The following is a 72,089-nucleotide window of genomic DNA, read 5'->3' on the forward strand; positions in this document are numbered from 1 at the left end:
CCCGAGCAATCCCATGGTAACTTTCACTTTACATGGCAGTTGAAACGTTCGGTGTAATGAGAAAGTTACCATGGGAGTGCTTGAGCCACCATTGATTGCCATCGTGCGTTTTAGCGATCGCACGTTCAAATTCTTAGCGTGTGACAGGAGCGTAACATTTAACTTGACAGTAAGCTCCGAGTGGTCCGTCTAGTTTTCAATTACCTCTTATAAAGTTTTATAATCTAAAAAATATGTAAGATGAGTGTTCCACTACTGTTTATTATTTTGTAACTACTCGATTAGGACCAACTTTCTAAAGGCAGCGTAGTCGCCCCTTTTTCATTGCCGCTAATTTTTATTTGGTTACGACGTTTTTTTCGTATTTGGAACTTATTTAATACAAAACGGGATTTTATAAATGATAAATACTAAGGTTCAAAACAGAAGAACCACGCTGCAGCGCTACGTTGTGGACACAAAGTAGTTTCCGATGATTGGCCGTGGGTTCTTATGTGGAGTGGAAGTTCCATGGGATGGTACGTTTGATTTGCATGGGAATTTACGACTAATCATCGGAAACTACTTTGTGGATCCACAGCGTAGCCCTGCAGCGTGGTCTGCCTATTTTGAACCTAAGGAAATGTTATATTCCAGCAACACTTTATATGTGTTGATAGTTATTGGAAAGAGAGAAAAAGAATTGGATTTTTGAAGGTATTCAATAAGGTCTTGAATAATCATCACCATCCCATTTATTCCTATGCGTGGTCGGCTTCCCTAACTACAATTTTACATAAATTTCTATCTTAGATCATATCAATATCAATTTTACCGACATGTCTTGCCTAATGGTCTCCCCCTACATTTCCCAATAACACTACATCATGACCATCATCATACTTTAAACATCAGAGAATATTAATTTCACATGAAATTTATCAGTAATTTCGACAGCTGTCCCAACACTAGTTGTCACTCCCTTAAAGATATATCTCACAATATTTACATATTCGCCGGGAACTCCTTTTTTATTGAGTGCCCACCACAGAATTTCTCGAGAAAACATATTTCGAGATATATGTACAGTATGTCCCTGTAAGTTGTATCCATATGGAAAACTTTTTTATTATTAATTTTACGAAAAAAAGTTATTCTTCAATAAAAGCTCTGCATGGTCCAAAACCTTAGATTTAACCATCAAATATCAAATTTTTTGAATATTATACGAGGTATGTCAAAAAGTTTGAATTTCACTCAAGAGTAAAGTAGCTTTATTTTTCACAATATTGAAAATTGCTATAATGAAAAGTTGTTTGTAATTAAAAACTATATTCTAGTAATACATCCTTCTAATTAATTTTTTTTTTGAAAAATTATGGATAACTAACATTATTTTCAGTTATTTCAATGCAGATAACTCTTTTATTATTAATTTTATGAAAAAAAGTGATTCTTAATAAAAAGTTCTGCATGATCTAAAACCTAAAATACAACCATCTTATAACATACTTATACATAAAATACAACCTCAATATTATACGAGGTATGTCAAAAAAGATGAATTTCGCCTAAGACTAAAATACGTTTATTTTTCACAATATCGAAAATTGTTATTATGAAAAGTTATTTAGAATTAAAAACTATTTTTCAGTATGTAATTAAATCCTTCCAATTGAAATATTCTGAATTATAAAGGTACTTTTGATCTAAATTTATCTTTTTTGACATACCTCGTATACAATTGATACAATTTTATATAAGATGGTTGTATTTTAGGTTTTAGACCATCCAGAACTTTTTATTAGGATTCACTTTTTTCGTAAAATTAATAATAAAAGAGTTATCAGAATTAAAATAACTGAAAATAAATGTTAGTTATCATCCATAATTTTTCAAAAAAAAAAATTTCAGTTAGAAAGATGTAATTGCATATTAGAATATAGTTTTTAATTCCAAACAACTTTTCATGATAGCAATCTTAAATATTGTGAAAAATAAAGCTACTTTACTCTTGAGTGAAATTCAAACTTTTTGACATAGCTCGTATAATATTCAAAAAATTTGGACCATGCAGAGCTTTTTATGAAGAATAACTTTTTTTCGTAAAATTAATAATAAAAAAGTTTTCCATATGGATACAACTTACAGGGACATACTGTATATGCTTTCTCAAGGTCAATGAATATCATATTATATAATTGTTTGTTTCTTTATTCCTATATTTTTACATCAAGAATCTTTCGAGGAACTTATACGAGGAATAAATAAATAACTGAATAATAAATAGATCTATCAATAAATATCACGTGACCCTTTGTTTCTTTATACCTGTATTTTTTCATCAACTGCCTATAATGAACATTGCAGCAGTTGTTGATCTTTCTTGCTTATAGGAGTATCGAATATTTAGATTTCTTCACGTATCCGTCCATCAATTACTCTCTCCCATATTTTTATAATGCGGCTAAGTAGTTTTGTAACCATCTAGTTTGTATATTATGGCATATCTCCTTTGTTTTTGTAAACTTTCATAGTTCTATTAAATAAACCTGTTAGCCAACTTGTTCTTGTCTCTCCTAATGCTTTCAACATTTCCCCAGGTATATCATCTGGTCCAACTGCTTTTCCTTCTTGCTTTTCGATTGTTATTTTGGTGACCAACTGTTACTGTCTCTGTTAACTGGTTTTCTGTCAAATTTTTCATTTAATAAACTGTTAAAGTACTTTTTCGATTTCTTTTTGGCACCCCTTTCGTGAATTCGTATTGTATTATTGTGTACCTCAGGTACGTCTAATCTGATTAAAATATTTTCCTTTCCTTGCTTTATTTTTGGGTTTCTGCGCATCTACTTTAGCTTTTGCTACTGCTAATTTCTGCTAGATTTCTATATTTTCAAACTTCTTTCCTGCCATTTTTCCACGTAATTCAATAGTAGTATCTCTAATGATTCTGGTCATCTTCCTCCAAATTGTACTAGGACTTACCTTCATGTTTCAACACATTTTTTCTACTCCTCTTGCCCTGAATGCCCTGAATATTCTTACTGTGAATATTTTTGACCTTCTTTCTCATCTTTTAAGATCCATCACTTGATATTTTGTGGTTCTTTCCGATATTTTGGTTGGTTTCTTTTTTTACTTTGATGTCCAGCACAATCAACTTATGGTGTTGACTTATTTTCTAACTATTACCTTGTTGTCCTTACATTCATGTATATCTTCTTTTATTGTCATAAAATAATCTGTTTAGGAATGATTTTGTCCATTTTTGTACGTAAAAAAGTCGAGTTTCTCCCTTTTGAAAGAATGTTATAACAATCGCCATATCTAACGCTGTTGCTAATTCTAGCATATCATTTCTAATTCCAAAGCGTAGTCCTCCATGTATTGCTTCATATCCTGGATTGACTTTCTCTTCTGATGAAATATCACTCAGTGTCTCCTAATTGTTCATAGAAAGCTTCTCTTTCATTCTCACCTATACTAAAATCACAATCAAGATGCACTAGAAATAAACAAACCAAGACACGTTGAATGTTACAAGGAACACTCCCAAATCAAGATTTACAATGTGTATACGTCGTATAAATCTCAAATCATAATTTACAAAGTTTATACATTGTAAATGATGATTCGAAAGTGCTCTTCGTAACAATCAAATGTCGTGATTTGTTTATTTCTAGTGCATCTTAATTGTGAATTTAGTATAGTATGTTTGAGGATAATACAGACACACATAACATTCAATACTTCTTTATTCATTGCCATTATTCAATCATTTATTTTTACAACTTCTTCTACGTTATGTATTGTTTACGTTATATTTCACTATCAGCAGGATATTATGCAAAGTAAGTCATAAATAATACAAATCGAAAAGCTTAGTTTTTAAGATCTTTAAGGGATGGGACCAGGGTTTATATTGTTAGCAAATTAGGGGTTCAACGACAATTTATTGTAATGAGAATTACATTTGCTTTGACTTTCGGTTTCCAACAATGCGGAAATCGCTTTCAAACAATTCTGAATAATTTTCTGTAATATTTGACACTTGACTTACTTGGCGTCGATCTAAGTATGTTTTAAAGTAACATTGACAAAAATATCAAACATCGTACAAATAGCACTTTTCTTAACACGACTTTCTACTAACCAGATTACTTAATAATCCCTACTTGTACTAAAATAAGTTCCTAATACTATTAAGCTAAACACTATTGTAGATATCACAGTTTTAGATTAAAATAGCATTGTGATTTTTAGGATATCTTCAGATAAATTAGAAAGTGGTATCTACAATATAGTTCCATAGTACTCCTTCTCGAAGATCATTTTTAATCAGTTGTAGCCGTTGATATGATTATTACAAAGGCTATTGTGGAATGTCAAACTTGTGTCATTAAAAAATCTAGTAGGATGTAAGGAAGTTGTGCATTTTATAACAGTTGGACCAAATTTGTTACAAATCGATGCCATTTCGAAGTAATCATTTATCGAGAATCCCTTTCTCAATTTAGTGGTTTAAAGTGTGTCTTCAAGTGTGGCAGGAAATAATTTTGGAGATATGGTGTCTCCCTGTCTTACTCCTCGATTGCTTTTTATTGGCCTCGTTTTCATTCCATTATCCATCGTGAGTACCATTTCATCATGTTCATATTTATACAGTATGTCCCTGTAAGTTGCATCCATATGGAAAACTTTTTTATTATTAATTTTACGAAAAAAAGTTATTCTTCATAAAAAGCTCTGCATGGTCCAAAACTTAAGATTTAATTTTTTAATATTATACGAGGTATGTCAAAAAGTTTGAATTTCACTCAAGAGTAAAGAAGCTTTATTTTTCACAATACTGAAAATTGCTATAATGAAAAGTTGTTTGGAATTAAAAACTATATTCTAGTATGCAATTACATCTTTCTAATTGAATTTTTTTTTTTGAAAAATTATGGGTAACTAAAATTATTTTCAGTTATTTCAATTCAGATAACTCTTTTATTATTAATTTTACAAAAAAGTGATTCTTAATAAAAAGTTCTGCATGGTCTAAAACCTAAAAATATGAAATTCGCTCAAGAGTAAAATATATTTATGTTTCACAATATCGAAAATTGTTAATATGAAAAGTTATTTAGAATTAAAAACTATGTTTCAGTATGTAATTACATCCTTCTAATTGAAATATTCTGAACTATAAAGGTACTTTTACTTTTGATCTAAATTTATCTTTTTTGACATACCTCGTATAAAATTGATAAAATTTGATATAAGATGGTTGTATTTTAGGGTTTAGACCATCCAGAACTTTTTAGTAAGAATCACTTTTTTCGTAAAATTAATAATAAAAGAGTTATCAGAATTTAAATAACTGAAAATAATGTTAGTTATCCATAATTTTTCAAAAAAAAAAAATGTCAATTAGAAGGATGTAATTGCATATTAGAATATAGTTTTTAATTCCAAACAACTTTTCATAATAGCAATTTTCAATATTGTGAAAAATAAAGTTACTTTACTCTTGAGTGAAATTCAAACTTTTTGACATACCTCGTATAACATTCATATATAACAAATTTGATATCTGATGGTTGAATCTTGGGTTTTGGACCATGCAGAACTTTTTATAAAGAATAACTTTTTTTCGTAAAATTGATAATAAAAAAGTTTTTCATATGGATAAAACTTACAGGGACATACTGTATATTCTGTATTAATACCCTATATCTAGGATCTATTCTCCCGTTGATAAGTGCTTCCTTAATAGCCCATAATTCTACGCTGTCAAAAGCTTTTCCTTAATCTATGCTAAACAGATTGGTAAATTGTATTCGTTAATTTTTTTCTATTCGGACCTTTAGTGTGTTAAGATGGTCACATGTAGGTACTCTTGACATATGACGTATAACATGTAAACGTCATACGTCTTTGGTATATGTAATTGGTATATACCAATGCCGTATGACGTATATATATATTGTACGTCATATGTCAACAGTGCGAGACAATGGCGGCGATGTCTATTGACTACCGGCAACAAGTTCTTTTTTCTTTCTTGTTTATTTTTAGTATTAAATTACACCCCTTTGAAAACTGTATCATCTTCAAATCCTAAATAGTGAGTAAATATTCCTATTACTTTTTAACATTAATTCCACTTTTTCAGTTTGTAGTTAATCTGTGCGCCGTTGTTACAAATTTGGTCTACCTGGATTAAAGCGATAGAGAGAGAAATTTATGACGTAATTCGAAATATCAATTCCAGATCTGTGATATAATATACTGTTTGAGCAATTTTTTCGTGGCACACGTATTTTCTATAAAGTCTTTAAGTTTGTATTGTATATTTCCTATACTTAAATGTTGAAGTCAATTGGAAAACATTTAGATATATTTTTAAAGTAAGTTTAACATGCGTAGGTGATCCTTTTTAGCAAATTCTAAACCTAATTAATTCGGAAATATGTATTAAAGTGAGTAAACAGAACTAGGTGTCTTAAAATGGTTCATACTTGTCAGTAACAGAAATGATAAGTTTAGAATTGGAAATAAAATTAGGTTAACAAGTACTCAACAATAAGAATAGACCAGGGCGCATCTGTAAAAATATTCGTACATTTGGACGTTGAGAGGTGACTCAAATTTTTTTGTAGAAATTGCTTGAAAATAAATCAAATAACAATATTTGAGCTATCCTCCCTCTCAAAAAGGTCCGGATCATTGTTTAAATAATCAAAATGTCAAAAAATTAAGGAAAAGTTCGATTTTTTTCTTCGTTTTTAGATTATAACTTTAAAAGTATTTATTTCCGAGAAATGTTGTACTTACATAAAAGTTGTGTAATTAAATTTCCTACAATAAAGAAGTGGTTAAAAATTTAAAAAATAATCACCCTTGTTGCAAAATAGCAATAATTGAGAAAAAACCATACAAAAACAAGTATTAGCATTTTACGTTTTTTAACCATCTATGCTACACTTAGGACCTTTATATTTCACCCAGAAAAACTTTATGATACTGTTAAACAATACTGTAAATTTCATTAAGATGGGTTCAATAGATTTTGCAAAATAAATTTTGCAATCCAGCTTTCGCAAAAAAAAAATTCGTTTTTTCAAAATGTTACAGGACTGAAAATAAAGCAGATAGTAAGTTGAAATTGTTTTTGGGGATAAAAGTGTACCGTACCTTTCATTTGAAATTTTGCAAAATTAAAATCGACTAACACCACGCCGTCAGGAACTTTTTTAAATAAACATTAATTATTGGTGCTACGCCCAGGACAGCGGATAGTTTGCTCTGATTGGGCATTCCAATGACCTTCGATAATGATTGATACATTTTAATTTTTATTACATTTCGATATAAATAAATACATTTGTTTATTGCAAAATAAAAACACCTACTCTATCCTTTGAAATAACACTTTTATTAGCAAAAACTTTCTTTGTTCATATATTTTAACTTAGAGAATAAAAGTTTATTATTTGTAAACATATGAAATTGTTTAAACAATATTTCACAAAAAATAATAAAATTAGTTTGATTTTTGTGGAATTAAAATATTAAAATACAACAAAAGATAGAGTAAGAAAATAATATATTAGATTAAGATTGGAAGAAATTTTGGTGGAAATCAACTTGTGTGAATCGAACACCGCTGTCCTGCGCGTAGCACCAAAAATTAATGTTTATTTAAAAAATGTCCTGACGCCGTGGTAACTAATCGATTTTAATTTTGCAAATTGCAAATGAAAGGTACAGTACACTTCTATAAGCAAAAAAAATTCAACGTGCTATCTGCTTTATTTTCAGTCATGTAACATTTTAAAAAATGAATTTTTTTTGCGAAAGCTGGATTGCAAAATTTATTTTGCAAAATCTATTGAACCGATCTTAATGAAATTTACAGTATTGTTTTACTGTATCATAATGTTTTTCTGGGTGAAATATGAAGGTCCTAAGTGTAGCATAAATGGTTGAAAAACGTAAAATGCGAATACTTGTTTTTGTATGGTTTTTTCGCAATTATTGCTATTTTGCAACTAGGGTGACTATTTTTTAAATTTTTAACCAAATCTTTATTGTAGCAAATTTCATTAGGACATTTTTGAGAGGGAGGATAACTCAAAAATTATTATATGATTTATTTTCAAGCAATTTCTGCAAAAAATTTGAGTCACCTCTCAACGTCCATCTCAAAACAGATGCGCCCTGGACTAGAAGGTATCGGAACATTTACTAAAAAGTTAAACATTAAAAATATTGGACGCGTTTCGATCCAACACGAGCCATCATCAGCAAAGTACAGGAAAATACATCAAAGAACTGACACAACAGGAAGAGGAAAGAAGCGATTAAGCCGGAATAACAAATTGTACATACACAAACATTTAAAATAAAGTTTTGTAAACGATTTACGTATACTTGATTTACAATCAAGATACACTAGAAATAAACAAACCAAGACACGTTGAATGTTAAAAGGAGCACTTCCAAAACATGATTTACATTTATATACATTGTATAAATCCCAAATCATCATTTTTTACAGTGTTGATACATTGATACATCTAAATCATGATTCAGAAGTGCTTCTCGTAACATTCAAGTGTCTTGGTTTGTTCATTTCTAGTGCGTCTTGATTGTAAATCAAGTATAGTATTTTTCAATCGATGGTGGTTTGGTGTGCAAGAATTTAAAGATACATGTTCGTCGGGAGGAACCATCTTGCGAACAATAATAACCAAATTGTTCGCAAGATGGTTCCTACCGAAGAACATATATAGTCGGTTCGCTAAACTCAGACGCAACTGGCTAGATATTTTAGTCGATATTTTTTTTTGTTTTTTGCCAATTTTGCAAAAATTGGCAAAATTACTAACTATTTAGTGATTATTAACTATTTAGTAATTATTTTTTGCCAATTTTAGTAAAATTGGCAAAATTACCGACTAAAATATCTAGAAAGTTGCGTCTGAGTTTAGCTAACAGACTATATCTATAAATTCTTACTCACCAAACCACCATCGATTGAAAAATACTATGTAAATCGTTAACAAAACGTTATTTTAAATATTTGTTTATTATAATTTGTTAATGGACCATGACCAAAGCTAACGAAGAAAAACTCAGACGTTTTGAACGAAAAATATTTAGAAACATTTTCGGACCTCACCACAACATTACCACAAACCAGTATAGGATCAAAACCAATATCGAATTAAAAGCACTCTACAATGACGCCGATATTGTCCAAGAAATTAAATCACAGCGACTAAGATGGGCAGGCCACGTGCATAGACTTCATAACGAGAGACTTGTAAGACTGGTATGGAAGGCAAATTCCTACAGGCAAAAGACTACTCGGACGTCCCAGAATGCGATGAAGAGATAACATTTCAGCAGCTCTCCAGAAAATGAACATTTCATTTGACCCTAGGTTGATGGAAGACCGAACAAATTGGAAAAACCTTGTACAGTCGGCCAGGACCCACCCATGGTTGTAGCACTATGTCATGATAATTAATAGTCTGTAGTTTTTAATTTGTTATCCAGTAGGCGAGCGGCACACTCCTAATTTGAGGCTTAGAAATCGAAAAAGCGGCCATGATAGGGGAATGGCAAATTTTGGTCATTCTTTATATTTTCGAGGTCGGTGAATCCGAATATGAACTTTATTTTTATCTAGAATTGGTGGAACATCTTCAAAAATCAAATTTTATGCAAAAATGCGAAAAATCAATTTTGATAATTGTTCATATTTACCTCGCTGTATCTTTGGTCTAGATGCAATTAAATCACTAAAGAGAAATAAATCCCCAGGCATTGATTCAATACCATGTGAAATACTACAGTTACTAGGTAACAAAGGATTACATATCATCCATTCTATCTGTGTCGCTGTTTGGAATTCAGGAAAATGGCCATCTGATTGGTGTACCTCAATTTATATCCCACTACACAAAAAAGGAACTACTACCAGATGTGAAAACTACCGCACACTGTCACTAATAACACATGCTAGTAAAATCTTGTTGCATATCATCAAAAACAGATTAAAAACCTATCTACATTACCAAATACCTCAGGAACAAGCGGGGTTTGTAAAGGGTAAAGGTACAAGGGAACAAATCCTGAACTTGAGACAACTCATTGAAAAGTCTAGAGAATTTCAAGTACCCATGATTATATGCTTCGTTGACTACCAAAAGGCATTTGATTGTGTAAGCTGGATAAATCTGTGGTCAATTTTAATAGAAATGGCGCACCAATGCACTGGTGACACTTATTAAAAATCTGTACCAGTCTAATATAGCGACAGTACGACTAGATCAGAAGTTCTCAAACCAATTCAAGACCGAGAGAGGTGTTAGACAAGGATGCGTGTTGTCACCTGACTTATTTAACATTTATGGTGAACATGTCATGAGGATGGTTTTAGAAGGATGGGCCGGTGGAGTGACAGTAGCTGGTAGAAAAATCTCCAATTTTAGATTTGCTGATGACACTACACTTATAGCAGCAAATGAGCAAGAAATGTTTGATCTTCTGCGAAGAGTTGAGTACGAAAGCAATAAAGTTGGTCTGAAAATCAATAAAGCTAAGACAAAAATAATGGTGGTCGACAGATTTGACACTATTCAACTGACTAACATATTACAGGAATACCAGATAGTAAACACCTTTGTCTATCTCGGGTCTAGTATAACGAACGATGGTAACTGTGAAGCAGAAGTTCGGAGACGTATTGGTATGGCAAAAAATGCGATGAGTCTCCTAACTAAACTTTGGAAAGACATATCTCTCTCTCAAAATATCAAGATGAGACTGGTGAATCCCCTTGTATTCTCAATATTTCTATACGGAGCAGAGACTCGCGCATGCGAGCGCCAAAAAATTGATGCCTTTGAGATGTGGTGCTGGAGAAGAATGCTGCGCATACCTTGGACAGCTCATAGGACAAATGTTTCCATTCTAAACCATCTCAATATTAAAAAAAGGCTGTCCACAATATGTCTGCAACGAATTCTGCAATTCTTTGGTCACGTGGTTCGCAGAGGTGACGACAGTTTGGAGAGATTAATTGTTTCTGGAAACGTTCCGGGGAGAAGATCAAGAGGACGATCACCAACTAGATGGTCTGACAAAATAAAGCATTCAGCTGGAAACTCATTCTGCGAAGCTCTTAGAGCAGCTGAAGATAGAGATCAATGGAGAAACATTGTTAGGAATATTGGAAGAAATCACGATCCTCAGTAATGGGGAAACGACAGGAGAGAGATCTTTGGTCACTGTAAATATTTCCTCTTGAAAATTTTACTGTATCATCTCTCGAGTATTTAGATGACAACGAGATTTGTCCAAAATGTTTAAACAAATTAAAAGGGGGGTTGCTAATTTTTAAACATTTTGTCGTCAGATTTCGTTAGTTTCATGTTTACTTAAAAAAACTGAGTGACAAATTTTTTGGTTTATAATTTTAATCCACATGGGAATAAAATACGAGTATAATTCATGAAAAAGTTTTTTGAACAATTTCGAGTCAAAATATGCAATAAGAAAAAAGTTATGTGACTTTATAGACGAGTGGCACTCTTCAAAAAAAGGCTTATTTCTCGAGATACTGAGCACGGTGTCGTGAATGGCTAATTTTGGTCTTACTTTATGTTTTTGACTGTGCTGACAACGAAAATAAGGTTTGTTTTCAATTTTAAATGGAGGAACATTGTCAAAATCGTAATTTTGCCTTGAAAATAAATAAAAATGAAATCACGTTTTTCTTAAAATTAAAAGTTGCATCACTTTTTTTCTATAAAACATTTTATTCTTTGTAACCTATGTTTTAACATAAACTTGATTAAAAAGCTAAATTTCAAATTTTGTCACTCAACTTTTGCGATTAAACTTTGAAATTCAGGAATCTGCACCTTTCACTTTAAACAATTCATAACTTTTATTATAATGAAACAAAAAGATTGAAACAGGTACCATTGTCTTCAGAAAGGTAAGATATATTATACTATAAAAATTTCAGAAAAAAAATATTAAAATGGAACAGAGTTATTGAACGCAAAAATGTGATTTCATTTTTTTTATTTTTAAAATTGCGATTTTGCCAATGTTCCCCCAAGTAAAATTCAAAATAAACCTAATTTTCGTTTTCAGCATCATCAAAAACATAAAGTATGACCAAGATTAGCCATTTACCACACCGTGGTCATCACACCACGACCACACAGTATCTCGGGAAATAAGCTTTTTTTGTGGTGTACCGCTCGTCTATAAAGTCACATAACTTTTTTCCTATTGCATATTTTGACTTAAAATTTTATTACTGTGTTGATTAAAATTATAAGCTAAAAAGTGTGTCACTTAACTTTTTTAAGTAAACATGAAACTAACGAAATCCGACGACAAAATGTTTAAAAACTAACAACTCCTCTTTTAATTTGTATAAACATTTTGTATAAAGCTCGTTATTATCTAAATACTTCAAACATGACACAGTAAAATTTTCAAGAGGAAATATTTACAGCAACCAAAGATACAGCTAGGTAAATTTGAAAAAGCATCAAAATTTATTTTTCGCATTGTTGCATAAAATTTGATTTTTGAAGATGTTCCACCAAATCTATATAAAAATAAAATTCATATTCAGATGCAGCGACCTCGAAAACATAAAGAACCACCAAAATTGGTTATTCACCTTAAATTTGATTTTCGTGGTCAGTATAACGTTTGGGTTGCTGCCGCTGGCCTACAGCCTTAATCGCTTCTTTCTCCTTCCTGTTGGGCCGGTTTTTTTTTATATATTTTCCTGTACTTTGCTGATGATGGCTTGTGTTTGGCCGAAACGCGTCCAATATTTTTTAATATCTAACTTTTTAATAAATTTTGTGGTACCTTCTTAGAGTTGAGTACTTTGTTACCTCTAGACCACATTTATGAACTATGGATAGGTACTTCCTTTTATGAAAATTAGGATCATTTGACTTGATTATTAATATTATTATAGCTAGGAAACAAAGGAAGTTATGCAATCAATTAATAAAAATTTTATGCAACTAGCAATAGAGTTATATAAAAAACTTTCAAAATAATAATGTAATCAGCTAGACAGATACATATCAAATGGAAAAAGGATTTGTAGAAAGGATCGCTCTAGTTTTAATTTTATTTGACTAGTTTAATTGACAATCGACATGGTTTTGATTTTCACTTATAACATTGTAATGGCTAGAAAAATAGGTTAACCTACACGTATTCCGACACATTTACCTACTCAACAATCATGTTTGTGTGCAATAATTTGCTATTCTAATAAACATTTGTATTAAACATGTTTTTTATTTATTATTTATTTGTTCACTGCAACCACAGGGATTATTAGCGACATAAAATATAGTACGAGTAATGGTACATCCAACAAATTATTCAGTGCTAGTCAAAAGTCCATCCCCCCTCCAGGGGCGGCTCGTGATAGTATAAGGTGGTGAGGCACACTACACCTGAGGAATTTTATTATTATGGTTAGCTTCTCTTTAATGCCCAGAAGGTCGATTTTGTGACGTCATAACGCCAGGACGAATCTAGGACCAATAATCCCGGACAAAAAATCCTTAAAAATTATCCCTGGACAAGAAATCCCCAGACAAATAATCCCCGGACAAATAATCCCCGGACAAAAAATCCCCACAAAAAATCCCGGACAAATAATCTACAAAAATTTTTTATTCAAAATATCCCTACAAAGAATTCCGGATAAAAAATCATCAAGAAATATTTGCTGTCGATTAGTTCTCTAAAACTTTTCCAGTGAATTATGCGATCGACTCAAATGCTTTCAGCATCAGTGCATAGAGTTATTTTGAATTCCAATTCCATATTGAAAACTTCAAGTTTTACATAACAAAAGAGTGTGCGTTTTTTCAAAAATCGTGGAAGATGTGGGGAATGAGCTAAGGCTGTGGGAATCATGTTGCAATATTATTCGCTTAAATCTTTTGCTCACTCTGATTTGAATGTATGTTAAAAAAAAATTTACAAAAAAGACACAACCACAGCATACAAATTTTTGAAACACTTAAAAACTACTTTTGTATATAAACGTCCGATGTGGAAGTGGAAACGTTAATAAAATCATTTTTTAAGTTAAATTGTATTGTATAATCTTATTTCTCATTTAGAATAATAAATATATAAATGCCACAAAGAAAAAATAGCTTCCGAACAATATATTAGGTGATGATGAACAATGATTTAAAATTAACACTGTTTTAAATACATATCCATAAACTTCTAAAATACAGGGTGTCCCGAAAAGATTGGTCATAAATTATACCACAGATTCTGGAGTCAAAAATAGTTCGATTGAACCTAACTTACCTTAGTACAAATGTGCTCATAAAAAAAGTTACAGCCCTTTGAAGTTACAAAATGAAAATCGATTTTTTTCAATATATCGAAAACTGTTAAAGATTTTTTATTGAAAATGGACATGTATCATTCTAATGGCAGGATCATCTTAAAACAAAATTATAGTGAAATTTGTCCACCCCATAAAAATTTTATGGGGGATTTGATCCCTTAAAACCCTCAAACTTTTGTGTACGTTCCAATTAATTCATTATTGTGATAACATTAGTTAAACATAACGTTTTTAAAACTTTTTCGCCTCTTAGTATTTTTTCAATAAGCGAGTTTTTATCGAGATGCGGCTTCTTTTTTAATATATTTACATACAAATTTTATGGGAGTTTTGTTCCTTTAAACCCCCCAAATATTTGTGTACGTTCCAATTAAACTATTATTGTGGTACCATTAGTTAAACACAGTGTTTTTAAAACTTTTTTTCCTCTTAGTCTTTTTTTGATAAGTCACCTTTTATCGAGATGTGGCTTCGTTTTCAAAATATACCTAAAAATGTAAATTATAAATACATTTTGAGATTATTAACAGGTCTCTACAAATCGTACTTAACCATATACAAATATGTGGTGGATTCCTAAGTCCTAAGAGGCAAAAATGTTTGAAAAACAGTGTGTTTAACTAATGGTGCCACAATAATAATTAAATTGGAACGTACACAAAAGTTTGGCGGGGGGGTGGGGGGTTAGGTGAACAAAACCGCCATAAAATTTTTATGAGGTACACAAATTTCACTTTAATTTTTATTTAAGATGCTGCTGCCATAAGAATGCCACCTGTCCATTTTCAATGAAAAATCTCTAAGAGTTTTCGATATATGAAAAAAAAAATGATTTTCATTTTGTAACTTCAAAGGGCTGTAACTTTTTTTGTGTGCACTATTGTATATAGGTAAGTGAGGTTCAATCAACCTATTTTTGACTCCAGAATCTGTGGTATAATTTATGACCAATCTTTTCGGGACACCCTGTAAAATAAGCCATTCGTATATACCGCGCGTACATAGAAAGCTATGATCTACAATCGACTTGTGCTTGTACTAGTCGGTTCAGTTCGGCTATTCCCATTCCGTTTCGCGGAGCCTGAGGCCGTTCGGCTATTCCTATTCCGTTGAGCGGAGCCGGAGGCAAGCCTCAAGGATGGATGAATTTTGTTCCTAGAATCGGTGGCACATTTTTCAAATTTTGCCGGTTTTACTGTTGGCGTTGTCGCATACTGTTGCAGATGGTGTGATAGTCGGAGAGATAGAAGCGGATTTTGTGCGTGATAAGTAATATTGAAAAACTATACGGGGATATGTTGAATTAGTTGTGTACATGACTTTCACCAACTACCGGAAACCAGAGTTGGGGCCGAGGGTAGTTATAAGGGGTCAAAGTCGCGGATTTTATAATTTTTTTTATGACGCTCATGATCGAGATAGTGCACCAACATTTGGGAATAAGTAGGTCATGACCTAACTAAGTAAAATCTCTAAAGGCGGAACGCTGCGTGGCCGACAAAGGGGTGGGGTTAGGGGTGAATATAAAAAATATAAAGGGTTTTTTGCGACGTTCGTGATTGAGATAGTGGACCAAAATTTGGGAATAAGTAGACCATGACATAACTAAGTAAGATCCTCAGAGCCGGAAACCAGAGTTGGGCATGAGGGTAGTTATAAGGGGTCAAAATCGCCGTTTTTATTATTTTTTTTGTGACGCTCATGATCGAGATAGTGCACCAAAATTTGGGAATAAGTAGGTCATGACGTAACTAAATACAATCTCCAGGGGTGGAACGCTGCGTGGCCGATAAAGGGGTGGGGGTAGGTGTGAATATAAAAAATATAAGGGGTTTTTTGCGACGTGCTAGATTGTGATAGTGCCGGAAACCAGAGTTGGGGATGAGGGTGGTTTTAAGGGGTCAAAGTCGCAGTGTGTATTATTTTTTTTTGTGACCCGGCACAACATTTGACCCCCACGCAGCGTTCCGCCCCTGGAGATTTTACTTAGTAATGTCATGATCTACTTATTCCCAAATTTTGGTGCACTATCTCGATCACGAACGGCAAAAAACCCCCATATATTTTTATACTCACCCCTGCCTACCACTCCTTTGTACCCCAAGCAGCGTTCCGCCCCTGAAGATTTTACTTAGTTACGTCATAACCTACTTACTCCCAAATTTTGGTGCACAATCTCCATCATGAGCGCCACAAAAAAAAATAATAAAAACCGCGATTTTACCCCTTATAACTACCCTCGTCCGCCACTCTGGTTTCCGCCTCTAGGAATATTACTTACTTATGTCATGGTCTACTTATTCCCAAATTTTGGTGCACTATCTCAATCGCGAACGTCGCAAAAAACCCGTTACATTTTTTTATATTCACCCCTGCCCCACCCCTTTGTCGGCAACGCAGCGTTCCACTCCTGGAGATTTTACTTAGTTACGTCATGACCTACTTATTCCCAAATTTTGGTGCGCTATCTCGATCATGAGCGTCACAAAAAACATAATAAAAAACGGAACTTTGACCCCTTATAACTACCTTCCTTCCCTACTCTGGTTTCCGGCTCTAGGGATTTTAATTATTTATGTCATGGTCTACTTATACCCAAATTTTGGTGCACTATCTCAATCACGAACGTCGCAAAAAACCCCTTATATTTTTTATATTCACCCCTACCCCCACCCCTTTGTCGGCCACGCAGCGTTGAGCCCCTAGAGATTTTACTTAGGTACGTCATGACCTACTTATTCCCAAATTTTGGTGCACTATCTCGATCATGAGCGTCATAAAAAAAAATAATAAAATCCGCGACTTTGACCCCTTATAACTACCCTCGGCCCCAACTCTGGTTTCCGGCCGTTGGTGAAAGTCATGTACACAACTAATTCAACATATCCCCGTATAGTTTTTCCATATTACTTATCACGCACAAAATCCGCTCCCAGCTCTTAGACTATGAGGCTAGCTTCAACTGTAATGATTTGAGAAAGTTGAAATGGCACGTGGAAGACGGATATATAAGATAAGATAAACAGTCAGGGCCGTACCGATTATAATTTTTTTCATAAAAATAAATGTATTTAGGAAATTTCAAAAAGCTAAATTATATTTAAAAAACTGATTATAAAACAACGAAGTAACGTAAATAGTCGATTGATATACTGGTGAGGCACTGCCTCACCTGCCTCATAGGACAAGCCGCCACTGCCCTCCTCGTATCTTTTGAACGGTTATACTTATAAGTAAGAGTGAAATTTAGAGGGAGGAAATAATTGGACGTGGGCTTCTCAACTAGTCATAACAGGTGACGTAATAGTGACAGATGACGGTAAAGAGCCACTGTGACCGATAGTTTTAAATGGGACCGTATGGCAAGTGATACCTCATTTGAAAGGTATTTATTCAAATAGGTACCTCTTCAGTCATATTAAATTTTTGGGTTTAAGTTTGATTTTAATTTTGGTGAATAAATTAAATAAATATAACATTGTAGTTTCGCATTTAATTAATAAAAAATGAAATGCCGCCTATGGTTTTTTTTGTCGAAAAGTTGACGTTTTTCAGTTACGTCAACGTCAACCTTTTTGACAAGCAACCATGGGCGGAAGTTTGAATTTTTATTAATTAAATGCGAAACTACAATTTTATATTTATTTCATTTATTCATCAAAATGAGCTTAAAATCAAACAAAATTCTTCTTCTTCTTGTGGTGCTTTCTCCTTTAGTGGAGGTTAGCGACTACACTGGCAAATCTGTCTCTGTCCAATGCGGCTCTAAACAAAGATGTTGAATCAAGGCCGGTCCAGTCTCTGATATTTCTAAGCCATGAAATCTGGCGCCTACCGGGACCCCGTTTTTCTTCAATTTTACCCTGGATGATTAGTTGAGCGAGGCGGTACTTTTCGTTTCTCATTATGTGTCCCAGGAAGCTAATTTTTGTGACTTTAATGATTTTCAGCAGTTCCCTATCTGTACCTATTCTTCTCAGAACATCTTCGTTGGTGGTGTGGGTTGTCCAAGGTATTTTCAAGATTCTTCTATAAAGCTAGAGTTCAAAAGCTTCTAACTTGTTCATCAGTGTTGTGTTGAGTGTCCAGGCCTCCGTTCCATACAAGAGTATTGACCACACATAGCAATGCAGAAGACGACATCTAAGGCTGATACTAATGCCACTGTTACAAAATAAGTTTTTTATTTTGATAAACCCCTGTCGGGCTATTTCTATTCTCGCCCTTACTTCTTGTTTTTAATCAAGTTGATTATTGAACCAGCAACCAAGATATTTGTATTGGCTTACGTATTCAAGCTGTTGGTGTTTTACATATATTGGAAGAGGTAAATTTTTGTTCCTTCATATTTTCATAACTTTGGTTTTCGCAGTATTGATCTTCATCCCCATTTTTTCACAACTCTTAGTAACCCTATCCAACAGTATCTGCAGACTATGGTCCGAATCAGTCATTAATACCGTGTCATTTGCATAGCGGATGTTATTTACTCTTTGACCGTTTATCCTGATTCCTTCTAAAGAGTGCGATAAAGCGTTCGCAAATATTACCTCAGAGTAGACGTTAAACAGTATGGGTGATAGCACACAACCCTGTCTAACACCTCGTTGTATTTCAATTGGCCTCGACGTGTTACCATTGGTCTTTATGATTGCTGTATAATTCAAATAAATAGCCTCTATAATTTTAGGATCTCTTTTGTCGACTCCGATGTCTTTCAATCTTTCTATTAAGGTCTTGTGCTTCACCCTATCACCAAACAAAATTAGTATGACTAAATAGGTATTTTCAATACCTTTTATAGACAAGGCGAAAACGGCGGGTTCTTTGGAGAAAATATTCCCATGAGATTTTTTGCATAGTCATATTCGGGAGACATTCCAGAATAATATTCAAGAAGTCGCTCACGCGAAAAGTGGTCCAATTTTTTTTAACAATTTTTTTTAATCAAATTGCAAAAATTTTTATTATTGGCCGGAACAATTTTTTTTTAGGTTTTTTGGACTATTTTGGATAAAAAAAGGTCTCTTATAATTTTTCTCTAAAGTTAATGGTTTTCGAGGTAAAAGCATTTTAAAATTGGCGAATTTTGATAAAATTAAAAAAAAACGAAAAATGGCGACTTCCAAGGCTTAATAACTCCGTTAAAAGTTATTAGGTACTATGAAAGTCAGAAAGTAACTAAATCAAAGTTTAAAGCCCCCTACAAGATCCTGAAGAAGTTTTTGTCATTATTTGATTACTAAGCTGTTATTTTTAAGTAAAATAATGAGCGCCATGCACGTATTAGGCGGATGTCCATGATGAGTGCGAAAGAGATCTCCAATGGCCAATGTCCAATGGCGCAATCTCACTCGCACTCACATTTACAGCCGCGTCAATACGATCTTACCACTCATTATTAATAATTAAAAATAATAGCATAGTAATAATAATCAAGGTCCCAAGCTTCATTGAGCAGACAATCCAAGTATTTAAACTGCCTAACTCGATTTCTTCTCCAGCGACATAAATATTTGCGTTTGGGGTTTGGGTAATTATTTCTACTTATTAGCATTGTTTTTGTCTTCTTCATGTTTATTTGAAATTGACATATTAAGGTAGAAATAATAAACAGTGAACTCCTTGCATCTAACTCTATTATATTACTTAAAACTATTAAACAACGTGCATCATAAAATCGATTATTATTACTATGTGATTTATATTTTAGCTATTACTAACAGTAACAATATTACTCTTCAATGGTGCATCTATAATCTTAGTTGCAAACCACAAAATACCAGGTGCAAACTTTCCTGTGCCAATTCAGTTTTCCCATTTTTTCATTTGGTTATTAAACGTTGTAGAATACAATGAAAGTATATCCTCCCTTTAAAATCTAAAAAATATAGAAAAAAATATTCAGTTGAAAGACTGATAGGTTTTTGGTCCACAAATTAAATTTTCCAATTAGACCTGTTGTTAGCTTTGTTGGTACACCTTTATCACTCCTAGCCCAGTTTGTAAATAACTTGTTGAACAATCTTATCAACTATTCACCCAAGTACACAGTTAAAAACACCCAAGAATTGGTCTCAAAACTTTTAGCTACTCCCTTACCATCCAACTTCACAATGGTTTCATTTGATGTAACGAACCTTTTTACAAATGTCCCAAGACAAGAAACGATACCTATTATTAACGACCTATTAACATCAAACAACATAGATCCTCAAAAAATCTTCCACATCACATCTTTGTTACAATTTTGCCTATCCCATGACTTCTTCATTTTTAACAACAAACTATACAGACAACCAGAAGGGTTAGCCATGGGAAATCCACTCTCCCCTTTGTTAGCTGATCTTTTTCTAGACTCTCTATAAACAAAGTTTGTACACACTCGTCCCGAAATTATACTTTGGCAGAGGTATGTGGATGACATTTTAGCGTTCATAGAAGGTCCTACCAACACACCCAACCACATACTATCTTTGATTAATAATCTACACCCAGCCATCAAATTCACTCTAGAGATTGAAAATAACAACAGTATCAATTTTCTAGACCTTACTATTCAAAATACCCCGTCTAAACTTGAATTCTCAATCTTTAGAAAACCCACACAAACCGACCACATCATCCCAAATTCATCCAACCATCCATATCAACACAAAATGTCAGCTTTTCATTGTTACATACATAGACTATTAAACATCCCTTTGTCCAATGACAACTACAATAAAGAAGTTTCCATACTAAAACAGCTAGCAGTTAACAATGGTTATTCCCCTTCTTTAATAGACATTATTAAAAATAAATTACTTAAAATAAGAATAAACCAAGCCGTTAACTCAAGTGCAAACAATAATACAAACCACATTTACAGATCTATTTCTTATTTAGGACCAATTTCAGATAAAATATCAAATATATTATCACACCAAGTTGATAACCTCAAAATGTCATTTAAGACCAAAAATAGCATCAAATCATTATTCAATAAAACCAAAGATAAAATCGATAAATTAAACAAAAGTGTCATTTACAAACTATCCTGTGGTGAATGTAGTACTACCTACGTAGGTAGAACGATGAGGACCCTTTCTCAGAGAATCAAGCAACATGTGAGAACTCCAGAAAAGTCAAATTTTGGCTATCACGTTAAAACTACCAATCATTCCTTCTCTCCTGCCAAAGATAGCCAAATTCTACATAACATTCCATCTAAAAACTATAGACTAATGAATCTGTTAGAAGACCTTGAGATCTCCAAAGAAATGAAATCTAATCCTGATTTTTGTGTTAACACTCAGATTAACTTGAATTGCAATTATAAACCTTTATTTAAATATCTGTGGGAAACAGTGGAGTAGTGGCCTCATACAATTTCTGTCACAAAAAAAAACTTTTTGTAACTTTTAACAACATAGCAGAGTTATTTATTAGACTTAAACTCAGGAAATCATGAGACTGGTGGCTTAGTCTGTATGTACATTGAAGCATTGACAGTTATTACCACATTTCATTTAACAACAAAATGTGTTTATTAAAAGTATATTTTGTGAAAAAACTTAATTTCCATCGAAATCTACCTTCTCATAAAAACCAACTTTAGGAGTAGTATGTTATAGACTAAATATACTTATTTCATCATTCAAATGATCTTGGTCATTAATTTTACCAAAACCTGCATAATTCTACATAATATGCAAAATATTATACTATTATAATATTCATACAACAGGACAATTTCATCTCGAAAACTTTTATGCTCAACTACAAAAGTTGTTAACAAGAAACAATTAAGATCTAAATACTTCATATTAGGGATGAAAGAAAATTTTGAATAAACAATATCATTCAGGGCCCGGATTACGTACACTCGATACGCATCGTATCCGCCATGTTTTACCGTAGCGCCTTATGGGAAAACATGGCGGATACGATTCGTATCGAGTGTTCGTAATCCGGGCCCTGAATTAACAAATTGAATTTTATTCATATCTTCTTTTTTATTATAAACAAAATATCTTCTTCCCTTTGTCATGACACATTGTATATATTATGTCTTGAGCCACCAGGCCCTCAGTTTGGTAGATTATTTTTAGACAATTAAATTATTATTATTGTATTGTACAGACATCTAAGGTACAATTTTTGTTCATCAATTTTTTCAATTATCCTTTTAAAACTAATTATTTAAAAATTTCATTCATTTGTAATGTCAGCTGTCAAATGTCAACACCGGACAGATGAAACATTTAAAATCCAACGTACAATCAACCACTGTCAGTCAGTCGCCAGCTCATATCACTTCAAAATGGTTGGGTAAAACCTGTACCATGAAAAAATTTTATATGTATGTATCGTCCCAGTGGTTGTTCTTATTGTTTTACCATAGAAAAATTAAAAATTAAAACTAGCTTTCATCAGTCAGAGTTGTACAGTTGACCAGAATTACAAAATTTCTTAATGCGATGCAAGAAAATACAATCCTAAGTAGCCGGTACTTTTTATATATTGACCTAAGTTAAAAAACTTTGTACTTAGAACATCTTTTTACTTATTGATTTAACTTTTTATTGTAGCATTAGCTCTGAAGATGACTTTTATGTCGAAAGCGCTTAGCTAAGGAAATTAAAATACATTTACACACTTTAATATACTTCTTTCACTTCTTTCATTCAAAAAATATTCAGTTAATCGTTTAAGAAATATGATAAATACATAAATCATAAAGGATTATTACACAAAAGCACACATTAATTACGTCGTGATACTAATTCATTGTGAAAAAACCAGTTTTCCACAATATGGAAGTTTACGAAACTCCTAGATACACAAGATATTACTTATTATAACCAAATACATAAATATAAATATACACACACCCAAACTTATATGGAATCACCATGTATTTCAAAGCAATATTTATTTCTGTTTGTTTTGTAGTTTTGAAAAAACTTGTTATTGTTGCGAAGAATAAGGGTTTTTATTGAAAATAAACACATCGACAAGATAATCAGATAGTACAGCTCGGTACGGTATAGGTTATTTGCTTGAGTTGCAAATTGAACGAAAATAAATAAATTAACTTTTGCGTCCAAAAACGAAAATATGCCTCATGTGGGGTTAAAGAACTTCCAATGGGGAAAGATTATTGGTCTTGTGGAGCAAGTAATGTTCTCAGAGGGACATAGCTGTAGAGCTAGGCGTAATACAGGGCGTTCTGTCCAAAACCTATGCTAGGTAACAGGAACTAGACAGCTCAAAAATAAAGCAAGGGAAAGTCGCCAAAAATGAATAACGGCTCGCCACGATCGTTTAATTGTCCAATCAGCTGGAAGACACCTACCCATTTCTTACTACAAGTGTAACTGTTTTAGTTGAACCGATAAGAAGAAGAGTTCGTGTCAAGAAGTATACAGCAGAAGTCAGTTATAGGTTCTCGAGTTATTCAGGCAGCACAAGATTGATCACCTAAATTGGTGTCTTCACCACCAAAACTGGAACATTGGGAATTGACAAAATGTGCTATTTACAGAAAAAGTCAGGATTTGTGTAAAATCATATGATCCACGAAATCGTGTACTTAGAGGTCGAGGAAGACAAGCAAGAACGAAAACTGTCAGATCTGTTCACAAATATACAAGGGGACGTGTAATGTTCTGGAGAGGAATTGTGATCCGTAAAAAAACTCCTATAATTTTCATCCAATAAACTTGCTCACAGGTATATTGATAACCTATAGTTAGACTCTGGAGAGGTACAATAGAAGAAAATTTAATTTTCATGCATGATAATGGACCTCCACATACCATTAGAGTGACTAGAGACATCATTAAAGAAGAAGGTGTCCCTTGTTTGGAGTGGCCTGCTTGCTCACCAGAGCTTAACCCTATAGAGTATTTGTGGGATATAGTGGAGTCACTGAAGGTTTTCACCTCCGATTTCGTTGAACCTTCATCAATTTTCATGAAAATTGGCGAGTAGTTAGAAGATACTTCAAGGAAAAAAGGTGACATGATGCCAACTTGCGCTTTTATCCTGGGGGTGAATGCCACCCCTTCTCGGGGGTGAAACTTTTTTTATTAAAAATAATACCAGAAATCGATAAAGGGGCAACTTCTAAGCAAAATTTGTTATATATAGTTATTAACATAAATCAATACTTTTTGAGTTATTAAAGATTTTATTTTTTCTTAAAAAAAATGCATGTTTTAAAGCTGTTTTTCACGTATTACTCAAAAACTATAAGCTTTTGTAAAAAAGTTATTATTACCAAAATTAAAGACAATAAAAAATTTAATGCACTGCCCACTTAAAGAACTAAACTAATGTTATTTGAAAGTGAGTTATGGGTAATTGAATGTATATTTTCTTCGACGAGTACTCAAATCTAAGTATTCAAGTTTACATAACGGGAAAACGATGCATTTTATAAAATATACTTGTTAAACACTTGTCAAAGTACTTCGGAATACCTAAATGAGCTCCAGTAGAAGTTAATAGCATCAAAATTAAGCAAGTCATGATGAAAATAAGAGAACACTTTCGATTTGTTTAGGAAAAGTGAAAAATAAAACATACGCCATTTCAACAAAAATTAAAATTTGTAGTAATCCTCACAAGAGTTTCTTATGTCAACATATTTAATAATTTCAACAATTTTGACCGGTTTAGAATGCATATTTTTGAAAAAAAGATGTAATTTAAAAAAATCAGAATTTTTAAAATTATCGTACTTTTCATTTTCTTTTGATAAAAACTCCAAAAATACTCAATATACGTAAAAAATGATAAATAACTAAATTTTTGTTTTTTCTGTTCCAAATACTTTGCTCATTTTGTTGTTTCCGTAGAGTAAAAAATAACCGAGATAGAAACGTTTAAAATTTCAATTTTGCTGCGGGTCAATTTTGTAACCGGGTCCATTTAACCTATTATTTTTAAAAAAGTAAGAGGTTTAAAAGACTAAATTTGACGTTTTTAGTAGCTCTTGGAATCAACTTTATATTAGTTTTTAGGTAACCCTGATATCTTAAAAATTAATGGAGTTATTTACAAAAAAACAATAACCTTTTTTGGAAAAAATTTTAAAAGATAAATTTTGAAAAAATTTTTGTGCATAAATTTTAATGCTATCAACTTGTTAGAGGGCTTATTTGATAGATATTTTTAAGAACTTTGACAAATGTTTAATAAGTTTATGTTATAAAATGTATCGTTTTCCCGGTATTTAAACTTGAATACTTAGATTTGGGTACTCGACGAAAGAAATATACATTCAATTACCTATAACTCACTTTTAGTTAACATTGAAAGGATTTTCTAGTAAGCAGTTTATTCGACTTTTTATTAGCCTCAATTTTGATAATAATAACTTTTTTAAAATAAAAATGTATACCATTTTTATTCAGTTGCAATGCGAAGGCAAAACAATCTTACTTTTCAATTAGAATACGGAGTGCAGTCCAGTCCCTTGAATCGCGATTTTCGGCTCTTATTGGAGCCTTCATCGGAAGGAACGTAGGCACTGTTCTCCAATAACTTTTTTGTAAAAACGTATAGTTTTTGAGTTATTTATGAAAAATCGGTTAAAAACATGGATTTTCCCAAGAAAAAATAAAATCTTTGATCTTTAATAACTCAAAAAATTTTGATTTATTTTAATAACTTTATATTACAAATTTTGCTTATAATTTGTCCCTCTAGCGACTTTCGGGGTTTATTTTAATAAAATAATTTTAACCCCTGAGAAGGGGTGGCATCCACCTCCAGGATAAAAGCGCATGTCACCTTTGTTCCTTGGGATATCCTCTAACCGCTCACCAATTTTCATGCAAATCGATGGAGGTTCAACGAAATCGGAGGTAATAGCTCATATCCACCTTCACTGACTGCACTAATATGCTTAAAAGAAAAATTAGATCTCGCCGAGATAATCCACAAAACACTGTACGGCTAGTACAAGCTGCTCTTCAAGAATGAAGCTACCTACCACAAAAAAATGTTGATAATTTGATTAGGAGCGTGCCCACGCAAACAAGCTTGCATAAGGACTAGAGGTGATAACACTGACTACCAAGAAAAAAACAAAAAAATAAATAAAAATAGTTTAAACATTATTCGTTTTACATTTTTTTTAAATTCGCGCGAAATAATAAGAAACATCAGATGATTCCTTATAAGTTTGGATGTGTGTACCGGGTGTCCCAATAAGAATGGCTCTCGGCCATATCTCAGGAACCGTTTATAGTAGAGCTTTGAAATAAAAAAATTTATAACAAAAGTTGCCTCAAGAAAAGCCTGGAAATTATTTTCATAATTGTGGGACCACCGCTAGAGGGCGTAATTGAATATCAAAAATTAAAAAATCTAAATTTTACAAAATTTTCCTAATGAAGGGGCACTGGAAATCCGATCGTCGTATTCTTCATAAAATTCTACGCATATTTGATTTGACAAGTTTAGGTCTACCTTTGGAAATATGAGGTGGGGGTGAGTGGGAACCTTGTTATGAAAAACTGGCTGTGAGTCCGGTTTTCCTTAATCAAATTTTGCAAACTTGGTCTTGTTGAAGACAGATCTTTTTCGTCAATGTAAAAGTTATGATTTCGAACCAACTTACTGAGTAATATGCCAGCTAGAAGGCGTTATTTAATTTTTTTCAGAAATCTAGTGTTCCTTGGAAAATATTAAATACAAACATGCATTTTTAATACCATATTACAAAATTAGACAAAATTAGCAACAGAATAGCGAAAACCGCATGTTAATACCTTTTTTCTATCTCGAGATATCTTACAAAACGTGTAAATTTAAAAACATAACTGTTACTGTCACCGGTAAACGAAATTCATTAAAAGTAGTGTGCTATGGAAACAACAAAGAAACATTTTCCAGCTGTCAACGTATATTAGATCTTGTCAACGTATATTAGATCTTTTCAACCCTTCTCATTTGTTTCGAGCCTCGTTCATATCTCATATATTAATATTATACACGGATTATACGGCATATGACAGAGGCTCGAAACAAATGAGACGCGTTGAAAAGCCCTATTACAAAGAAATAAAAACAACTATTTAGTGATGACATAAACGTTCAAATTTTTGCCCATCATTTTCGTTGCAAACATTTACTCTTTCAAGAGTAGATTGAACAGCAGTCTCAATTTCTGCTCTCGATATGCTTTGAATGGCGTTTAGTATTCTCTGGATAATCTATTCTAGAGTAGTGTATGATGGGCAAAAATTTGAATATTTAGGTCGTCACTAAGTAGTTCTTTTTGTTCTGTGTTATATTTAATTTTAATAGTATTTTTCTCTTTATATTGTTGTTTTAATTAATTATCCACAGAGAACGTCAGTTCTCACCAGTGGCGCACAACACCCCTACAAGCGACACTATATATACACGAAATTTTCGATTTTCTAAACCTGACTGAATTGAAAATTGGGCCAAATCCCATCTTAAAGTTTAGGAGAAGACTCGTCCATCCATATGTTACCTCTCCATTTTGGTCCAAGGGTGTGGATTTTACGGCCCTTCCCATTTAAAGCCTGTATTTCGTTCTCGTCCCCAAAACTCCCAAAAATTTCAAAAATTTAAGCCCAACCTTTGCGGCTTCTAATAGCACAGATCATTACCTTTCCAACGCATGTTTAATTTTGAAAATCGGTTATACCATTCAAAAGTTATAGAGCTCAGAAATATGACTCAATTTTTATTTAAAAAATGGAAAATGTTTGTGGATATGTATGTATGTATGTATGTATGTGTGTGGAAAAGTTACACCGATCTGAATTTTTTTTTTCTGTGTTTCAAGAAGGTGTGAGGGCCGATTCAGAACCGGTCTAATTTTTGACTTCTGACTACCCGTAAGCCAGCTAGAGGACTAGGTAGATACAAAATAGCATATTTTTTGGACGTATATATCTTAGGTTCAAGGAAAGACAGGAAAACCGAAAATACACCAAATCAATAGGGTTGAGTTAGGCTTTCAAATGGCATACAAGCGATCAAACTGAAAAATTAAACTTTGAAAATTTTGGTTTTTCGACAATTACTAAAAATTTCAACCTACGAATTGCGCCAATAACTGAGCGTTTGTAGGAAGACTCAGGACGCGTCTAACGGTGTATACCTCATATCTGGAAAAATTCAAATTTTTGAGTTATAGGCTTCATAAGTATAATCAAATCTATTTCTTATGGGAAAAACGGTTTTTTAAGCTCAATAATTCCTGTAATATGTTCAGTTATCATACTCGATCTTGGATGCGTCAGATACTACTTGTCAATACGTTTCAAATTCATGTTTAGTGATCAACATCAGGTAAACCGTTCAGAAGTTATAGAGCTCCAAAAGTATAATTAGTCCAGGAACTGAAATTTTTCACTTCGCAATTTTTACAGAATGGATAGATTTGCTTGAAAATTTGACAATAAGTAGTGGATAGTCCAAGGATCCAAATCTATATGATGCCGAAAGACGCTTTTACCATGGGGTGGTTGCCACCTCATCTCGAGGGTGGAAATTTTTTATTATATTTTGACCGCAAATGCTGGTAAAAATATTAATTATAAGCAAAAAATGTTCATTATACATTTTTTTGATAAAATTAATAGTTTTCGATTTATTGGTTATCGAAACTGTTAGTTTTATATCGAGAAAATTACCAGAGAACGGTAGTTCTCGCCAGTGGCGCAGAAATACACCTCCCTACACGCGACATTATTATATACACGAAATTTTCAATTTTCTAAATCTGACTGAATTGAAAATTGTGCCAACTCCCATCTTCAAGTTCAGAAAAAGACTCACCCATTCATATGTCAACCATCCATTTTGGTCCAAGGGTGTCGATTTTACGGCCCTTCCTATTTAGGGTCTGTTTTTCGTTCTGGTCCCCAAAACTCCCAAAAATTTCGAAAATTAAGTCCGACCTTTGCGGCTTCTAACAGTACTGATCATTACCTTTCCAACGCATGTCTAATTTTGAACATTACCAGAAAACGGCAGTTCTCGCCAGTAGCGCACACCCACACCCCCCTACACGCGACACTATATATACACGAAATTGTCGATTTTCTAAATCTGACTGAATTGAAAATTGGGCCAACTCCCATATTAAAGTTCAGAAAAAGAGTCACCCATTTATATGTCAACCATCGATTTTGGTTTAAGAGTGTAGATTTTACGGCCCTTCCTATTTAGGGTCTGTTTTTCGTTCTCGTCCCCACAACTCCCAAAAACTTTAAAAATTTAAGTCCAACCTTTGCGGCTTCTAATAAAACTGATCATTATCTTTCCAACGCATGTCTAATTTTGAAAATCGGTTATACCATTCAAAAGTTATAGAGCTTAGAAATGTGACTTAATTTTTATTTAAAAAAGGGAAAATGTTTGTGGATATATATGTATGTATGTTTGAAAGTTAAACCGATTTGATATTTTTCCTCTGTGTTTGAAGAGGGGGTCAGGGCCGATTTAGAACCGGTATAGTTTGTGACTTTTGACCACCCATAAGCCAGCTATAGGACTTGGTAGGTACAAAACGGCATATGTTTTGGGGGTATATATATTCGGATCAAGAAGAGCCAGGAGAACTGCAAATACACCAAATCAATAGTGTTGAGTTAAGCTTTCAAATGGTGTCTAAGCCGTCAGAATCAGACATACACACGGCTCAGTATAGCCGAAAAACTGAAAAACTAAACTTTGAAAATTTTGGTTTTTCGACAATTACTCAACATTTCAACCTACAAATTGCGCCAATAACTTAGCGTTTGTAAAATAGGGTGGAACGAAAAAAATGTTTTTATAATTTCAATGTGTAATAGTGATAGAAAGATGCCTATAGTCATTGTTAAGACACAAATAAAATATTTTTCCAAACAAAATATTTTTAGAGGTGCCGCAAAAGGGTTGAAAGTTAGAATTTTTAGTTAAATTTTGCGAATTTTGATGATTTTAGTTTGGTAATTGGCCTATTGTAATGTCTTAATTCCTATTTTAAATGATAAATAAACACTCTAAAACCACTCTTTTAAGATGATTTTGTTTTTAACTTACAACAATCCAATCTTTATTTTTATTAAAACTGGCAAAGTTTTAACTTGAATTCCACATTTGAGGAATGTTTAATAGTAAATATTTATTTCATTCCTTAATATAACTTAACACTCTAACTATAGTAGAAGAGCACATTTCAATAGTAGAGGAACCTGTATCAACCTTCCTAGGGCATATAACTTCTGCTGCCGGAATAGGTGAAGCTATAAAAAATAGGGTAATGGAGCATTTTCAAGGTCACAATCCTTTGAACATTTCCAATATAACAGCTGTCGGATGTGATGGAACTGCCACTAACACTGGTGTTAACAATGATGTAATAGCTTTAATAGAAAAAAACCTAAATAAGCCGTTGAAGTGGCTCATTTGTTTGTTCTATACCAATGAATTGCTTTTGCGTCATCTGTTTTGCACATTGGATGGAAAACTAAAGGCCCTAATGAATTTGGAGGGATTTTAGGGAAACAACTTGAAATCTGTAACCAGATTCCTGTGGTTAATTTCGCTCCCATACAAAACAACCTCCCTATTCTAGATATTAAGTATGGTCTAAGCATAGATCAAAAATATTTACTTGAAATATGCAAAGCAATCTCCAGTGGTGTATGTCCTTCTGATCTTTCTTTAAAAACTCATGGGAAATTAACTCATTCACGATGGCTTAAGTTGGCCAATCGCCTTCTTTGGTTATATGTTGCAACATAGAGTCCTTCAAATAATCCGAAAACTTTAACTATATGTATTTGATGAAGGTGTATGTCAGAGTCTGGTTTCATATCAAACTGAAACCATTTTATGTAAATGGATCAAAACATTTATGGAGACTCGTCATTCACGTTATCTTTTTTGTAAGGAACATCTCCAAATAATTGATCCAGTAATTCAAAGGAATAGGAATCTCTCACCCAGAAAATGTGCTTCTCTCCATGTTATGTGACAAGAAAACACATAAGGGAGCTAGGTCTGCGGCGACTTTTGAAGGCAAGATCGGAACTCATAAATTAAGGAAGTTTGTTGTCCCGAAGCTTAAATTTAATGCCAATGACTACATTGATATAATTAACTGGACGGAAAAAGCAATTACTGAGCCTCCTATGACAAAACATATAACTGACGAGGACTTAAAAAAGTATATAAGTAGGTACGGCAATATACCCTAGTTGTCAGGCGCAGTGTGTGGATTTTCCGTGTTTTCTTTGTCATACACAGGCAGTGAATAGAGTCATAAAGCTCGTGACTGAGTAATCTTTTAGTGTCTCTGATATTGAAGCAAAAATGGCTTTGTTAGAACAAAGATTGCTTCCCAAAAGATTATGTCCAAGTTTGAGATAAAAAGTATCAAAAAGTATCAAAAAAGTATCAAGAGGAATATTGTTACTAAAAAAGTCTTATAGCAATGTGTACAAATAGCATTGATAGCAATGTTAACTGTTATTAGAAACAATATTTGACTAAGAAATGTTAGCTACGGCACCAGGTTAAATATATAAAATATTTGAAAATTTCTGTATTTTTTTGTTAAAAACCTATCTTTTTAAAGCTCTTGCGGCACCTCAAGGTGTAAACCTAGAACAAAACTATTTTGTAGTTTTATTGTAGACATAATAAGGCAACTTTCGAGAGCTATTAGAAAGTTCTTCGAAAAAAAATTTTTTTTTCCTATCCTTTCATTGTAGAAGGACTCAAGACGAATTTAACGGTGTATACTTCATATCCCGGAAAATGTGAATTTTTTAGGTTATAGGCTTCATAAGTATGATAAAATCTATTTCCTGTGGGAAAAACGGTTTCTCAAGCTCAATAATTCCTGTAATAGCTTCAGTTATCATACTTGGCCTTAGATCCATCAGATACTACTGGTCAATACGTTTCAAACTCGGTTACTGATCTACTACTCGGTTTCAAACTGATCAAAATCGGTTAAGCCGTTTAGAAGTTATTAAGCTACAAAAGTATAATCCAATTAACGCGAAATGGTTTATGTAGTTGTAGTGGTTACGACGCTAAATTTGATCTGGCAACGGGCAATCCGACTTCATTTATCGGCCATCTTAATATTTTTTTTTCAATCTATTTCGAATAAAAAAAAATCTAGTGTACATTCGAAGGACACTAGATCATTTGGGAGATAATGCAACAAAGGTGACCATTTATAAAGCTTGACGTGTAATAGAGGAACATTGTATTCAACTTCATACATTTAATTTATAAATAACTTTGAAAAACTCCTGATACAAGAATAAAAAACCGCTAAACGCCGTAAAAATGAGTGGCGCATAAAATATTCCAGCTACAAAAGATCTGATATGAATATTACGTGGCGCGAAAATGGATTTTCATTTGATGCAAAACAAAATTCTAGTTTTATTTTAAAAGATTTTTCCATAATATTTGCTAACTTTGAAGTAAACGCGCCACAAAAGAGTTTCAAAATTCAAACTGTATCAAAGTTACTCTTTTGTGGCGCGTTTACTTCAAATTTAGCAAATATTATGGAAAAATCTTTTAAAATAAAACTAGAATTTTGTTTTGCATCAAATGAAAATCCATTTTCGCGCCACGTAATATTCATATCAGATCTTTTGTAGCTGGAATATTTTATGCGCCACTCATTTTTACGGCGTTTAGCGGTTTTTTATTCTTGTATTTTTATACGTTGACATCTGGAAAATGTTATTTTGTTTTTTTCCACAGCACACTACTTTTCATTAACTTAGTTTACCGGTGATAGTAACAGTTATGTATAAAATTTACACGTTTCTCGAGATATCTTGGGAGAGAAAAAAGGTATCGACATGCGGTTTTCGCTATTCTATTGCTAATTTAATCTAATTTTATAAAGTATGATTAAAAATGCATACTTGTATTTAATATTTTCCAAAGAAAACTAGATTTCTGAAAAAAATTAAATAACGCCTCCCAGCTGGCTTATTACTTATTAGGATGATTCAAAATTATCACGTTTACATTGAAGAAAAAGATCTGTCTTCAACAAGACCTAGTTTTCAAAATTTGATTTAGCAGAACCGGACTTACAGCCATTTTTTCATAACAAGGTTCCCACTCACCCCCCCACCTCTTATTTGCAAAGGTAGAGTTAAACTTGTTAAATCAAATATGCGCAGAATTTTATGAAGAATACAATAATCGGATTTCCAGTGCCCCTTCATTAGGAAAATTTTGTAAAATTTAGATTTTTTTATTTTTGATATTCAATTACGCCCTCTAGCGGTGGACCCACAATTATGAAAATAATTTCCAGGCTTTTCCTCAGGCAACTTTTGTTATAAAATTTTTTATTTCAAAGCTCTACTATAAACGGTTCCTGAGATATGGCCGAGAGCCATTCTTATTGGGACACCCGGTACATTGTACATACATGGAGCTACTGATATTCTTGTCTTTTTTCATATTCCTCTTCTGTCAGTTACTGAATATTATTAAGGGTGTTTAACCTTGTTTACTTCTCCTTCTTTTTCTTTCTCTTTATAAGCAATTCTTCTTGTTCATTGGCGTATTGATACCTCTATGGACGGTTGTTACAATATCTATTGCGCGGTCGGCCGATATTTCGTCTACCGATTGGTGATTTATCTCTTGCTATTTTGACTTTTGACCAAGCTTGTCTCCTTCTTTCTGCTTGTGTGGTTATTCCGTTCTTTTTTCTATTTAATGACCATTCGTTTGTACACTGTACGTTAGGTTGTCTTCTAATATCTTCACTCCTTTTTCGATCTCTAAGCGTATTTCCTGTAATTCTTTTCAGTACTCTCATCTCTGCCGTTTCCAGTAGTCTTTGTGTTGTGACTGTATCGGGTCGTAGGTTGCTCTGGGGGTACTCTATGTCACATTTTATTTAGGATGAGCAGATGTTGTAGATGGAAATTCTTATGAATTATTTTACTTTACCTTTGTAAGCATATTTGCTTGTTGAATTATCGTTTCTACTGTGCGTACAGATATTCCAATAGCTTCCTTTATAATTAATTGAATCGTAACGAATCCTATCTAAAGCTTCTTCTTCTTAACGTGCCCTATCAAGTCTCCTTGACGTTGGAGATTAACATGGCTAAACTGTCTCTGTCGAGCTATTCTAAATAGTTGCTCTGCTTTCTTTATGCCTGTCCACTCCCTGATATTCTTCAACCAAGAGGCCTGTTTTCTACCAATTCCTCTGCGTCCTTCGATTTTACCCATCATAATAAATTGAAGAATATTATATCGATCTCCCCTTACAACGTGTCCAAAATAAGCCATCTTTCTACATTTGATATTATCAAGCAGCTCGCGAGTAGCATTTGCTCTTTTAAGGACTGCCACATTTGTCAGCATAGCCGTCCATGGTATTTTTAATGTAGGTCTGTGCAGCCACATGTCAAATTCCTCCAAGCGATTAATGCTGAATATTTTTAATGTCCATGCTTCGACATCGTATAAGAGGACTGACCAAATGTAACATTTAATCATACGGTTTCGAAGTTGAAGTTGCAAGTTATCATTACAAAAGAATGACCTCATTTTTAAAAATGTTATGCAGGCTATCTCGATTTTACATTTTATCTCTTTATCTGGATCTAATTGTTCAGTAATATGGCAACCAATATATGTAAAACTGGGTACTCTTTGAATTATATGACCATTAACATATAACCGTGAATCTTAATGTGCTAAACGGCTAAACACCATGTATTTTGTTCTTGAACAGTTTATGTTTAGGCCAAACTCTCTTCCCACTATGTCAATGGCCTTTAAAAGGCATTGCAATCCATTCATGTCATCACTTAAAATAACTGTACCATTTGCATATCTGATTGTATTTATCAGGATTCCATTAACTTTCACGCCCATTCCAAATTATGCAGCGCTTCTTTAAATATTCTATCTGAATATCAATTAAATAACATTGGGGACAGTACCCTGGGAGTAACCATGTCTGACACCCCTTTGAATTTTACATGTTTCTGTTTCACGCCAGTATAATTTTTCTATGCTTTGTACGTCTTGATTATCAACTATTTTATCCTTGAATATAAATTAATTTGTGATACTGGACACGATCAAAGGCATTTTTATATCAATTAATACGGCATCAATTAATCCCATCAATAAATACGGCAAAGACGTCTTTCCTTTGATCTCGGTATTTCTGCAATAATACATTTAGTGCAAAGAGTGCGTCCCGGGTTCCCAGTCCATTTCTGAAGCCAAATTGTGTTTCATTCTGGTCTTCTTGGCATTTGTATCTGATTCTACTAGTCCAAGTAATGAAGCTTAAAATAGGACAAAACCTCGCAATTTTTACAGAATGGATCTATTTGCTTTATAATTTGAGAATAAGTATGGAAAAAATATTAAGTTGTGAGATAAAAAGAGATAAACCTACTAGAGGTGTTACATTTAGCGACAGTAACTTATAAATTAACATTATATTGATTGTTTCCCACCTTTAGACGTATCGGACGAGTTTGAGAAATTCCACTGTCACAGTGACAGTTTTAGTTGAAATACTCGTCTGATACGTCTAAAGGTGGAAAACAATCAACATATTGTCAGTTTATATGTTACCATCGCTAAAGTTAACATCTCTACTAGTTTTATTTTCTTTATCTCACAATTTAATACGTTTTCCATCTTTTGCGCTATTTTGCCGGTTATTAGCGCGCTCATCATTGTATGTTAGCTCTTCTTCGTCAAATGCTAAATATTGTAGTTTCAAAGTCAAAAAACGGGAAAACTATGCATTTTTCGAGGATAACTTGTTTAAACTAATTTAAAGTATTTAAAAATATATATCTCCAGGAATAAAAAAGTGTCTCTAGCTAAAAAATTAAGTGACTTATAATGAAAAGAATGCTAGTCCCAATTCTTTTTCAGCGAAAAAGTGATCGGAAGCATCCTCCTAATCACCACCCTAATTAAAATTTGTCATTGACCGTATTTGGTCTTCTTTATTTATGTATTAATTATTAATAGGTTCTAGAAGTTTGACCAGCTTAGAATGATTAGTTTAAAAAAAAATGGAACTAAAAGCGAATAACGAATTTTTGTAGTTTGGAAAAATGGCTTTTCTTCAGAATAGAAAGATTAGCATCAGAGATACGAAAAAATGTTTAAATATGAAATTGTAGGTCATTTAATTCCCAAGAAGTTGGTTTGAAAAAAGTTTTTCTATGGCAAAAATTGAGTGAGCTATTGACAATTAAAACTTGTAATAACATGCAAAAACCACCTTTACCAACTCTTTCAAAGTCACCTTTTACCAAAGTTACCAAACTGAGGATTTAAAAAGATTTAATATTAATAGGCTTATAGATCTTACAAAAACCTACAAAATTCATTTTACCAAACTTTCTAAGATAAAAAATAAAAAAGTTACGGTTGAAAAATCAATACATTTTTTTGAAAAATAAAGGGGAAATAAAATTGGAAGCAGAATAATGTAAGTTAGCGGTGTTTTTAGTTATTGGCCTTATTCATTGTTCTTTATTTATGTATTATTAATAGATTCTAGAAGCTTGACTGCCTAGGAAGGATTAGTTTTAAAAAAACTGGAGTTAAAAACAAATATCGAGTTTTTGTAGTTTGGTAAAAAATGTCATTTTCTTCAGAATAGAAAGATTAGCATCAGAGATACTAAAAAATGTTTAAATATGAAATTGTAGGTTATTTAATTCCCAAGAACTTGGTTTGAAACAAATTTTTTTACGGCAAAAATTGAGTGAATCGTAAATGAGTGTTATCGAAAAACATTGATTTTTTCGATATAAAACTAACACTTTCGATAGCGAATAAATTGAAAACTATTAATTTTAACAAAAAAATGTATACATTATTTTTTACTTAAAGTGAATGTTTTTATCAACTTTTGCAGTCAAAATATAATAAAAAATTTCCACCCCCGAGATGGGGTGGCAACCACCCCCATAGTAAAAGCGCCATTCGGAATCATATAGATTTTGATCCTTGGACTATCCACTACTTATTCTCAAATTTTCAAGCAAATCGATCCATTCTGTAAAAATTGGGAGGTGAAAAGCTTCGTTTCCTGAACTATACTGTGGATGATACATAGAAATATTTTGTGTGGCTCATAAGGGTTATTATTCTATAATCGCTACAGTTTTTCGGACGTTGTTTTTTTGGTAAGGTTATGAATTCAGACTTTAACCAATCTGAATAAACAGCATTGAAAAGTTTGAACAGTATTCCAATGTTTCCCTCATTTATGAGCTTTAACATCTCTGTCGGTATGTTGTCAGGACCAAGGGCTTTCTTGTTTTTTTGCCAATTTTATAGCATGTAGTATTTCTGATTTTAGTATTTCTGGTCCTTCACCTTCATCTAAAGAATTTTCGGAATATATGAAACACCCGTATATCTCCTGATTAACATTCAACATCATTGTGTGAGTGTATTTAAAGAAAACAGATTTCAATGGAGGGGTTATGAATTATTTTAGAAAACATCCTATCATCTTAATATTCTTTGTATTTATCTCCGACCTTAAAGTGGTCAGATTCCCTAAGTACAAGTTTCTATCTTAGGTCGTAATTAATTCCCTTTACCGACATATCGTCTTAAGCATATCTCCTCAGAACATGACTAAACTATATTAAACCCTGCTATCTCATTTGCACACTAATTAATGCCGCCTCTAGACTTTTCCTAATATACTAATTCTTAATTTTATCATTTTTGTCACTCCACCCATCTATCTAAGCAGTATTATTTTCATTACATACATTCGTTATTCCATTTTCTTTTTTTTTAACTTCTCAACATTCAGTTACGTACATCATAGCAGGTTTTATGACTGTTTTATATAGTATTCTCTTCAACTTCATTGCAACTTTTCCGTCACACAATACACCACTCGCTTCGTTTCACTTCATCCATAAAACCATAATTCTACTGCATGCATCTCCATCAATCTATTTCCACGTTACACTGAGATACAGATCCTAGGTAGTTAAAACTATTACCTTTCCCTTTCACAATCATTTCACCACCCAAAGGTATCATTTTATTTGTAGCAATTTCATCTTTAAAGGAAAATTACAAATACATACTCTGTTTTTGACCTACCAAGTTTTAAACCTTTTTCCTCAAGAGCTTGTCTTGACCATTCCGATTTTAGTTCAACTCGCTTTCACTATTTCCTACTAATACCACATAAACATAATAAATTAAGCACCAGGGAATGTTACCCTGAAGTTTTGCTGTTATCTGATCCAACACTAATGAGAATAAATAGCCTTGTACCTAATAGCCTATTAAGCCTTGGTGCAATCCTAGTTTTACAATAAATTTATCAATCTCACACACACCTGCCCTAACACTAGTTGGTACTCCCTCAAACATGTGAATCACAATTTTGACATATTCTTGAGACTCACTTCTTACTGAGTGTCCACCACAAAATCTCTCGAGGAACTCTATCTTAAGCTTTTTAAAGACCAATGAATACTGTAGGAGCGTTTGTTTCTTTATTTTGGAAATTCTTCATCACTGCCTTATAATAAAAATTGCATCTATGGGCATCGATGTGTGAGTAAGTAAACACCTTCCAATGGAGGCAGTTATGAATGATTTTCGAAAAATCTTATATTTACCCATTATCGAGATTGTTCAGTGATCAGGATATTATTTTCCATCAGCTATTTTAACTATTGTAATGCGTGTGGATAGCAGTCGTCCCTTTTAGGGTATAGCACCTGTATTTTACTATTGTATACAGTGTTAAATATGTGTAATATCGTTATAGACGATGGTTCATCAGATTGTATAGTTCTGTATAGATTTCTTGGAATTACGGATATTCATAACATGACAACTGAGAAATGATGCAGAAAGCAATAATAACTGCGCATTTACCTTAATAAACAGTTTAGTTCCCAAAAAGTATATAGTACCAATATCAATTTTTAAAGGTCTTTGGGATCTTATCATCATCAACATAAGACTTTTTTTAGTAGATTCGTCCAAATCATACCATCCATTAGAAAAAATACTTGAGGACAATTTTTTGCTCTGCAAAATAAAAAATATCCATATAAATATTCACTAATTAGCAATAAACAAAATATATGTATATTATGGTTTTTCTTAGACCCTTCTTTTAGTGCCCAAATTCTTCATAAATAGCGAGAACAAAAAATTATACGATTTATCCAGGATAGGCATAACACGTATAATGTGGGATGCTTTTTACTTACGTCTATTTCTTACCCAGTTAAAATATTTCGCATATTAAATGTGGAAATTATGATCTGGAAGAATTTATATTTTAGTAACTATATTTACCAAAAGAGTATGCCTTTAAAATGCGTAATTTTTAGTCGAGCTAGTTGAAACAAAGAGCAACATTAAACTTTAATATTTTCTTTGAGGCACACTCTAATGCTTAATTAGTTTTTCAGTTGGAAAAAAGCCAACTGAAATAGTAAACATTAACAAAGCATAATAACTATGTATATGTATAATGTTTTAAAATTATGTGGGCACAACTAACATGTATATACACATTATTGCCACTTTTAAAGGATTGAAACATTTCAATAAACATCCACGAGAAAAATGAAATTCCTGTAGCTGGCTGTATACCATAAATCACAAAAAATACAAGATCCTTTGTAAAAGGTATATTTAAAAGACCCCAATAAGGGTTACATCACAAAACAAAACGTTTTCGGATTGAAAACGTTTTCGGATTGATAAGCAATCCATCATCAGTGTTAACCCAATAGCCAATTAGCCAATAGGCTCACGCATGCATACTATTGGCTTAACACTGATGATGGATTGCCTATCAATCCGAAAACGTCTTGTTTTGTGATGTAACCCTTATTGGGGTCTTTTGAATATACCTTTTACAAAGGATCTTGTATTTTTTTTATTTCGATAAACAGTTCAGTCAATAACGAGTTTAATATAAACATAAAGGAGGTTCAATTGATGCAGTTTGGCTCTAAGAGATATTGAAGATTGCCGAGGTTTTTGCTACGCTAAAACTCTAAGAAGTGCCCGCAGTTAACAGAATGTCCCAGTAAATATTACTCCTAAGTATATGTTCGTGACCCCTGGACAATGTGAGGCTTGCAATATGTGTACGTTATATAGTTAACGGGAGGGGTAATGTGGAGTTTTTGGCGCCATAAAACTGGGACAAATCAGCTAACATATGGTAACCCTAACACTAACGGATTAGTCCCTGGTCTTCCAAGTTACGGATTGTGACGTAGGACCAGCATTCCTGCTCTCATAAAAAAGTTGTATGCTAAAATTCCTAGTACAGAGAAGATAACGGATGAACTTAAGAGAAGACCACTGCGTACTAAATATAAGAAGGTCATAGACAAGATGAGATGAAATGCAATCGTTTACTTTCATTTCAGCGTCTTCCTTACATAAATAGTGCAAAAACTGGTGTTTTTCAACAGTAAACTGTAGATGTACTGTCAGATTAAAAGATTATTCCTAACAGTGTCCAATAGCTTCCTGGTGAGCTATGCATCAAGCTTACTGGTGAGCTTACTGAGCTATGATGAACATAAAATTCTTAGCTGCATGGCAAAAATGCGCAATTACTACTTTTTAAAATTCAGCAAATTTCATTTGTATATTTCAACCGATTTCAGAGTAATAAATAAATCTCCAGTTCCAAGAAAAAATTCGACACCGAGTCCCTCAGAAAACGAAGCATTTGCGAAGATACGTTTATATATCAAACTAGTTTATTTATTTATTTAGCGTACGGCTTAAGTACATCACACAATATATTTAGATTTATGCATTATAAAATGTACAAACAGATGTCCAGTTTTTTTTTTATATATTCGATTGACCCGTCGGTTGCCATTATAAATTCTATAGGGTTGCCTGTGTATGCTCTGCGCGGGCAGTCCTGAACAATGTGTCTGATCGTCTGTCTTGCCGCAGTCACAAGAAGGCGAGGGAAGCTTACCCCATCTGTAGAGGGAGTCGGCGCATCTTCCACAGTTTGTTCGAATTCGATTAAGGGCTGCTCAAATCTTACGGAGACGTTCAAATTCGCCAGATTTTTCTATAATGTCCGGTAGACTATGGTAATGCGGATCTGTCTTACTTTCCCAATCTTCTCTCCATCAGGTAATTCAGTCAAAGTTGGATTGCTGAAGCGCTTGAGCAGATTGTAAAGGGGGTAACCTGGATCGGAGACGGTTTCCAAGAATATCTATAAGTGGACTAGAAGTTGGTGACTGTCCATTATTTTATTATATTCTTTAACCAATGCATGTTCGCGGCGTAGCTTGGGTGGTGCTATATTACTAAGGGTAGGTAGCCACATTGTAGGGGTGGGCTTAATTATGCCTGTTATCATACGCATAGCACGGTTTAGTTGAGTGTCGATCAGGTGGGCATGCCTGCTATTTAGCCACACTGGTGAACAGTATTCTGCCACCGAATACGAGTATATCAGGTCAAGAGGAGAGGATCTTAAAGTTGATGCTCTGGACCCCCATGTAGTGCCGCAGAGCTTTTGTATTATATTGTTGCGTGTTTTCAATTTTGCTGCTGTTTTCGTCAGGTGTTCCCTGAATGTGAGCGTTCTGTCTAGAGTAACCGCAAAGTATTTCGGGTATTTATTGTGTTTCAACAACTTGTTTTTTAAAATACACTCGCAATTCTCCGTTTGCCAGCTTGTTGTTGATATGAAAAGCTGATACTTCAGTTTTTGTAGTACTTGGTTGTAGTCTCCATTTCTTAAGGTATTCGCTGAGGACGGATAGTTCATTCGTGAGAGTGATTTCTGTAGTTTCTAAAGATTGGTGGCTTGTTGCAAGGGTCTAGTCGTCAGCATATCCAAACTTCCGAGATTCGGTTTCAGGCATGTCAGCAATATAGAGGCTGAAAAGTAAAGGGGCAAGAACAGAACCCTGTGGAAGGCCATTGTTAAGTTTCATCTGTCTACTCGTCTCCTTTCTCATTATAATCTGGAAGGCTCTGTTTGTCAGTATGTTGTCAATGAAGTTAATTATCTTTCTACAGGGGATAATACGGGCCAGTTTATATATTAATCCCTGTCTCCAAACAGTATCGTATGCTACTGTTAAATATATAAATACTGTTGCTGTCTTTTCTTTCTTTTGAAAACTAGCTTCTATAAAATTTGTTAATGACAGCACTTGGTCCGTATAGCTTCGATGAGGGCGGAAGCCAGCTTGTTCAATGGGGACGTTTTTTAGTATCCTGTGACTAATTCTGTTGAGTAGAAGCTCTTCTAATAGTTTATATACCATGCTGAGTAGAGCTATGGGTCGGTAGATTTCTGGCTTATCGCTTGATTTGTCCGGTTTCGTGATTGCAATTATCTTTGTTCGCTTACGTGAGAAAGGAATGTTACCTGACTGAAAGGAATGATACCATTAAACTAGTTTAATTTGAATTCAGAACCATTCCATAAAGTTTACCGCATTTATACTAACAAACTGTATAAAAAATGTTCTAAAAACTATTAATCTTTGTGTCTTGAAACACAGAAAAGTTTTGATCAGTATGACCAAAGCTACCTCTCTGCAAAGTTTCAGGAAATTTAACTGAAAGCATTTTTAAATTTTTTTACAAAAAAGTGCCGAGGTTCTTTGTATCAAATCGCACTAAATATTATTCGACATATATACATAAATAGACATAGTGAGTTCAGAGTAGGTTGGTGCATATTTTTAACAAACCCTATTTATTAATACTGGAGAAATGAATATGGTAGGGGAGCAAAGTATGCTAAATGTGCAGTGACTCGAGCGCTTTGAGGACCTATTGGGTTGTGAATAGTAGGTGCTAAAACCAAAAAAATTAAGTAAAGTTTTCTATTTTAGTGGGGACTTGTCCATTTTAAATTTAATTTTCCATTTCCAACAATCGTCTTTTCAGATTATAGCACCATCTATCCATAATTCGAAAAAATGTTTCAAATAAAAATTACTTATTTTTACGTAAGGAATCCAAATCTGCAATAAAAATGGGGGCTCCCTTTTAAGATTTTAAAGTAACCCCCACCCCACGTCCGTAGGGGGTCGTGTTTGATGTCATTCGATAGATTTTTCAAAAATATTGAATACGTATATGTTTTAGTTTTTCGATCTGATGTTTATTTCGCGAAATATCGCGGGATTCGTATTTAAAATATTAAATTTACCCCCACCCCTCTCCGTGTGAAGTCGTGTTTAGTATCATTCGATAGATTTTTGAAAAATATTGAGTACATATTGTTTAGTTTTTCGATCTGTCATTCATTTCGTGAAATATTCGCTTTTTTCTTGTGAAACTTTGGGATTCACCTATTTCCTTACGCCCCGCTCAAATCGTCAGATTTTTGAAATATACACTGTTTTGCATGTACTTAACTTACCTTATCTTAATCTGACGATTTCGAGTTTTTCTAAGGATAGATTTTTTTTCGGCCCCCTCTTAACGAACTCCCCTGCATTAAGAGCCAATATATGGTAGAGGTACATCTGCAGAGTACAAGATTTCTCCCCGTGTAATAATCTGACGCGCTCGAGTAACTGCAAAAATCGCCGCTTGGGCTCCCCTACCAATACTACTTACCGTAACAATTAACTCGTTTGCATGATAATTAATATACCAATTTTCCACGATGATCACAAATACTTTACTGAAGTGGAACAGACTTTCAATATTCATTTTGTTCGCACTCTAAAAAAAATTCAGAAAATTTAATTTTTGATATTACTGACATATCAATAAAATACAAGAAAAATCTGTCGACAAAAATTGTAACTAGAACGAGCCTTCAAATAAACCTATTCTTTTGGATCCTTTATCAATATTACTCTTCTTCTTAGTCTTTTATCGACCATTGTTGGACCTAGGTCTCTCCCAACTTGTTCACTCCAACTCCATCCTGAGCAACATACTTTCAATTTGTTCCGGCTAATTTTTTAACATCACCTTCTGATCTGTGGTCATCCTATTGATTGTCTAGCTTTGTAGGGTCTCCAATGTTGTATAGGGCTTTTCATCGATGTCATTTGTTTCGAGCTTCTGTCATGTGTCACATAATATTAGTATATCTACGTCATACGCCTTTGGTTTGTATAATTGGTATATACCAATAACGTATGACGTAGATATATTAATATTATGTGACACATGACAGAAGCTCGAAACAAATGACTGTGAATGAAAAGCCCTATTGTGGCATTCCAACCTTGATCTTTTTGTCTAGCAGTGTGAAGCTCCACTTAGTTCAGGGCGCATCTGTTTTGAGATGGACGTTAATAGGTGACTAATATTTTTTTGCTGAAATTGCTTGGAATTAACTCATATAATAATAATTGAGTTATCCTTCCACTCAAAAATGTCCGGAACATAATTAAAATGTCAAAAAATGAAGGAAAAATTCGATATTTTTTATCGTTTTTTGATTATAACTTTAAAAGTATTCACTTTCGAGAAAAGTTGCACTGGCATAAAAGTTGCGTAATTAAATTTCCTACAATATAGGATTGGTTAACATTTTTAAAAATTGTCACTCTTGTTGCAAAATAGCATTGTGAAGAAACCATAAAAAACAAGTATTCGTATTTTACGTATTTTACCCATTTATTCTACACTTAGTACCTTCATATTTTACCCTGAAAAGCTTAATGATATACTAAAACAACACTGTAAATGTTCATTAAGATCGGTTTAACAGATTTTGGAAAATCAATTTTGCAATCCAGCTTACGCAAAAAAAATCATTTTTTCAAAATGTTGCAGGACTGAAAAGAAACAAGATAGCAAGTTGAAATTTTTTTGCATATAGAAGAATACTGTACCTTTCATTTGCAATTTGCAAAATTAAAATCGATTAACTACGACAAATTCTTCTGTGTCGCCTACTTGAGTTTTTATACTAACTACAGTTCTACTCATTGTCATTTGTATTAATCTTCTTAATTTATTTTGTATTCCCATTTCTTTCAGAGCTACCATTAATTTTGATCTTTTTATTGTATCAAATGCTTACTGAAAATCTATAAAAAGCAGTTCAATTTCTATTTTATATCCATGAGCTTTTTCCATAATTTGTTTAACCGTATGTATGGCATCTGTTGTAGACTTTCCCTTAACAAATCCGCATTGATAGTGTCCTATGATATTCGTGGTAGCTTCGGTCAGTCTTCGTTGTATTAAGGCGGACATAATTTTATATGCTGTGTTTAATAGCGTCAGTCCTCTATAGTTATTACACATCTGTTGATCTCCTTTTTTATGAATCGTGATAATTTGTCCTTTGTACCATTCTTCCGGCATTTTTTCTTCGTTCCATATGTCTTTTATTAAATTGTATAATTTATCTTTTAATTCTTCACCACCATATATTTATTATTGCACCATATATTTATATAAGCTCCATATTGATACAGTCCGATCCTGAGGCTTTACCATTACGGCTGCTATTAATAATTTCCTCAACTTCCTCTTTTGTTGGTATTTCTAGCTGGTTTCCTAACATTATTGTCTCTTCTTGTATGTTTTCATTTAGGTCTTATCTTCTTGTTCTGTTAATAATTCTTTGAAATAGTTAGTCCAAATTTCTTTATACTCTTCATCGTTTTATCTTTCCTTTAAAGGTTTTGTTCTGCTCACTAATTTTCTTATAGAATTCTTTTTTGTAAACTTTTGTTTCTGTTCTTACTTTCTTTTTCTATTTCTTTTATCTTATCATCCAACCAGTCACGTCTAATTTTCCTTATTTTTTTCTTACATTCATGTCTTATTCTATTGTATTCTTCCCTACAATCCTGTCTATTTGTTTTTATCCACATTTGTCTCATTTCTACCTTCTTTTTTTAGCATGTTATGGCATTCTTAGTTATACCATTCTTGTATTTTTTGGTTTCTTTTTATCCCTATGTGTACATCCGCTGTTTCATTTATACAGTAGGTTTATATTGTTCCTTCAGTTTTTTGTTCATGTCATCGGCATACTTAATCCTTAGGTCTGGAGCATTCAGTTTTTCTACATGCCATTTATTTTTAATTGTCGTGTTTTTAGAGTTCTTTTGACTTTTTGTCTTACCTTTGCAGTCACCATAAAATGGTCTGTGTCTGCATGTGCACCTCTGTAGGTTCTCACGTCTGTTACCGATGTTTGCCTCCTTCTTGTAATCAGTATATGGTCTATTTGTGACATTGTTTTTTGGTCTGGGGAAATCCACGTCACTTTATGGTATTTAGGATGTTCGAATTTTGTACTAACGATAATCATATTGGTACTAGCTGCTAGGTTACATAATCGTTGACCATTCTCATTAGTTTTTTCGTGTATTGTGTGCTTACCTGCTACTTGGTTAGTCTTCCTTACCTATTTGGGCATTAAAATCTCCCATTACCAGTATTGTGTCTTCTCTAGGTAAATTCTTTATTTCTCGTTCGAGTTCCTCATATAATTTGTCTTTTTCCTTCGCAGCGGCAGTTTCAGTTGGAGCATATACGTCTATAATTGATATATTAAATGCTTTGGCGTTAATTCTCAGGTAAGCCATACGTTCATTTATTGGTTTAAATTGCATAATGCTATTTTTTATTTTTCCCATAATTATGAAAGCAACTACATATTGACCTTGTTTTTCATGTCCCGAGTACTGTAGTGTGTAGTTTTTTCTGTTTATTTCTCCTTGACCTGTCCATCTAATTTCTTGAATCACTGCAATATCAATTTGGTATCTTTCTAGTTCTGAGACGGTCTCCTGCATTTTCCCTGGTTCAAGCATTGTTCTGATGTTCCACGTACTTATTTTTAGTTGATCACATTTTTTCGTTTTTCCATTATATTTTTTTCTGTTCGTATGTTTTATTTTATCTAATCTGTTCAGGTCCTTTTCCTCTGCCATTTTCGTGTCCGTTTTTTGTGTTGTATGCGATATTTGTTGTTTTATCAGTTTTTTGGCGTGTCTTGGTTTGCCCTTTTCAGTTAATTCTTCTCTTTGTTCCATTTCCATATAGTCCCGTCAATACTTAGTTTTTGATAACCTACTCTAGTGTTCTTACCGTTTTCTTTTTGATATTTTGCAACTTTCCATATTTCTTGTTGTATTTTCATCTATTCTTGCGTTAGATCGTTATTGATGTATATTTCCGGCTTTGATTTCCTTAGTTTGTTTTTGTTCTTCATAATTTTTATTTTTTCATTTTTGTTTTTTAGTTTTACAAGACATAACTTTAATTTTATTTAAAACCTCTCTTCCTTCTCCGATTCTTCTCAACACCTCGACATTCATGACTCTATCCACCCAAGTTATTCTTAATATCCTTCTGTAGGCCCATAACTCGAAGGCTTTTAATCTGTCCCAAACATCTTTTTTTAATGTCCAAGCTTCTAACCCATAAAATAATATGGAGAACACGTAGCATCTCAGAAGTCATATCTTCAAAGAAATTGTAATATCACTGCTAGAGAATACTTTTTAGTTTGTTCAGGAAATCCTCCTACGTCCCGCATTCCTCTTTCTCGAGATTTTTCCTTGGATTATGAGCCTTAGTAGGGAGTACTTTTCATCTCTAATTATGTGGCCTAGATATTGTAGTTTTCTCGTTTGTATTGTTTTTATAACTTCGCATTCCTTCCCCATCTTCAGCAAAACATCTGGATTTGTTACTCTATTTGTCCATGGTATTTTCCACATTCCCCTGTAGCACCACATCTTGAATGCCTCAATGTTTTTGATGTTTATCTTTTTTAATGTCCAAGGTTCCATGCCGTACACTAGTACGGAGAAAACGTAGCACCTCAACATTCTCGTTCTTAATTTCAAATTTAGGTCCCGGTAGCATAGGAACTTTTCATTTTGATAAATGGTTGTCTCGCTATTTCTATTCGCCTCTTAATTTCTCTTGTGTGGTCATTAGTATCAGTGAACCAAACACCTAAATATTCAATATTTTCATTAATTATTGTGCCTACATATTTATATTTTTCAACTTTTTTAATTTGTTCTCCATGTATTGTTAAGCCTTCTTGGCGCTGTTAGGCTTTTGTTATTACCATAAATTTCGTCTTTTTTATGTTTAGGGATAGTCCATTTTCTTCGCTGACTTCTATCACTCTGATATAACAGTGAAGTTATAAACAATATTTATAACTCCTTTGTAGACTAATGATATCATTTTGTTGGGTTTTCCACATTCATCCACAGATCCAGATTTTCTAAAGTAGCTTTAAAATTGTTACACTTATACAACAAAAATTTACTTACCTTTAGAAGGGCGTAAAGAAACTGGCTGAAATTGTACGACTTTATAGTAAAATCTATGAAAAAACACCAGCGCAAGCAATCATTAAGCTCCTGAACAAAGCTGAAAGGAAATGGAAAATATGAATATCGTGATAAAACATTAAAAGTAAGAAATTATTTTTCCAAGCGAGACTGATAAAAATTTGCGAAATAGTGATAATATGATAATTTTAGTGATTATTTCATTCATAGGAGATTCTGACCAATAGAAAGCTACAGAAATAAAAATTAAACTGATTATTTTTTGATGATTTTAACTTCCAATCGTATAGTAAGATATTTGATCACGTGTTTAATTCTGTCCAATCAGATTAAAATTATACTGAAAATTATCTACTGTCGAAGATTACCGATAGAATTTTTTTAAGTAGATTGTTTTTATTTAATGGCAACCAGTTTCCTAGTTTTGACAATTGTCACATTTAAGAAAATATCCATAATATACGTATTAAAAAATAATCTTACGAATATTACACGACAGTAAGAATAAATAAGAAAATAATGCTTCATTTTTACTCAAATTTTTTGTCACTCGAGGCCTGCGGGCTCTCGTGTCTATTGCCAGGCAACAAATTTTCCAAAAACTGTCGGATTATTTTCATTATTTTTGATAATATCCCGTCGTCAAGTATATTACGTCACATGCCCTTCGTTGCTACGAAAAAATACATTCAGTGATATTAATGACAATTTTAATGTTTTAAAAATTATAAAAGTGATGACTTTCAACCGTCAAATATTTATAACAACTGTATGTTTAATTGTACTAATTTGTACTTACATAAATAAATTACAATAAAATTTTGGTTTTAGACAGTTTTATTCATGAAATAATCGCAGCAAATTGCACTCGATCTCTAAAATTATTATCGAATTGTTGCCCTTGTGACATTTTGACATAATTTCACTCCCCTTCGGGTCGTGAAATTAAAACTGTCAAAGTGTCACTCGGGAAATTCGATAATTTTAGAGCTCTTGTGCAATTACTACTGATAATTATATTTATTAATGCTACCTTCCAGCGACAATAGTAAAGCTCTTATTTTCAAGAGATTGAACCCAGTGTAGAACGAAATTGTGTATCAATTAGGACGAAATAGTCAATAAAAGCAATGTATCATTCGTCAAGTTTTAAAATGGCGTCCAATATAGGCTGCTTTCCCATTCTTTGTAGAGATCACCATGTAGCGTTTGTCATAATCGGCTCTATTTGTTTCGGTTTATAATGTTTAAAGAGTGTGGTTATAGTAGTGGAGTCACTGAAGGTTTTCCTCCGATTTTGTGGAACCTTCATCGATTTTTATGAAAATTGGTGAGTAGTTAGAAGATACTTCAAGGAACAAAGGTGACATGATGCCAACTTGCGCTTTTACCCTGGGGGTGGATGCCACCCCTTCTCGGGGGTGAAATTGTTTTTATTAAAATAATACTAGAAATAGATAGAGGGGCAACTTCTAAGAAAAATTTGTTATATAAAGTTATTAACATAAATCAATACTTTTTGACTTATTAAATATCAAAGATTTTATTTTTTCTTAACAAAAAGTTTTTCACGTATTACTCAAAAACTATAACCTTTTGTAAAAAAGCTATTATTACCAAAATTAAAGATAATAAAAAATTTAATACACTCCCCACTTAAAGAACTAACCTAATGTTATTTCAAAGTGAGTTATGGGTAATTGAATGTATATTTTTTTCGACGAGTACTCAAATCTAAGTATTCAAGCTTACATAACGGAAAAACGATGCATTTTATATAATATACTTGTTAAGCACTTGCCAAAGTACTTCGGAATACCTATCAAATTAGCCCCAGTAGAAGCTAATAGCATCAAAATTAAGCAACTAATGATGAAAATAAGAGAACCGTTTCGATTTTTTTAGGAAAAAGTGAAAAATAAAACATACGCCATTTCCACAAAAATTAAAATTTGTAGTAATCCTCACAAAAATTTCTTTAGGTTAACATATTTAATGATTTCAACAATTTTGACCGGTCTAGAATGCATATTTTTGAAAAAAAGAATAATTTAAAAAAATCAGAACTTTTAAAATTATCGTACTTTTCATTTTCTTTTGATAATATGTAACTCCAAAAATACTCAATATACGTAAAAAATCATATACAACTAAATTTTAGTTTTTTCTTTTCCAAATACTTTATCCATTTTACTATTTCCGTAGAGTAAAAAATGACCGAGATAGAAACGTTTAATATTTCAATTTTGCTGCGAGAACCATGTAACCGGGGCCATTTAACCTTTTATTTTTAAAAAAGTAAGAGGTTTAGAAGACTAATTTTGACGCTTTTTAATAGCTCTTGGAATCAGCTTTTAACTAGTTTTTAAGTGAACCTTAGATTTTAAATATTAATGGAGTTATTTACAAAAAAACAATAACATTTTTTGGAAAAATTTTTAAAAGATACATTTTGAAACATTTTTGGTGCATAAATTTTAATGCTATCAACTTGTTCGAGGGCTTATTTGATAGATATTTCTATGAACTTTTACAACTGTTTAATAAGTTTATGTTATAAAATGCACCATTTTCCCGGTATTTAAGCTTGAATACTTATATTTGGGTACTCGACGAAAGAAATATACATTCAATTACCTATAGCTCACTTTTAGTTAACACTGAAAGGTTTTTCTAGTAAGGAGTTCATTTAATTTTTTATTAGCCTCAATTTTGATAATTATAACTTTTTTGCAAAAACTTATAGTTTTTGAGTTATTTATGAAAAATCGGTTAAAAACATACATCTTTCTCACGAAAAATTAAAATCATTGATCTTTAATAACTCAAAAAGTTTTGTTTTATTTTATAAATTTATATAACAAATTGTTGCTTATAATTTGTCCCTCTATCGAATTGTGGGGTTATTTTTAATAAAATAATTTTCACCCCCGAGGAGGGGGTGGCATCCACCCCCAGGGTAAAAGCGCAAGTTGGCACCATGTCACCTTTGTTCCTTGAGATATACTCTAACCACTCACCAATTTTCATGCAAATCGATGGAGGTTCAACGAAATCGGAGGTGTGTAATAGCTCCTATCCACCTTCAGTGACTTCACTATAGTATCAATTTCGAAATATCGAACACAACAAACACAACAGGTATGCTATAAACGAATACAAACTGAAACAAATAGTTTAGTTACACAAATAAAAAGGAAACACTGGATGAGCTTCTCGGGACATAAGGAGAAATATGTATGGAGACAAGAGGACAATGAAAATATATGAACTAACCGATAAAAACGTGGCATATTCGGAAGGAAACATAGACAGACTATTTTAGATGCCTTTTTGCTAAAGATGATGATAGTGAACCACAATACCACAAGTGACGCTAAATGAAGAAATAGACATCGAAAGGGGAGAGGTAAAGGAACTATTAACGAAATTAAAAAATATGCAATCAGTAGAGGATAGAATACGGAACTAACTTCTCAAGTATCTAATCTTCTACATCTACTCTACTCTGCTCTACAAAAATAATAGAACAAAACAAAATACTATAAGTATATGGAAATCAAGCATCTTACTACATCTCTTCAAACAAGGAGAGAAATTGGATACGGAGAACTACAGAGAAGTCAATTTATTGAACACTATCTACATTAACTAACATTAAAATTGATATCAAGTAATAATAAAAAAACTGAACAGAATTATAACACTAGCAGAAGAACATCAAGGTTTTAGGTCAGGAAGATCATGCACCGACACTATATTTATAATCACGCAAGTGCAAGAGATATCACTAGAATACAACAAACCAGCATTTAAAATCGAAAATATCTATCAGAACAGCACAATAAAAGTAAAAGTAGAAAACGAATGACGTGAACCAATTAAAGCTGGCAGTGGGATAACCGACACTATATTTATAATCACGTAAGTGCAAGAGAAATCACTAGAATACAACAAACCAGCATTTAAAATCGAAAATATCTATCAGAACAGCACAATAAAAGTAAAAGTAGAAAACGAATGACGTGAACCAATTAAAGCTGGCAGTGGGATAACCGACACTACATTTATAATCACGCAAGTGCAAGAGAAATCACTAGAATACAACAAACCAGCATTTAAAATCGAAAATATCTATCAGAACAGCACAATTAAAGTAAAAGTAGAAAACGAACGACGTGAACCAATTAAAGCTGGCAGTGGGATAAGACAGACAGATACCCTAGCCCCCTAATTTTTAACCTGATCATCAAAGGTAAGAACGACAAAAGGATACCAAGTGGAAGAAAAACAACTTAAAAATAGATGATTTACAATTTAATATATGCTGCACCAATTTAAGGTGAAACAGTAGTGATCAACAGATAGCGAAAACGTGTTCCAAGATTGCGGTTGTAATTTTGAATATTTTTTCGAGATATTTGGCACACGTATTCCTAATGTAATAAATAATGGCGGTACAGAGCCCAATTTGAAAAATATATTAATATGTGGAAATTACTCTGTAATTAAATATAATATTAAAAAAACAAGCCTGTACCACCATTAAGAAGAACAAAAAAATACACTTTCTTCAAATAAACTTTTTTATCCGATGCCTAGTTTTGTGTTATTTTGGAACTACTAATGAAATAAAAAATTTTAGTAGTTCAAAAATGACACAAAATCTAGGCATCGGATGAAAAAGTTTATTTTAAGAAAGTGTATTTTTTGTTCTTCTTAATGGCGGTACAGGCTCGTTTTTTTAATATTATATTTAATTACAGAGTAATTTCCACATATTAATATATTTTTCAAATTGGGCTCTGTACCGCCATTCTTTATTATATTACGAATACGTGTGCCAAATATCTCGAAAAAATATTCAAAATTACAGCCGCAATATTGGAACGCGTTTTTGCTACCTGTTGATCGCTACGGTTTCCTCTTAATACAACTACCAGAAAATGTAATATGATAATTTCCTCTAAATAGACAAAATGCGTGGTTATAACAGGAAATTTACTAAGATGAGAATTGGAGCTGGAGGCAGGGCAGCTTTATCCATTAGGCAATATAGGCAGTTGCCTAGGGCGGCACATTATGAGAGGGCGGCAAAAATATTGTACAAAAAATATTTGTATATAAAAATTATGGATCTGGGTTCTGTCAATAAAGAGTATGAAGCTCTTTCAAATTACTTTAAGAGTAAACAGTAGCTCGTCATCAATATTTTTGTTTTTCTAAAGTTCTGCAAACTTTCAACAGTGACGCAACAATTCGTCGGTAATTCGACACTGACAGTGACATTTATACTGTCAAAAACAATAATTTTTATACTCATAGGCGCGAAATGTTGCCGAGTCAGTCACGTTCGATTTCTTGTTATAGAAAATCGATTTTTAGTAGATCCAATGTGACAAAAATCTAGGCATGGGATAAAAAAGTTTATTTGAAGAAAGTGTATTTTTTTGTCTTTCTTAATGGCGGTACAGACTCCTTTTTGCAATATTTTATTTGCCACATACTAACATATTTCTGAAATCGGGCTCTTTACCGCCATTATTTATTATATTACGAATATGTCGTGTGCCAAATATCTCGACAAAATATTCAAAATTACAGCCGCAACCTTGGACCGCATTTGTTTCTACCTGTTGATCGTTACTGTATGCTCTTAACGCAAGAAAACCAAAAAAATTTTCCCAAATAAAACATATAAAGAAATAAGAAAGAAAGAAAAAAAGAAAAATTCAATTTGACGAGCTCTTCAGCTAGTGATGAGATGAAAATTCACACATTCTATATTATAATCGACACTCTGATAAGAGACCTGAATAGACGTCTGGAATCTTATCGACTTATTTATCAACGTTTTCGTGGTATTAACAGATTTGCCAAAATTAAGCAATGAAGAGATTATTAAAGAAGCTGAAAATCTGACACAAAATAATAGGCTATTGATTATGTACTATAGAAAGGAACTACAACGTTAACGGGGTTTTATTATTTCATATGGTCAGTGAATCTGTATATATGAAAAAAGCGCGGAGTGCTACCATTTAAAGGGGTGCGTTTTTGAGAAATGGGTGAATTAGTCCCTGGGCACAGGTTACATTATGGTGAGTTCTATGAACTTTTGGTACAAACAAGTCTACATAAAAATTGTTCCTGGTTAAATTTCCTATCTAAATATAACTTTTTAAAGTCAAAGATACTTTTTTTTACAAAAATATATTAAAAAAAAAAGCACAAAGAAACCCAAAAGAAAGAAATTTTATTTTTTGTCCCATAACTTTTGTCCACGAAGCTATAGGTATAGACATTGCTTCACAGAAAAAAAACTTACATAGTTTCTCTTTAAAATGATGTTTGGTAGAGGTCATTAGGATTTACAGTTTTCGAAATATGATTTTTCAAAATTTGCCACTAACAGCAATTTTGGGCAATTTTCCTTGTTATTTCGCAAATATTGTTCTGTAACTTTTCTGTACATGTAAGAGGAATATAAATCAATTACCTTTAAAATGTTTTACTGTATAATGTTGTACGACTTCTTTTAAAGAGGTTATCTTTTTCAAGATTTTATACTTTTAACGAGTATTTATATTTTTTACGATTATTTTTTAAATTTCAAATTATAACTTTTTTTTCTACACTTAGGTATATATTATAAAATAAAAAAGAAAGATTATTCTGTTTACTTTAAAATGGTGTATTATAAAAAATTCTAGGATTATTTTTGAATAAGATATGGTTTTTCAAAATGTAATAAATACTTGCATCGATTTTGATTTTAGGATTATTTTTTAAATTTCTCAAGTATATTCAAATGGGAAATAAGCCACAATTTTACCTAAAAATGATTTTTATTAACGTTTCGACGCCCAAGTCGGGTGTCGTTGTCAAAATACAAAATAATACTAAATAAACAAAAATGGTGTTGCTTAGTAAAAAATTCTTCTAATAATTTATTTAATCTGACTCATTTATATCGGCAATTCAGACACGTATTATACATTTTAAAGTAGACGACTTTAAAATGATATTGCCAATATTGATGAATTGCGTTCCTGGGACGACTTTACTAAAAGATAGTTCATTCGATTACATGAAATCAATCCCAACTCAAGAATATCCGCCACAAAAAATCATAGCATGTGATCTGTCTTTAAAAAGACAACCAAATGCAACGGTGGCACTGAAATTCTCGCGTTAGAGATTCCATAGTAAATCACGAGGGAAAACCAGGAAAAACCTCGTGATACTATCCCGACATCGTAAGTATTTGGGTTTACATTTAGTTTATTCTCAAAAATAATACCAAATTCTGACTTGATATTTTAAATTTTAAATAATACTAAAATACTAAATATGTACTAACTCGATATGTTACTGATTTACTAATTGTGGTATTTTCTTTCTATTGACTTCCTCCTTTAATATGGGTAACCACATCCTACTGCATTCTACCGAGGAATTTGCGACACAATTGGTTTCATTTAGCATAATTAGAGCCGCTTCTTTGATTTTTCTCTTTTTACTATCTGCTTCTTTCAGGACTATACTTGAATCTCTACACTGAACTCTATGTTCATTATCCCATGCGTGTTGACATATTTGAGATCTATCAAATTCTCTATTTTTTATATAGGACTGATGTTCATTTACTCTAACGTCTAATGGTCTTGAAGTTTCACCTATATAAAATTGTTCGCATTCACAAGGTATTTTATAAATACAATTCTTTGTTCTTTCTTGTTCACTGTTAGGTTTAGTTTTAGATAGAATAGATCTCAATGTGTTTGTTGTTTTGAATGTTGTTGATATGTTGAATTTATTTCCTATTGTTTTAAGTTTCTCGGATAGTCCTTTTATATATGGTATTGATATTTTCCTCGTATTATTTCTTCTGAATGTTGTAGGATCCCGTTCTAAGTTGTTCTGTTCCATTCGATCCAATCTTGATAGTTCCTTATTTATAAACGATATGGGATAATCATTTTTTAATAAAACAGATGTTAACAATTGTTTTTCTTCTAAAAATGAATTTTCGTTAGAACAAGTAATTTTGGCTCTATCATATAAGGATTTAATGATTCCCTTTTTAACGTTGATGTTATGATTTGATTTGTAATTGAGATATCTGTTGGTGTGTGTTGGTTTTCTATACACTTGAGTCTCATATCCAGTATCCTTCTTAATATCAATATCAATACCATATATAAAAGGACTATCCGAGAAACTTAAAACAATAGGAAATAAATTCAACATATCAACAACATTCAAAACAACAAACACATTGAGATCTATTCTATCTAAAACTAAACCTAACAGTGAACAAGAGAGAACAAAGAATTGTATTTATAAAATACCTTGTGAATGCGAACAATTTTATATAGGTGAAACGTCAAGACCATTAGACGTTAGAGTAAATGAACATCAGTCCTATATAAAAAATAGAGAATTTGATAGATCTCAAATATGTCAACACGCATGGGATAATGAACATAGAGTTCAGTGGAGAGATTCAAGTATAGTCCTGAAAGAAGCAGATAGTAAAAAGAGAAAAATCAAAGAAGCGGCTCTAATTATGCTAAATGAAACCAATTGTGTCGCAAATTCCTCGGTAGAATGCAGTAGGATGTGGTTACCCATATTAAAGGAAGAAGTCAATAGAAAGAAAATAAATTTTTTGTAAAATTCAGTAATTTTCAGGGTCAGGGGGGCAAATGCCCTCCCTGCCCCCTATCAAATGACGCCCCTGCACTTGACTCGGCCGGGAAAACTTCAAAATATGGATTAATTCCAATATTTACTGTCAAAGCTCCTGCACCACAAGCTTTGCTTGAAAAAATAGCATGTAAATGTACCAAAGGATGTACAAAAAACTGCGGTTGTAGGAAGATAGGAATTAGTTGTTCAATATTCTGCAAAGGGTGCATGTGCATGGGTACTAATTGTGGGAACTCTAACATAACTGAGGTGTCAGAGGAAGATATTGAAGCTAATGCTAACGAAGAGATGGACTTTGATTTTGAAAATTTTTTAAATGTCAACGTTTAAATAATTTTAACTAAAGTGGTGTTTTCTAAGACTGATGTTTATGTAATTTTTGTAAAAGAAATAATTTTAAATACAGTCGAACCCGCTTATTGGAATAGCCTTTGTGCAAGGCAAAAATATTCTTATAACCGGGATATTCTAATAACCGATCATTGGTGGCTAGTCCAAATAAGTGTTACCGAATATACGTAATAATATTATTTACATACTATGCCACTGTGTAATTTTACATACTATGCCAATATGTAGTTTTATTACATACCATGCCAATATGTATATCATATACGTACCTACATAATCAGTGTATGTAAATGGTTTTAGGTCTTTTTACGTCAATAATACAGTAGTGTAACTAGTACTTATCTATGTATGTGTTAAATACCAAATTACATTACATGTATGTGAATGAATACATTATACATAATATGATTTTATTATACATTATACATAATATGTATAATTAATATGAAATGTATGCAATATGTAGATATGTAAATATTTTCTTATTAAAATGCATATATAACAAAGTTACTTTTTTTTTCTTGAGAAATTATTGGTAATTATAGCTTTTTCGTTGTTAATCCGTGTGGTCATCCTTAATCCATTGGTTGAATAGAAGTGTTATTGGCGTCAAGAAATGGATTGTTACATTCTTGTTCTTTTCTCTTCTTTTCGAATTTAACAAAGCCATAATTCCATCTTGCAAACAAGTAGGTAGTACTCTCTGAGTGAATTCTAAATAAACTGCTTCTAACAATTTTATAACAGGCAACAGTGCCTTTGTGTAGACAAATAAAAATTATTTTATGACCCATGCATTTGTCGGCCATGCTAAAGATCGAATTGGTATTCGTAACAAAGTAATAAATATTTATTACCCTAATAATATCTAATCCAGCACTACAGGCCGTTGACGACAAACCATAATACCAAACATAATTTAAATTTTTAGTGAATTGTAAAAAAAATATTCTTTGACCTGCAAAATATGCTAATAAGCGGTATTATCTAGATTTTTTTTTTGAGTGAATTTGATGGCCTTGGCCGAGCCAATTAGCCAGACATTTTGTTATTTTAAAAACAAACAAATTTGATTTTTCAATCAGAGGAATTTTTTCTGTATTTCTAACTCTAAATACATAACAAACTAACATTATTATCTACAATTATTATCTAAATAATACTCTGTTTTGGTTGTTCATTTTTTTTTTGTAAATTTTTATTTTTTTTTTGTATTTTTTTTGTATTTTTTTTGTATTTTTTTGCATTTTTTTTATATTGTTAATTTGTTTTTTTTTTATTAATTTTTTTATTGTTATTTTTTATAAATTGTTTTTTTTTACTACGCTAAGACGTAAACCCGATTCATCCTCGCGGAGGTTTACATCTTCTTAGTTTTTTTTTGCATTTTTTATTTTTTTGTTTTTTTTTGCATTTTTTATTTATTTATTTTTTTTTGTTTTTTTTTTGTTTTTTTTTTCTTTTTCTCTTTTTTTTTGTTCTTTTCTTTTTTCAATTATAATATACAATAATTACTTAAATCTACAGGATTTAAAACAAAATAACAACAAAACAAACATGTTTGTTTTGTTTTAACAAACATGCCTGCTTTGTTTTAACAAAATTTCTTAAATACAGGGTAAATTTTATTGCTACAATCTATATTTACAATTTTTGATATGTTCGTAAATTGTTTTTAATATATTAATCTCTTCAGAAAAAATCAAATTGTTCAGGTAGACGGGAAGTGGAATTTTTAATATATTAAGATTATCATAAAATTTGTTTATATTTACTGATTGATGTGAACATTCGAGGAGAATATGTAGTAGATTACCTTCTTTTCCACACTCATAGTTAGGTGACTCTGTGAGACCCAGACTGTACATATGAAGGGGGGTAAGAGCATGATTACATCTCAATCTATTTATAACTCTTATGAAATGGCGATTTGATACAGAATGAAACCATCTTTTAATGGGAATTTCAGGTCGCATTTGTTTGTAATTACTACCAGTTCTCGTGTTTCGATAAAACCTTTGCCAATTTTCTTTTTGGTGTCGTCTACTAATAATATCAATATCCGAAATGGGTAGTAAGTTCATGGGAAGTTCTTCGCCTATTTCTAGGGCGGATTTGGCTAGCCTGTCTACTATTTCGTTACCCCTAATGCCTGCGTGTCCCTTTATCCATGATATAATGATATTTTTTCCTAAATTTGCAATTTTATTATAAAGTGTCATAATTTCCAGTTCTATATGATTGAGTTGTTGGTACTTATGTACGTTAGTTAGTCTATCAACGACACTCTTACTGTCTGTAAATATTATGCAGCTATAGGGTTCGTTACTAAATATGTGTCTTAAAGCAAAAAGTATCGCTATCATTTCAGCGGTGTATATCGATGATTCACAAGGCAATTTGAATAATTTTTTAAATCCACTTTGAATATTGATTATTGCACATCCTACTTTGTTTTGTACTTTGGATCCATCTGTATAGTAAAACTGATAATGTGGCCATTTATGAAGTATAAATGATTGAAAAACGGCTGGATTTAAATTAATATGCATAAAAAAGTATTAATTTGTTTTGAGAAAATTTCTTCTAATACATGGGAATACATAGGTGAAACTTGATTTTCATAAGTATAGAAAGTACTTCGGTATTGAGATATTTTCAAGTAACTATCTACAAGAAGGGGACATTTTTTCTTTGTCCAATATTTATGAGTTAGATCTAAAATTGATAACTTATGTATATCCTGCAGATAGTTTGTATTTTTTCCTATAGTTCTAGTAATAAATTTATCACTTAAAAACTGTCGTCGAAATTCCAGGAGTGGTTCTATCGCCTCAACTTCCATTATATTAACGGGTGTAGACTTCAAATATCCAAGACAAAGTCGAAGACATTTATTTTTTTGTATTTCTAATTTATTCAAATGTGTGTTTGCAGCAGTTCCATACAGATGACAACTGTAATCGAAAATAGGACGAATCATAGTACGGTAAAATAAAAGTGCTATATTTGGATCGGCACCCCAATTAGTTCTACAAAAGGCTCGTAGAATATTCATTGCATTTTCAGACTTTTTTATGATATGATGCATGTGATCCTTCCATAGAAGTTTTCTATCCAAATAAGTACCGAGATATTTTATACAATTTTTAATAGGATATTGAATTTGACCTACTGCCAAATGACCTTGTGGAATTTGACGATTTCTGGAGAAAATGCAAATTTCTGTTTTAGATTCTGATATTGCTAAACCAATATTTTGATAGTGATTAAGAACAGCCTTAATTGAGACATTAAAATTATTTTTACATATATCCAATGATTTGTGGGATGTGTAAACTACTACATCATCAGCATATTGAATAATGTTTGTTGTGCTATTAATACAATTTTCTAAATCAATATTATATAAAATATATAACATTGGACTTAATATGCTACCCTGTGGTAGTCCTATATTTGTAAGACGTGGAGTGGAGATGTAATTGTTGATTTTTAAAACCGTCCATCTATTAGTGTACAGTGTCCTCAGAAATCTAGCTAAGTTGATGGGAAAACCAATGTCTACTAGTTTTTTATACATAATGTCCAAATTAACGGTATCGAATGCAGAAGAGACATCTAGAAAAGCAGCCATAGTATACGCATTATCAGTAAAGTTTATTAGTATAGATGAGACTAAGGAAGTTATCGCATCTTGAGTTGATTTTGATTTTCGAAATCCATATTGAGATTTTGGGAAAATATCTTCTTGCTCTAACCAGTGTTCAATTCTATTTTTTATTAATCTTTCTAACGTCTTTAGGAAGCAAGAAGCTAGGGATATTGGTCTATATGAACTATAAGAATTTTCTGGTTTTCCAGGTTTTTTAATAGGTATTAGAATATATTCCTTCCAACTCTCTGGAATTTGTGACGTGTCATTCCAAATTTCATTAAAAATATGTAATAATGATATTTTATATTGAAGTGGTATATGGTATATCATGGAATATGAAATATTGTCTTTACCTGGAGCACTGCTATTTTGTTGACTAAGTACTCGATCTAACTCCCACAATTTAAATGGTTGTTCTAAGCCAAACTTATCCCTTGAAACTGTTTCGCTGTATTCTGGAAAATATTGGGAAGGTACCCACTGAGGAGATATTTTATTATGAAATTCATCTAGCCAGCTTGAATTTGGATTTATTGGAAACTTGTTGGACTGTTTGCGGTTTTTAAAGGCGTTTACTTTCTTCCATACTTCACTGATTTTTGTTTTGGAGTTAAGGCTTTCGCAGTACTCTATCCAATTCTGTTTTTTCTTTTGCTTGAAGAGTTTTTTTGCGACAGCATCAAGTCTCTTAAATTCAAATAAATTATTCCTTGTAGGGTTTTTTTTATATTTTCCGTATGCAATTTTACGGTTATCAGCAGCAGTTTTACAACTTTCGCACCACCATTGGTTTGAAATTTGTCTCTTATGTATGACGTTAGATGAAAACTTCGGTATTGCTAAATTGGCTGCTTTATTGATGTTTGCTATTAACTGTTGATAATTACCGGGAGAATTTTCAGCTTCTAGTACAGAGGTGTATAAGTCCCAATCGGCCTTGTTAAGATTCCAGATCTTATGAAAGTTTTCAGTTGGAGATGAAGTTGTATTATCTGTTTCCATGTTTATGATAATCGGAAGATGATTGGATCCATGAGGATCTTGTAAGACACTCCACGTTAAAAAATTTGAAAGATCTTGAGTACAAAATGTTAAGTCAATAGCAGATGGACTGTTACTAGTTGCTAATGTGGGCGACCCATCATTCAGACATATCAAATTACAATGATCAATACTTTCTAAAAGTTTTTTACCATAATTGTCTTCAATTTCACAGCCCCATGCGATACTGTGGGCATTAAAATCGCCACCAATAATAAAAGGCTTAGGAATATCTGTAAAGAATTCCAACCATTGTCTTTCAGATATCTGGGTTTTTGGTTCAATGTATACTGAGACAATAGTAATAGGATTTTTGTTTCGAAAAATTTGAACTGAAATACATTTATGAGTGAAAGGGTGTCTATTTTTAAGATTTATTTCTTCACATCTTATGTTTGATTTTAATAAAATGGCAGTTCCACCATACCCGTCTGCACGATCTGATCTAAAGCAATTATAACCTTTAAAATTATAATAGTATTTTGATTTAAACCAGGTTTCTGAGAGTAATGCTATGGAAATTTGATTTTGATATAGCAGATATTCTAAATTTACTTTATTAGCTACTGCTGAACGACAATTCCATTGCAGCATATTCATATTTGTGATGTCTGCGAATTTTAAGATAAGGGTTGGTTTACATGATTACTAATTAATTGAACTATTTCTGACTCTGATACATTAAAATTGTTTGTTTGTTTTATATTATTTATAATATTGAGAACTACTTCTAAAACTAAACTTATTGTTGAATTTAATTCCTCTGATTGTGATTTTACTCCAACTGAGTTTTTTAAATAATGTTGACTATTAAAAATTCCTCCCGAGACAAAAGATGAGTTTGGTTGAGAAAGAATTTCTTGTCTTGAAATTTCAATGGGATTAGGGCTAATTGGCCTGTGCCTTTTGTTTGGGCTTGAAGATGTAGGAGAAGAAAACATGTAATTAGTAAAATTATTTTTATACGATTTGGGTTGTAAATTCTGGGTCTGCGAGAATTGGGGTTGAGAAGAATGAGACTGTATTATGCTAGATGGGGTAAGTCCAGATTGAATCCGTTTGGGATAATTTGTCGAGGAAATTACACTATTTTCCATGGCAGAGGTATTAAGAGCGACTATGTTGGCGTATGTATTTTTTGGGACCTGTTTATTTGCATCAAAGAAATTAACATTGGAAGAGCTCATGGTTTCCTTCACAATTTTTTGCCTTTTAAATTCTGGACAAGAAGATAAATTAGTTGTAAGGTGATTTCCTTGACAGCTAAAGCAACGTGGTAGGTAGTCAGTACTAGTACAATCTTTTGTGGTGTGGGATTCCTGACATTTACTACATCTCGGTCTACTTCTACACTGACTACCTAGGTGGCCGAAACGGAGGCAGTTATAACATAATAGTACCTTTTGTTTGTAGGGTTCTACTTCCTTAATAACCTTATTAATAGAAATATATTTTGGCAAAATTTGGGATTTAAAAGTAACAATGCAAGACTTAGTAGCTACATATTCTATTGACTTACCTTCATCTGTAATTTTTTCTACTTTACGGTTTATTCTTTTGACGTTAGAAACTTCAAAATTGCAATGTTGATCAAATGGTTTTATTTTACCTTTTATATACTCATCCGAAAAGTCTTGTTCAATATCTCTAATGACGCCCTGTCTATGAAGAATAAATTTTGGAATGTACAATACAAAGTTATTTTTAACAAAAATGTTATCGTTTTTATGAGTTATTAGAAAATTCGCTGATTTATAATCTTTTAACTTGATTCTAATCCTATTCCGACCTATAGAATCAATACTAATAATTTTGTTATCTATTTGCGGGAAGTTAGAGAGAATTATATCTCCAATTTTGAGAGCATTTAATTTGCCTTTGAATTCAGCTGTATTATTTTCAACATAAATATGGTATGGCCCTAAATCAGTACTTACATACACAAATTCCTCTCTTTCTTTTGACATAATATTGTCGATTTTATCATTTGTTGACGAATTTTGATTAATTAATAAATTATTATCAGTACTTACCGGATTATTTTCATTGCAAATGTTATTTTTATTAAAGGTTGTCACCTGTCCGACTGGATAAATATCCATACTTACATCTTTAATTAAACTTATCTTTTTTTGAGGTATATCTGGGGGTACAGGGTCAGGGGGTTTCCCCCCGACTTGCAGGTCCATTTAATTGGTTTTGAACACTCTATCCAAACTTCCTTATATACCACCTTTGAACAACTATTTTAAGACACAATTTTAATCGGATATTGTTTAATTTGGTTTTACTCTTGCCGATAAACACGTCTGAATCGTAGGTGAACTACAGTAGAACTTTAATGAAAAAAAAAAAACGCTAAAAACTAATATTTTCTTCGGAGAAATTTAAAATATTGGTTTTCACTTTTGACGTTTTTGTATTATCTAGTTAGATCCTATTCCAATAAACAGATAAATTTATTAAGGAGTAAATGGAACCGTTTCGGGAACTTGAATTTATATTCCATAAACCGGGATATTCCTATAACAGGGATTCTAATAAGCGGGTTCGACTGTAATACATGTAAAAAATTATCAAAGAATCACCCGGTTTCCATTATTTAAATATAGATGATACACCATTTTAAAGAACAGAAAATAAGCCCTCTTTATTGAGCAATATATAGTATATTCATGTACAAGAAAAAAATGTATAATGAGATATTTAAAAAATAATCCTAAAATCAAAAATCGTTGCAAGTACTTATTACATTTTGAAAAATAATATCTTACTCAAAAATAATCCTAGAATTTTTTGTAATACACCATTTATAGTAAACAAAATAAGCTTTTTTTATTATATAATATAATATATACCTAAATGTAGAAGAAAAAAAGTTATAATGAGAAATTTCAAAAATAATCGTAAAAAATGTAAAAAATAATATTTTTTTATATTAGGTATTATATAATATATAATATAATATTATATATACTATATATAATATAATATTATATAATATATTATATAATAATATTATTTTATTTTTATATTATATTATAAAAAATCGTTAAAAGTATAAAACCTTGAAAAACCATAATCTCTTTCGAAAAGAAAAAGTCGTACAACGTTATACAGTAGACCATTTTAAATGTAATTGATTTCTATTCCTATTACGTGTACCATTGCATATACCTTAAGTTACGTAGAAAAAAGTTACAGAACAATATTTGCGAAGTAACAAGGAAAATTGCCCAAAATTGCTGTGAGTGGCGAACTTTGAAAAATCATATTTCGAAAACTATAAATCCTAATTACCTCTACTAAACAACATTTTAAAGAAGAAATATGTAGGTTTTTTTTCTGTAGAGCAATGTCTATACCTATATCCTCGTGGACAAAAGTTATGGGACAGAAAACAAAATTTCTCTCTTTTGGGTTTCTTTGTGCTTTTTCTTTTGAATATATTTTTGTAAAAAAAAGTATCATTGACTTTAAAAAGTGATATGTAGATAGGAAATTTAACCAGGAATAATTTTTATGTAGGTATGTTTGTACCAAAAGTGCATAGAACTCAACCTAATGTAACCTGTGCCCAGGGACTAATTCACCTATTTCTCAAAAACGCACCCCTTTAAATGGTAGCACTCCGCGGTTTTTTCATATATAGATGTCCATTGACCATATGAAAAAATAAAACCCCGTTAACGTTGTAGTTCCTTTTAGCTATCTTATTTTGAATATAATCAATAGCCAGACGACCAAGATACATCATTCATACATGAATGCATTCACTTAAAGCGTCATTTGGATACTACAATAAAATCACCAATTGACACATATCTTAATATTTAAAGAAGAGTAAGTGCAGTCACTGAAGGTGGATATGAGCTATTACCTCCGATTTCGTTTTACCTCCATCGATTTTCATGAAAATTAGTGAGTGGTTAGAGGATATCTCAAGGAACAAAGGTGACATTGTGTCAACTTGCGCTTTTACCCTGGGGGTGGTTACCACCCCTTCTCGGGGGTGAAAATTATTTTATTAAAAATATCCCCAGAATTTGATAGCGGGACAAATTCTAAGCAAAATTTGTTACATAAAGTTATTAAAATTTTATTACACAAAGATTTTAATTTTTCGTGAAAAAAATGCATGTTTTTAACCGATTTTTCATAAATAACTCAAAAACTAGTTTTTGAGTTTTTACCAAAAAGATTTTACCAAAAAGTTATTATTACTAAAGTTGAAGCTAATAAAAATTGAAATAAACTCCTTACTGGAAAAACCTTTTAATGTTAACTAAAAGTGAGTTATAGGTAATTGAATGTAGGTATATTTTTTTCGGCGAGTACCCAAATCTAAGTATTCAAGCTTAAATAACGGGAAAATGATGCATTTTATATAAAACATAACCTTCTTAAACATACGTCAAAGTACTTAGAAATATCTATCAAATGAGCCCCGAACAAGTAGATAGCATTAAAATGTATGCACCAAATATTTTTCAAAATGTATCATTTAAAATGTTTCCAAAAAAGTTATTGTTTTTTTTAAATACCTCCGTTAATTTTCACGATATCATTTTTGCCTAAAAACTATTTTTCCACCTACCTCTACCGAAAGTATACTTTTCCGGACCTGATTATAGGGAGCAAAGTTGTACTTTTCCTCCCTAGGGAGGAAAATATTTTTCCTCCCTAGGGAGGAAAAGTAAAAGTGACGTCATGGTATTTCATTCATGAAATATAACTTGTTGACGCCCTGTACAATATCTATTTTCTATTACGTAAGTATCTATACATTTTAACGTCTATTTAAAAACACTCTGTATTTTGCAGAATGGTAAAAAACAGTAAATTTTTATTCTGATTTAACAATGTTTACATTAATAATTTGACTTATATTTGACAGTTGACAGTTATATTGTACCTACTTGCTAGTTTTGGTTCTAATAAATTTTGTTGGTTAGTTACATAAATAAATTAAGTAAAAATGATAAAATGACTTGTTATTTGAGGAAGGTGGAAAAACCATATGTATAACATGGGAGTAAAGTGCCTTTTCCTCCCTTGAATGATTACTGCCCTCCGCTACGCGTCGGGCAGTAAACTTCATTCTCGGGAGGAAAAGAAGCACTTTCCTCCCTTGTTATACAAATAGCTATGAAAGTTCATTTTAATGGCTATTACAACACGTTGAATTTAATCTTTTGAACCCCTTACTTTTTAAAAATAAAAGGTTAAATCGCCCTGGTTACATGGTTCTCGCAGCAAAATTTAAGTTTTAAACGTTTCTATCTCTGTTATTTTTTACCCTAAAGAAATAGTAAAAAGGTAAAGTATTTGATACAGAAAAAACTAAAATTTGGTTATACATATATCGCTTTTTACGTATATTGAGTATTTTTGGAGTTATCAAAAGAAAATGAAAATTAGGCTAATCTTATAAATTCTGATTTTTTTTTAAATTACATCTTTTTTTCAAAAATATGCATTCTAAGCCGTTCAAAATTGTTGAAATCATTACTTATGCTAATATAAAGAAATTCTTCTAAGGATTACTATATTATTTTTTTAGAAAATATTAAATTTTTATTTTCCACTTTTTCTTAAATATTCCAAAGGATTCTCTTAATTTCATCATAACTTGCTTGATTGTGATGCTATTAACTTCTTCTGGAGCTCATTTGATAGGCACTCAGTACTTTGACAAGTGCTTAGCAGGTATATTTTATAAAATGCATCGTTTTCCCGTTATTTAAGCTTGAATACTTAGATTTGAGTACTCGTCGAAAAAAATATACATTCAATTACCCATAACTCACTTTGAATTAACATTAGTATAGTTCTTTAAGTGATAGGTGTATTTAGCTTTTTATTTTATTCAATTTTGGTAATAATAACTTGTTTGTAAAAGCTTACAGTTTTTGAGTTATACGTGAAAAACATCTTTAAAATATGCATTTTTTTACGAAAAAATAAAATTGTTAATCTTTAATAACTCAAAAAGTATTGATTTATATTAATAACTTTATATAACAAATTTTGCTTAGAATTTGTCTCTCTATCGATTTATGGTATTATCAAAAAAATTTTCACCCCCGAGGAGGGATGACATCCACCACCACGGTAAAAGCGCAAGTTGGCATCATGTCACCTTTATTGAGGTATCCTCTAACTCAGCTGTTTCCAACGTTTTTTAGCTTGAGGCACACTAACTTAAAAACTGGTTCAGCCACAGCACACTTGGGTAAATAATCTCTATAATGATAGTGAGGATAATCGAATTTCGCGGCACACCTACAGGGATTTCAGGGCACACCAGTGTGCCGCGGCATACTGGTTGGGAACCTCTGCTCTAACTACTCACCAATTTTCATGAAAATCGATGGAGGTTCAATGAAATCGAAGGTGAAAACCTGCAGTGACTGCACTAAGTGAATTGAAAGATATTTTTCCTAATTTTGACATTGCTTTGCACATTTATTTGTGCTTCCCAGTTGCCAACGTGTCCGTTGAAAGGTCATTTTCGAAAATGTCAAGAATTAAAAATAACTTTCCATCAAGTATGAAGCAAGAACGTGTTATAACAATTTGTCGATTTTGTCAAGAATTTTTTTTTTGAAAAGTCTCTTTTTGAATTAAGTCTCTTATGTGATCGAACTGGAATGACAATTTTTTCTGTTAAGTATAGGTATATAAACGGTAAGACCCCATTTTAACAGTCCCCGTTTCAGCGGTTCTCGATTCCACCGACCCTTTTCAGCAGTCCCCGGTTCGGCGGTACCCATTTCAACAGTCCCCGTTTCGGCGGTTCTCGATTCCACCGACCCGTTTCAGCGGCGTTTGGTTCTGCAGCATGCCGTTTGAGAGGCATCGTTCAGGAAAATGAGTCAAAACAGGACCCTCTTGGGGACAGTAGTTTTAACAATAAAAAATGAATTTTATAAAATAAACAATAAATTGTCCCAAAATCACCCTATATATAGCTTTGCTATTGCATAAAAAGTAGGGTAATATGGTAAATAATTTGCAAAAAATTTGATGTTTTATTTACGTATTTTCAAAATAATACTACATTGTGCAACGAGCATTTTTAATGATGGTCATTTATGATGCCAGTACGACAAATCCGACAAGCCTGGAAGAAGAAGAGAAAAAAATGTTTCAGTCGCGCTGCAGTCATTCTTGACGAAGTTGAGTTGATGATTTATTTAAAGAAATAAATACACTTTGTAGAAGATGAACTATAACTTGCAAAGAAGCAATTTGTAAGTTGTAGACGTTGACTAGAATAATCAAATTAAAATTCATGAACATTCTTTTATTTTTAATTTTTGTACTTAATTATATAAATTTATTCAAATAAATTACTATTAAAACGAATACAGAAATTTAATTCTAATTATTGAACTTACACATACATCATTAAATAATGCAAAAATATAATTTATACTTATTAGATGCTTACCTAGACAAATATTAATAGATTAATCGAATAAAATTATAATAAAACAAAAATTACTTTATTAAGGCAGTATCAAATTTAAAAAAAAATATGTATTGCATTAATTTATAATTATTATAGAATTTATCTAACTAATATACTTTATTTAATAAAATTTACAGAATCCTTACAAAATAATAATAATTGCAAAATTCAATAACTTTTATAATAAATGTAATCAATTTACCTTTCAGGGATTTTCCATTATTTTAAAGTGTCCTTACTTTTTATTATTTCACTGCATATACAATCCATAAATTGGATTATAAAATGTAGATTCTTATATAAAATATGTTCAATTTTCACCCATTAATATTTGTAAACAATTGAAATATGATTTATTAAAAACAAATGTTAACTTGATTTCTACTGGTCGTATAAAACTATTTTTTTCGTTTTTAATGTATATTTTTTATTATATATTTATCTTAATAATATACTTTATTTAATAAAATTTACAGAATTCTTACGAAATAATTGTAAAATTCAATAATTAAAAAAAATGTAATCAATTGATTTTTCCATGATTTTCCATCATTTTAAAGGGTCATAAACTTTTTATTATTTCACTGCATAGGCAGTTCATAAACTGGATCATAAAATGTAGATTCTCATATACAATCTGTTCAATTTTCAGCTCTTAGTTTGTATGAACAACGGAAATATGATTTATTAAAAAATAAATGCTAACTTGATTTCAGTTTGTCATATAAAATTATTTTTTCTTTTTTTTATATGAATTTTTTCATCAGATTTTCATTGAGCCTACATGCAAGCATGGAACATAAAAAATATCTAAGTTATTCTAATTGTTTATAAGCTAAAAAGTCAGGTCTTTTTCAGACAGTTTTTTTAATAACAATTTCAATAAAATGTTAAAAATTTTTTAATACGTCTTAAAACTAAAGTCTCAAATAATCGACTGCGATCTGCTAAATATCTCACAGAGTCACTGTAGGGCAAGAACAGTTGTATAAACAATTGCTCTCTGGGATAAACAAATTGAATAACTTATAAACTATTTGGTCGATCTGGTTGAAATTTAGCACACTTAAATAACTCATTAATTGACATAATTTAAAGTCATTAAATTTTACGTCATTTTGCAAAAAATAAAGTTATTAATATTTATAATTTACTGCAAAAATGAGGGTTTTTTGCAATTATCTCGTTCAATTGTTTATATATTACAATATGCTTACCACCAGATTAAAGAACTTTTTAAGATCTACATTTATTTGAAACATTTTTCTCTAAAATGTACAAGAAACGTTTTATAGTCAAAAAACTGCTTTTTTCATTCTTTACAATTGTTAAAAAAAAGCAAAATCAGCTGTACGTCTTCACGGAATTATCATCAGTTATCCCTCATCTACCGTTTAAAACTTTGAAAACCCTGTAGAATATCTTTACGTGAAATCGATGATTTTTTTCCCTATTAACTGGGGTATATACCAGATACTTAGATATTACCTGTATATTTTCAAACAAGAATTAGTTAAAATAATATCCTACAATAAAACTAATTACTTATCATTGTCATATTATTATTTTCTTATTGAGACCGCTCTATTGGGGACCGAGTTTATGGGGACCGCTGAATTGGGCACCGCTGAATAGGGGTACCGCTGAAACGGGGACCGCTGTATTAAGACCGCTCAATCGGGGACCGCGCTTATGGGGACCGCTAAATAGGGGTGAAACCATATAAACATCGTAGTTTAAATCCATTTTTAGTGTATTCTTATTTAAATAAAAATTTCTGCAATTTTTTTTCGCAAAAATGGTACATGTTTGAAGGGCGGCTACTATAGAATTGCCTAGGACGTCAATTTACCTAAACGCGCCCCTGGCTAGAGGGTCAGATAATAAAGCAAGCCATGGCGTTTAAATATCTAGACACACTATCTAGCCCAGTAAATGAACGGGAAACTCGGCGATACCGTGTAATTTTCAGGGGAAACTCCGAATTGCATGAAAATTTGGATTTAGGTTCTACTTACCCTCCACTTCGAAGTTGAAATTGTGCCGTTGGTTGCTTTTACTTGGGGGGTGACAGTCACCCCTTCTCGGGGGTGAAAAAACATACGTTCA

At 32.1% G+C, this 72,089-nt stretch overlaps 1 protein-coding gene across 1 annotated transcript; it reads right to left on the reverse strand.

Moving 5' to 3' along the window:
* Positions 1 to 20,029: 20,029 nt before the first annotated feature.
* Positions 20,030 to 48,821, reverse strand: LOC114331612 (odorant receptor Or2-like). Its single transcript, XM_028281224.2, has 4 exons — positions 48,718 to 48,821; positions 44,060 to 44,167; positions 39,347 to 39,502; positions 20,030 to 20,288 (listed from the first exon to the last, which is right to left on the reverse strand). The coding sequence occupies exons 2-4, from the start codon at positions 44,153 to 44,155 to the stop codon at positions 20,244 to 20,246; spliced, it is 297 nt and encodes a 98-aa protein (XP_028137025.2). The 5' UTR covers positions 44,156 to 44,167; positions 48,718 to 48,821; the 3' UTR covers positions 20,030 to 20,243.
* Between the last annotated feature and the right edge of the window lie 23,268 nt (positions 48,822 to 72,089).

This window comes from Diabrotica virgifera, chromosome 2, assembly GCF_917563875.1.
Source record: "Diabrotica virgifera virgifera chromosome 2, PGI_DIABVI_V3a".
Taxonomy (NCBI): domain Eukaryota; kingdom Metazoa; phylum Arthropoda; class Insecta; order Coleoptera; family Chrysomelidae; genus Diabrotica; species Diabrotica virgifera.

What these genes read in the sequence shown, in the direction of transcription:
- LOC114331612 (XM_028281224.2), bottom strand. Translation starts at nt 44,155, where the DNA reads ATGAATATTGAAAGTCTGTTCCACTTCAGTAAAGTATTTGTGATCATC. An exon ending in CAAACGAGTTAATTGTTACG is followed by an intron (nt 39,503 to 44,059) that starts GTAAGTAGTATT and finishes TTTATTTTGCAG; the next exon opens with AGCAAAAAATTGTCCTCAAG. An exon ending in GAACTAAACTGTTTATTAAG is followed by an intron (nt 20,289 to 39,346) that starts GTAAATGCGCAG and finishes TATATTTTTTAG; the next exon opens with ATTTTAAAGGGAGGATATAC.